Source organism: Gouania willdenowi, chromosome 4 (assembly GCF_900634775.1).
Source record: "Gouania willdenowi chromosome 4, fGouWil2.1, whole genome shotgun sequence".
NCBI classification, from domain to species: domain Eukaryota; kingdom Metazoa; phylum Chordata; class Actinopteri; order Blenniiformes; family Gobiesocidae; genus Gouania; species Gouania willdenowi.
In genome coordinates, this window is record NC_041047.1 from 27276266 (window position 1) to 27333831 (window position 57566).

Sequence of the window (57566 nt, forward strand, 5' to 3'; positions counted from 1 at the left end):
TGCAGGACTGCACTGCACAGAGGGAGCTAATGTTGTCTCTCCGACAATTTGATAGCTCAGTTTTTCTTTCGAGCATGAGATGGCTTGGCTTTTGCTGTCAACACAGCTCAGGGCACAAAGAACATGGTTTCTCTGAATTAGACTCTGCTGTGAAGGTGATATCTTGCAGAGGTGTAAAGAGTACTGATATATCCTACTCAAGTAGAAGCGCTGTTACTTGATTGAAATCGAAACTCAAGTACAAGTAAGTCATACATAAAATACTCAAGTACAAGTAAAAAGTAGGTCAATTAAATGGTTCTCAAAGTAAAAGTTACCAGGTACTTTCACCTCCCTCGTTTATTTTTGGAAATGCATCTTGCCACGCGGTTCCCTTGCATACAGTAAATATCTCATGTATAATAAGGAAGCGATTCAATATTGATTCAATAACAAACGCTTTCTCATCATGGGTTGCAGAGTGATGTAGAATCACTTGGTGATGCTCTGAGAAAATAACCTTCATTCAATGCTGATTTGACACCGTGCATTACATCATTTCATTTTTTGTAGTTTCACAATGTCCGTTGATCATTTTAAAACAAAGTAATAATAATTTACTCAGTAATTGTTGGGTGTAGAAAGGTAACAAATTACTTCACATCTTTTAAAACATACTTAAGTACAAGTAAAATTGCGGATTTAGAATTATACTCAAAAAAGTACAAGTACCCAGAAAAGAAACTAAATTACAGTAACATGAGTACTTGTAATCTGTTACTATCACCTCTGATATCTTGTCTCGATTTCTGGCGAAGAAGGTTTAATGACAACAAACCCACTGCTCACTGTATTTTTTTTTCTTTATATATCTTGATATGTTATATTTCTCTTCTGTATCTACTTTGTTGTGCAGGCCGAGGAGAACATGCAAACTCCCATGTCCACACAAATAATCTAACCCATGGCCTTCTTTGCTGCCCCTGTTTCTATAATGCTTTGTTTTAATATCTCTCACTTGTTCCAGTATGCTTTCCTAATTTTATTTGTGTAACGTTGATAAATCACATTGTGAATAAGTATAAATGCTATTAATACACATATTTATCATCCCATAGCCTATTAAGCAAATGTGCTTCTCTCCGGGCTGCATGGTGCCCAAGGATGCACACGGATAACTCTGTGATGAAGGATGCTAAAGCAACCCCCACATGCAGCCACCTAGAGGATAATGCATCACACATACTTCTGGAAAGAGTTTATTGACGAGGGAGGAAGGCCATGTGGGCGGGTCGTAAACATTGACTATCAGATCGGATGGGACAGAGCAGCTTGTGTGTGACTCCGTGCGCATGTATCCATCTACAAGTTAGTGTGCGTGTGTCCATGTGCGAGCCTGAGTTGTTGTGTGGGACATGTGTGGGCGTGTGTGGGTGCGAAGCATTCCTATCCATCAAAGTCACCAGTAGGCCGCCCTCTGCCTCGGGAGAAAAATGAACCATGCCCGACTCACCCAGGCTGCCGCTGTTGTTCTCCTGCCCCAATTTCCTCCTGATTCACCCTCAGTGGTTATGAGTCGGACGGACACACCTTGTCGCTATACTCTAGATTCACAGCAATATGCTACAGGAATTAAGACTCATTAGAGGAGTAACACTGTTTGATCATTTTATGTATTTACATGACTTTTTCTGAGTCAAACTGATGCGCGACACATAATTATGTATTCATTTCGATGGGACAATGTGTATTAATGATCATTTACATAGAGAATGCATGTAAATACACCGGAGTTAGCAAGAATGCTAATTTCATCCATAGTCCCCCAACAGAAAACTTGAAACGATTAACTGCACACACATACGCAGAGTTTGCCGGGGGCAAGTGGAGCATTGCCCCACCCCTCCCCAGAAAAAAAAAGTTTAATTACAGTTTTCACAAATCCATTCAAAAAAAATATAAAACACTTTTCTGTTGCCTTTATTATGACATATTCCTGTTAGTTTCCAGTCACAGATGTTAGTTCTACCTCAGGTGTGTAGTATAAGTTTGCAGTGAAATGATTCTAAACTGTACAATGTAAATGGTGAAGTGACACTGCACCCAGCAGTTCATGTATGGTACTGCAGCAAAAAAGGAAGTAGAAAGCGGCCGACGGCCTGATTTTTATCATGAATTTACAACATTAAACGACGCGTCGACACAAATTTTTGTGGTCAACAATGATCAAACTTTGCCTATGAGTTCAAAACAACAAAAACCATACACATATCTATACATGTGTAATCATACGCTTATATCATGTACATAAAACAAATCTACGGAAATCCCGGACGGAACATAATTACAAATGCTCACGAGTTTGATTATGTAAGATCCAGGTTTTTAGTTGCGCTAAAAGTAAAAGTCCCAAGTGATGCAATGCAACAGTCAAAATCACAATACGCAAACTGACGTCCCTCTTATTTGGAGTGACCTAACCTTACATGGCAGCAAGTGAACAATAAGCAAGAACGTTTGGCATGACGCGGGCCAAGTTGTGATAAAAGAATAATAAATGGAGTTGTCGTGACTTTTGGTGTAAGTGCTGTATTTATTAATCCTTTTAGACGGTCTCTGGGGGGGGGTTATAGGGTAAAGGGTTGAGTGGGTAAGGTTTTCTTTGTGAAAAGGGCCTCTGATCCCACACCTGCAGAACGAGCCCTGTTTGAAGTGCTGCCTGCTCGCCCTCATGGCTCACAGCACAGATGATTGATGACACATCTCCAGCTCTACGGGCTTACATGCTGAACCAGACAATGTGCCTGAGAGTGTGAGAGAAAGAGAGAAAATAGTGCCAACCGTGCTATATTTATTGGGGGACCAGAGAAAAAAAGTGTCACTTTGGACTATGATTAAATCACAGTTTAGAATAGCATTTTAACATCCAAGAGGAGCACACGGAATCGTCACGACAACAATACAAAAGTTTTGACTTATCATCCAAATCAAAGATGGTAAAAGCAGTTGAAGATGTAATGAATCAATAGGAATGCATCATGGTACTGTACAGGCAGAATTTTGTTTTTCACTTGTTGCTGAGTGAATGAGAAAAGGCTAAAAGCAACATCTGTGAAAAGTAGCCCGAGGCCAACTGGAAACAGGCCAAATATTTCACAACCAAGTTCCCTCGTTGTATAGATCAATGGTATAGCATGGAATGTTCAAGTGTGTGTGTGTGTGTGTGTGTGTAGCAATGAGTTACATTACATACAGTTTGTATTTTCTTTTTCTAACATTCAGAACATGTTAGTCACTCCATCCTTAGTCAACACATTTTCCAAGAAGTGAAAAGCAAAGTTGATGATATTTTTCTTTTTTTGGACTGAACGTGCAATTAAAATACCACTCTCCACACCTTATCACAGTTTGTGAATGTGACAGTTGCAAGTTGTTTTACTATCTCGTGTCTTATAGACAGATGGGTAATCATAGTATTCATGATAGCTTTGCTACGTCATGATTACAGGGATTGTTCACACAGTGTTACACAGAATAATGAATGGCTTTGGTTAAACTTTTTACGCTCTTTAAGAATGAAACATGGGTAAACACCTACCATTGCTAGTTTTTATGTTGTAGTTATTCATTAATCACACAGATTTTGATGATTTAATCTTAAACCTAACGAAGAAGTTTGTGTTCCAGATCGTGGAACGTGTGTTATGGGCCACTAGAAACTGAATTTGAATTTGAATTTACTGTTTTGAAACTGAATTAGCGACATGAAATTGTAATTTTTTGTGTTGAAAAAAAATAATCATCTCAGTACATTCCAAAAATTCAATTTACTGTATTTCTGCTTCTCAACTTCAGATTCACTGCAGGCAATTCAATTTCACTACACAAAAAAAAAAAAAAAATAAATAAACTTGAGTAGTTGGTATTGAATTTGAAGGTAAGAACTTGAAATTTAATTTACTGTTTTGAAACTGAATTTGTGACTTGAAATTGTATTTTTTCCTGTTGGGAAAAAAAAATCTTAGTACATTCCAAAAATTTTTATTTTTTATTTTTTATTTTTTATTTTTTTGTGTAGTGAAATTGAATTGTCTGCAGTCAGTGAATCTGAATTTGAGAAGCAGAAATACAGTATGTTGAATTTTTGGAATGTACTGACATGACTATTTTTTTTCAATAGGAAAAATTACAATTTCATGTTGCTAATTCAGTTTCAAAACAGTAAATTCAATTTCAAGTTCTTACTTTCAAATTCAATACCAACTATTCAAATTCAGTGTCTAGTGGCACAAATATCAGCCCATAGTGTGCTAGATTTAAGATCTGCACTGAATCCATTGTAGTAGCACAGTTGAGCCTTCACACGGATCCTGCAAGAATAAAATGTACTGTGATGGCTTGGAACTATCACGTTTGTAACAGAACACATCACACCCCACTCCATATTCTGTCCATGTGTGAAAAAAACATTTGTCTTGTTCACAGACTCACTGTTGTCGTGACACAGTGCAACTCACACAACCTGCGCTAATGCAGCCAGTGAACCACGGGCTGCACACGGCCTCGTGCGACGTGTCACTTTGACCTTCAAGTAAAAAATATACCTGATCAATTCTGCTTTCTGTACAAAGCTGGTTTGCTTGCACTGAAAGAGCCACAATAGGACAGTCTGAATGTGGTGCTAAGTAAGCTAATGAAATCCACCCACAGGAAACAAAGTCGGCACGATGAGAACCTTTGTAGCCAAGGAGCTGAGCCAATCTGAGCTGGTGTTTGCTCTTTCTGTGTGTTTATTTGTCCGTTTGACGGCCCACAGCGTAACGCTAAAGGGGCTGGTGGTCCGGCAAAGGTTAGGTGTCAGCGTGCAGAGTGGAAAATAGAACAGAGCAGCATAAAGGAGAGGGAGGGAGGGAGAGAGAAAGCCTGGAGAGAGGAGGATAGAGAGATAGTAGAGGAAAAAAGGGAGGGAGTGAGAGAGACTCAGGGCAGGAAGTGTGGGTGGCTGGGTAGGTGGTTTTGGCACCGAGGAATGGACTTCTTGTGCATTACTTATCGTAAAACAAAGATACAACTTTTGTAATGGGTTTACCCATTCACTGAGCAGAATCAGTAGTAAAAATGGAGAAAAAAATGGTGCACTTTGAGGTCAGTGTGTGTAGATGGGACCTACAATCAGTTTAAGTCCAATATGTTGTAGAGTGCATCTCCGTGTGTGTGTGTGTGTGTGTGTGTGTAGTACACACGCTGATGATGAATACCAGATGCAGGCATTTCCTTTGTTGGTGCTAGCAAGTTCAGAGCTTGCCAAATCGCCTTTCTATCCTCCCACATGGTTGAAAACTTCCACAGACTCCCCCTCCGCGCACACACACACACACACACACACACACACACGCTAAGGGTAGCAAAAACTACAGGATTATTCAGTCTTGGCTGATGCTCTGCTGTTTTCTAACTTGCCTTTGTATCTCTTGATCTCTAACCTTTTTACTTTGAACTCGCACACTTGTTAATTAAATATTTCCCAAACATGTTTTTTCCTGTGAAAGAAACTTTTCTATTTTTAATTCTCTTCACTACTTTTTGCTCTACATATTCTCTGCTGTGTTCCTTGCAGCGGTTCGTGCAGTAATTTATATTGCTAACAGCCAAGGTTATTTAGGGTCACATGATCAGACCTGGCAGAATATGCAGAGAGTTGATCTTATCTGTGACGTCAGCACAGGGGAGTTCACAGCAGGCGTCTACCTATGACGCTCCTAAAATAGCCCTTCACCCACACTGACAACTTCATCAATTCCCCGTATGCCCTGGCCATCCGCCCCTTCCCTCTTTGAGCCCATCTCTTATCACACTTTCATTTTCCACCCTCCTGCTTTCCAGGAATGGGAGCATTACCATTGAATACTTTTTATTGAACACTCAGATGGTTGTTTTCTATTTTCCATAGAAATCTTACTTTTAGAACATATAGCATTCCGGGTTCATGGGGCGTCGATTGTAAAGTTGTGCATGCTAAAATAAACAGCAACTTTTTACAACATTTAGCAAAAAACCACATTAAACAAAAATAATATGATTTTTTTTTACTTTTGACCAGATTTACAGCAATTTCTTTCTCGTAAAAACATGTCAATGGTAAATCTAAATGTTAAATATTAAATCTAAATATAAATGTTATATGTAAACCTTAAATGTTAATTCTAAATCTAAGTGTTAAATACAAATGTTAATTATAAATGTTAAATCTAAATGTTAAATGTAAATCTTAAACGTTAAATCTAAATCTAAATCTAAGTGTTAAATCTAAATGTTAAATCTAAATCTTAAATGTTAAATCTAATTTTTTTTTTAACTTGTCTGCACATGCTGTCAAAGGTCAACACCACAGGAAGTGCAATCATTATGAGACAGCAATGCATATTTTGTTATTGCAATAAAATACATTGATTTATTTTATTGCTTAATTGTGACCATCACCAGCCCTCCCTAAGGAAGGGTAAGAAATCTTTTATTATAGGGAGGATATAAAAAGGGAGAGCATCTAAATCTAAATCTTAAATGTTAAATCTAAATGTTAAATCTAAATCTTAAATGTTAAATCTAAGTGTTAAATATAAATATTAAATATAAATGTTAAATTAAATCTTAAATGTTAAATCTAAATCTAAATGTTAAATCTAAATCTAAATGTTAAATCAAAATCTAAATGTTATATGTAAATTTTAAATGTTAAATCTAAATGTTAAATCTAAAGGGTAAATCAAAATCTAAGTATTGAATCTAAATGTTAAGTATAAATCTTCAATGTTAAATCTAAATCTAAGTGTTAAATCTAAAAGTTACGGGTGAAACTAAATATTTAGCGCCAATATTTAGAAATATACTCAAAAAAGTACCCATAAAAGCAATGCACTTACAGGAACCTGAGTAATCTCACCTCTGCAGAAATTCTAGAATAGAACAAAAGTACTCGCAATAACAGAATACATGGCTTTTCAAACAAGTAATAATAGCATTTAAAGCACAACAGAAACTTCTACCAAAAATATTCAGAAATTATTTATTGAAAAGGTAGAGACGAAATGAATTTTCAGTCACTGCAAAAAATATTTTATTTAGTCAGTGAGCGGTAACAGGTACTGGTATAAAAGTAACTCGAAAAAAAAACAAGTGCATATTCAGACCCTGGAGAAATATCATGAGGTGAGACAGTGTTTGACGTGCCGGTTCCACCTGTGACTGCCCTCAGAACCTCATTACCATGTCTGATGTTACGTATAAACTAAATAATCACTAACCTCACCTCTGTTGCTCCAGCAGGCTTTAGACATGCCTATATTTAGTCATTAGTCTATTCATTATCTTCGATACTCAACACTAATAATATTTAGCTGATATGCAAATATTTGGTTTCACCTGTGACATTTAGATTTAACATTTAGATTTAGATTTAACATTTAACATTTAGATTTAACATTTAGATTTAACATTTAGATTTACCATTTAAATTTAGATTTAATAGTTATATTTAGATTTAATATCTAACATTTAAATTTAACATTTAGATTTAACAGTTATATTTAGATTTCATATCTAACATGCACATTTAACATTTAGATTTAACAGTTATATTTAGATTTAACAGTTATATTTAAATTTAATATCTAACATTTAGATTTAATATCTCACATTTACATTTAGATTTAACATTATCATATTTTTACAAGAAAAATAACATCACAAATTTCACACATATTGCTGTAAATCTGGTCAAAAGAAACATAAAAAAAAAGTCACACATGTTTTCTAAATGTGGTTTGTTGTTAAATGTTGCAAAAAGTTACTATTTATTTTAGAATGTGCAACTTTACAATCGGCACCCCATACGGGTTTCACCGTAATTAGAAGATCAAAAGTAAAATGTAGATATGATGTCATTTATTCAAACCGTTGGAATCAATAAACTGACGGCATCGTTTCAGTGAAGTGGTGCAGACTGCCACATGATGACGTTGAGTATTTACTGTATGCCAATGGAGAACATGTGAGTCATGCTGCTCTGACCCTCTGTATGTAAATAAACATAGCGATTAAAGGCGGGGCTTCATTTGAACCCTGCACAGCTCCAGATCAGCGTTTTGTTCTGCTGTGACCAACCAGCTGCCCACACACGGGCCGTGTTGCCTCTTTCAGACAAATTTTAAAATCAATTCAACGTTGAGGAAAAAAACCCACAAGAGATCCGCTTTATTTGTATAAACCATAGTCAACATGTGACAGATGAAATGAAAAGCATATGGTAACAAACAAAACACTTAGTTAACAGTCCACTGTGAGACTTAATCACACTAATCCTAATAATATCTCACACACAAAGTAAAGACTACAGACAACGTAGATTCACTTTTACCTTCATGTTCAATGACTCTGGGACTGTGGATTGAAATGAGATTTTAAGAAAACAACGTGTGTTCACATTTTACAAAAGTCGTGGAATAATCTACTATTTTATAGCTGGTAATGCTGAATTACAGAGGTGTAAAGAGTACTGATATATACTCAAGTAGAAGTAGTGTTACATAATTGAAATTAAGTACAAGTAAGTCATACATGAAATACATGAAGTACAAGTAAAAAGAAGATCAATTAAATAGTACTCAAAGTAAAAGTTTCTAGTTACTTTCACCCCCCCGCATACAGTAAACAATTATTCAATTCAAAATAGAAAAATAAAAATTCTCAGGTTGAAATAACTTCCATTAAATGCTGTTTTGGCGCCATGCATTACAATTAATCTGATCGGTCGGCTATGATGTGATGCATTTGATTGTTGTGTGGTCACTTCAATTTTTTTGTAGTTTCACAATGTCTGTAGATCATTTTAAAACAAAAAACAATAATTTACTCAGTAACGGTCGGGTGTAGAAATGTAACGACTTACTTTACTTCTTTTAAAATGTACTTAAGTACAAGTAAAATGACTGATTTAGAAATATACTCAAAAAAGTACAAGTACCCATAAAAGCAACTCAGTTACAGTAACATGGGTAATCTGATACTTTCACGTCTGCAGAAATTCTAGAATAGAACAAAATTACTCACAATAGCAAAAATTGTGGCTTTTCAAACAAGTCAAATAACATTTAAAGCACAACAGAAACTTTTACCAAAAAATATTCAGAAACTATTTATTGAACAGGCTGAGACTTATATATGGGCTGAGATGTGTGCAACTAGAAGCTGAATTTGAATAGTTGGTATTGAATTTGAAAGTAAGAACATGAAATTGAATTTACTGTTGAAGAAAATTCATCTTAGTACTGTTCAAAAATTCAAATTTTCAAATTCAGATTCACTGCACACAATTCAATTTCACTACACTAAAAAATATATAGATATACAGTATATATATATATATATATATATATATATATAAAGATCACACCCTCAACCTTGCGGACCAGAAGTGCGTCTCCATGTAGTGAAATTTAATTGCGTGCAGTGAATTTGAATTTGAGAAGCATAAATTTAATCACAAATCTCAGCCCAAATTTATAACTGCACTCACGGACAAAGAAAAAAAATATTGTGTGTGTCAGTAAGCGGTACCAGGTTGTGGAACAGTTTGTGTGTGGAAATGAAAAAAAGTCTCAATTTAAAGCAACTTAAACATGAATGCATAAAATGTATCTTCTCGAAGTAGGTGTTAAAATGAAAATATACTCAAAAAAAGTACCTGGTACCCATAAAAGCAGTAATGTGAGTACTTGTAATCTATTACTTTCACCTCTGCTAAATTATAACTATAGCTATCCAAAAAAAATAGGTTTAGGCATGTAAATCTATTTATCCAATTTATCCTTGGTTTTTTTTAGAAATCAATTAATTAATTAATTTTTTTATTTATTTATTTTTAATCAAAAGTCTTCAACATAAAGTTTAGACGTAGTTGGACACACATCTCATTCATATCCATAAAAGGACAAAAGGTAATGTGTATTGAGTTAATAACTGGTAATAACATACAGTGGAGCTTTGCAAAGTAATAAAACATTCCAAAAGACACATTCATGCACCTTTCTGCCCACTCTCACCTCAACGTGAATCATTAGGTTTACATTCTGGTTGATCATTGTACAGACATGATCCTGCATTCAGACCCTGGAGAAATATCATGAAGTGAGACAGTGTTTGACATGCTGGTTCCACCTGTGACTGCCCTCAGGACCTCATCACCATGTCTGATGTTACGTATAAACTAAATAATCACTAACCTCACCTCTGTTGCTCCAGCAGGCTTTAGACATGCCTATATTTAGTCATTAATCTATATTCATTATCTTCGATACTCAACACTAATAATATTTAGCTGATATGCAAATTCCCGAAAATTAAGTTTTATTTTGGTACCTTCATTGAATTTGCATGTTAGCTAAATATTTAGTTTCAGCCGTGACATTTAGATATAACATTTACCATTTAGATTTAGAGTTACCATTTAGATTTAGATTTAACATTTAGATTTAGATTTATCATTTAGATTTAGATTTAATTTTTAGATTTAGATTTAGATTTAGATTTACCATTTAGATTTAGATTTAACATTTAGATTTAGATTTAACATTTAGATTTACCATTTAGATTTACCATTTACATTTAGATTTACTATTTAGATTTAGATTTACCATTTAGATTTAGATTTAACATTTAGATTTAGATTTAACAAAATATCATGAGGTGAGACAGTGTTTGACATGTTGGTTCCACCTGTGACTGCCCTCAGGACCTCATTACAATGCCAGATGTTATGTATAAACTAAATAATCACTAACCTCACCTCTGTTGCTCCAGCAGGCTTTAGACATGCCTATATTTAGTCATTAGTCTATATTCATTATCTTCGATACTGAACACTAATAATATTTAGCAGATATGCAAATTCACCAAAATGAACTTTTATTTTGGTACCTCCACTGAATTTCATGTTAGCTAAATATTTAGTTTCAGCCGTGACATTTAGATATAACATTTACCATTCAGTTTTAGATTTACCATTTAGATTTAGATTTACCATTTAAATTTTGATTTAACATTTAGATTTAGATTTACCATTTAAATTTAGATTTAATATTTAAATTTAGATTTAATATTTAGATTTAGATTTAACATTTAGATTTAGATTTAACATTTAGATTTAGATTTCACAAAATATCATGAGGTGAGAGTGTTTGACGTGCTGGTTCCACCTGTTACTGCCCTCAGGATCTCATTACAATGCCTGATATAAACTAAATAATCACTAACCTTACCTCTGTTGCTCCAGCAGACTTTAGACATGCCTATATTTAGGCATTAGTCTATATTCATTATCTTCGATACTCGACACTAATAATATTTAGCAGATATGCAAATTCACAAAAATTAACTTTTATTTTGGTACCTCCATTGAATTTGCATGTTAGCTAAATATTTAGTTTCACCCGTGACATTTAGATATAACATTTACCATTTAGATTTAGATTTACCATTTAGATTTAGATTTACCATTTTGATTTAGATTTAGATTTCCCATTTCGATTTAACAGTTAGATTTAGATTTTGATTTACCATTTAAATTTAGATTTTGATTTACCATTTAGATTTATCATTTAGATTTAGATTTAACATTCAAATTTAGATTTAACATTTAGATTTAACATTTAGATTTAGATTTATCATTTAGATTTAGATTTAACATTTACATTTAGATTTACATTTAGATTTACATTTAGATTTAACATTTAGATTTAGATTTAACATTTACATTTAGATTTAGATTTAACAAAATATGAAGTGAGACAGTGTTTGACATGCTGGTTCCACCTGTGACTGCCCTCAGGACCTCATTACAATGCCAGATGTTATGTATAAACTAAATAATCACTAACCTCACCTCTGTTGCTCCAGCAGGCTTTAGACATGCCTATATTTAGTCATTAGTCTATATTAATTTTCTTCGATACTCGACACAGCCATTTGGCTAGATATGAGTTCACAGTCAATTAGTCAGTTGTGTCTATTTATACTCATGTGTGTCCAGTGTTGACTGTTTGTTAAAGACGTGTTTATTGAGTTTTACCACCAGAGTGTGTCACACAAAGGCAAGAAAGGACGGTGAAGAATGTAAAGCACCAGACACATTCTGGGGTGGGTTGGCTGTGATGTGGCACGCTAAAGAGTAACTGGAGATCACACACGGGGGTGGAGGCAGATATTCACTGGTACACAGTGTGTCATAGAATGAGTCTCATGTCAGGCAACATCATCATCAGATCAGGTTGGTTCAGTGTAGTGTCCACGTGCAGCACCTGTTTACTTGTGTGGGCTCATCAGTGGAAAATAATAGATCCCAGTCCAGAATGGAAAAGGGTGACTCAATAATGGTGAATTAACTGTTCACTTATTGACTTATGTTTTTGGCATTGACAGAAAATAAATTGTGATTTTGATTTGATTTGATATAAGCAGCAGTTCTATAAGGGCAGGGATCTATCACAGCAGGGGCCACAAAAATGTGATTGTATGCGATCCGAGGGCCACATGAACAACACGTGTCAGCATTTAGAATAATGACTAATTTGACTATCAATAGGGGGCGAGGGGGTGGTTTGTAGTAATTGTGTGTGTTTTTGAAGTCATTTTGTGTTTTTGGTTTTTTTTGTGTGTTTTTGTTATTTTTTGTGTTCTTGTTGTAATTTTGTGTATTTTTCTGCATTTATGTTGTGCATTTTTCGGGTGACTTCCTGTATTTTTGTTGTTGTTTTTTTCTGTACTTTCCTGTCAGTTTGTGTAATTTTGTTGACGGTTTGTGTGTCTTTGCAGCTATTCTGTAATATATCATAATCATTTTGTTTGTTTATGTGGTTATTGTGTCTGTCTTTGATGTCATTTTGTGTTTTATGAGTCATTTTGTGTAAATTTGAATTTTTTTTTATTATTCTTGTAATTTTATGTATTTTTCCATTATTTTTTGCATTTATGTTGACAATTTGTCATTTTTTGGGGTCACTTTCTGTATTTTTGTTGTAGGTAAGTTGTTTTCCTGTCATTTTGTGTAATTTTGTTGACAGTTTGTGTGTCTTTGGAGCTATTCTGTAATGTGTCATTGTCATTTTGTTTGTTTATGTGGTTATTGTGTCTGTCTTTGATGTTATTTTGTGTTTCATGAGTCATTTTTAGAACTTTTGGAATGTTTTGTGCATTTTTCTGTTGATTTATGCATTTTGGAAGTTATTTTGTGTATTATGTTGGGCTTTATATCAATTCCTTCCAACTTCTTGAAATACAATTTTTGGGGATTTGTTTTAGGGGCCACACAAAATTAGACCGAGGCCCCGGGCCGCCAGTTGCCTATATCTGTATAGTTCTGGTAACCTCCCACAATCCAAAAACTTTGTTGCGTATTCAATGTCCAAAAGTCTCAATTGCTGCCATAAAATGTAGACATGCAAATATAGATGAAATAGAACATATCTGTAACTTGAATCTGGGCTGTGTTTAATGTTTTTAAAAACTTGTTATGCAAAGTTAATGCACAGAAAGGATTTTTCTTTATTTATTTATTTTTTTGTAATATCTCATGATGATGACATGATTTGGTTTTATTGTAGACTATCCTGAATTGTCAGTCTGGCACTTTTTGTACTTATTCACGTTATTTTTTTATTCACTTGAGTTGAAAAGGTTACACCTGAAGTAGCGCTATTATTTTTCAATCTGCCTTTTTTCTGTGTTTTTGGTTCTCTTTCTAAAAATATTGTGTTATATCGTGAACTAACTAAAAAAAGACAACAATATAAATATATACACAAAAACACTTATAGGACACTAAACGACAACAAAGAAATATACAAAATCTCCACAAAATTCCTCAAAAAACACACAAAACAACAAAAAAAGACAAAACCTCTTGTTGGTTTCTGTATTAATACTTCCGATTGGTCCGTAATAGGGTTGGGCACTGAGAACCGGTTCCAAATAGGAATCGATTCCGTACGTCCGGTTCCAGAACCGTTTCGAAGATGTTTGCATTTCGATTCTTTTTTTTTTTGATTCCGCGGCTTGCTCTGTTTGTTTCCGCAGGGTTTGTATAAGATGCGTTCAGAACGCGACTGAATTGAATCAGTAAAAATCCCAGTAAAACTCCAGAAAACAATCATCATGAATAAATATTTGCTCCCTGGTATAGATAGTAGCTCTAATAACAGGTAAAATGATAAACTGGTGATGTTACATATTACAGCCTGTGCAGCAGTACGGGGATGCATTTACTCCGCCTCTGGGTCCTAGTGCCAGCCGGCTGTTGAAGCCTGTTCCGTTTAGGTCATGTTTTTGGATTGTGGGAGGAAGCCGGAGTACACGGAGGAAACCCACGCAGCACAGGGAGAACATGCAAACTCCACACAGAAAGGACCCAAGTCCACCCTCCAATAACATATTTGTATATATGTTCCCTAAAATATAAACAGGTTCACAACTATTTGTTATAGTTTCTGTTTCCACTGTATCCAGAATAATAATAATCTTTCTCAAGAAGAACTGTTGATTGATTTGTCTCATGACTGTTCCAGGGTTTGAGTTTGTTTTTAGTTTCACATCTACCTGTAACTCTATGTTTTTTACACTGCTGCTACGTTTGTAGTTTTATTTCAGCAAGTTTCACTTTTACAGTTACAGTTGTGGACCTTTGTAATTGAATACCCTAGTTACATTACAGCAACCAAATTACACTATATCAACTAAGTGAATTAATAAAAATGGCCTGTGTAAAGGCTTTTTCAAACTAAAAAATAATCTTGTGAAATGTATGACCTGTTGACCTGCACAACTCAAAGAATTGGAATCGAAAATCGGAATTGGAATCGTTAAAATCCAATTGATGCCTGACCCTAGTCCTTTGTCTAATTGTTGACATGAATGTACATAATGTGGCCCTCAGATCAAACATTCAAACATTTCTGGCCCCTGCTTTGATAAAAGTTGCCCGTCTCTGTCGCTTGTATTTAAATGTACAGAATGTGAATCTGCTCCAAGCTGTTTTAAAAGAACCATGGCTCTACTGTATATGGAAAAGGCCACCGTGCCTGAAATCATATTGATATCTATAGCACGTCTGACCTAGACTCAACTCAGGCAACACACACGCAGTGGTTCAATGAGCTGCATGTTATAACACACCAGTCTTAGGCCTGGTGTACAGCACTGAACATTAGGTGCTGGAGTGATGGAGGTCTCATGAGTTTTAAATTTCTGCAACGTCTATGAAACTTCATGTAGGGACACATATGGACATTTGAGACCAATGGCACGGCTCTGAGGCTGGAAAATAAAAGCAAGTTGGAGAGAATGCTGTTGATGGTTGAAGGATAAAAATACGGAAGAAAGTGGATCAAAGTGTCAAAGCAATGTTTTACCAAACAGAAAGAAGAGATTCGTACACCATTTAAACCTAAATGTTAGTGTTAAAATAGATCCAAAAGGCCCAGTCTGTGATGTCAGCTCTCACCGGTGCTGTTGAGTTTCAGCACGAGAATGACCACGCACATGGATGTGTTATTTGTTGCATGCTTTGGGTGTCCTCATTGGAAAGTAGCCTGTCGTCATATTTTCCTATAGTGCATCAGCAAAGAAACGTGTGACGATATTGCCACAATGAGTTGTCACTCATGTTGGCCAAAGAAACGAGCGTAACCCAGCACTGAGAGACGACTGCCAAAGGTTAAAGTGCAAACACATTTAGACCAGACGTCACAAAACACACGTGTCGAACACGTAAAAAAAGACATTTAGATGATCCGGTGTCTTGTTCCCCTAACATAAAGTGACAAGCCCTCCAACAAATATCGGGAAAATATTTTTGTCCTATGACAGGACTGCTTGGCAGAATTTATGGGGTGTTAATATTCTTTCCCTGAAATCAATACTCTGCTTCCTATATGACCTATGACCCCCAACCACACTGCTACTGGGTACCTCACCTTGTTTCTGTCTACTGTACTCCTGTATTTAAACCTTTATTATAGGGGGTTTTTTCTTCTATACCAGATATGGTATAGACAACTAGTGGCTCAGGGGCCACATGTGGACCTCGAGCTAATTTTGCGTGGTCCCCAGACAAGACTCAGAAAACACACATAATGATGGAAAAATGCACGAAGGAACTGCAAAAATACAGAGTGGTGGACAAATAGAAAAATGTACTCAAAAAAAGACAACACAACAGAATTACACAAATCGGCTCTGAATACATACAAAGTAAAAACAAAACACGCGAGACCATAACTGAACAGACAAAATGACAAAAAATACCAAATATGACAAAAAAGTATATAAAATGACAACAAAAACACACAGATTGTCTTAAAAATACACAAAAAGCATCAAAACATACATACAAAACAACACAAATGTGCAAATGGACAGAAAATATACAAAACCCTGTGTTAATACTCAGCTTGGTCATAATTAAACTAACCAACTAAATGTGGACATGAACGTTGATTATGTGGCCCTCGGATCAGACACAATCACATTTTTGTGGCCCCGCTGCGACAGTTGCCAGTATCTGTAAATATAACATTGTTATAATTGTGTCTTTTCCAAAAGTAAAAGGCACAGTTTCCCTTAAATATGATGCTTTCTCATCTATAACAATTGAGTATGAAAAATAAAACACAAACATGTTAGTTTCAATAAAAAAAAAACACATGCTGTTGTTTTTGTGTGTGCGTGTGCGCGTGTGTGTGTGTGTGTGTGTGTGTGTGTGTGTGTGTGTGTGTGTGTGTGTGTGTGTGTGTGTGTGTGTTTGGCACGTGGCCAGGTGTGAGATTTTCATAAACTAGGTGTGTTTTTAACCACTCCCTCCAGTGTTTACCTTTCCTCCCTTTGGCAACAGCAGCACCCACACAAAGAATGACGTCAGTTAGGTAACACATTTACTGTCACAAACAGATAGGGATCAGAGACGATGCTCCTATAATAACACAAGGAGGATATGAACAAATACGTGACTGATACCACGCATTGATTAAACACACATTTCTGCACCCCTACTTCATTTATACTGTATATATGAAAAGATATGTACTGTAATAAAGCACAACGATGTAGCAATATGTCACCTTTGAAGCCTGCAACACTGGTGCAGGGTTACTGAGTCTGCTAAAAACTTTAACAGCTGGCGATTTGAAAACGCACCAGTTTCTATCGTGATCACAATTTTCAATCAATACCTTCATGGAAATAATCATAATGATGTCAACACATATTTACATGAGTGTCAGTAAACATATCACCTGAAAATAATTGCATTTCTGCCACGAGCCCCAGCCATACAGTGTAAAGCCTGACCTAAAAAGATCAGTCTAGAGAAAATAGCGCTAACTTTAGAAATCAATCAATCAATCAATCAATCAATCTTTATTTGTATAGCGCCAAATCATAACCAATGGTATCTCAAGACACTTTACAGTAGAGCAGTCTTAAGGACAGACTCTTCATTTTATGGATACACACATATGCATATTTACGTATATGCACATACATATGTATCCCACACCCAACATGAATTCATCATGGCGGCAAGGAAAACCTTCTGTTAAGCAGCAGGAACCTTGTGTGGATCCCATTCCTATGATGAACAGCCATCCACGTTATGCTGTGTTGGGTGTGTGCAGAGGAGAGGGTGGAGACAGAGATGTTGAGACTCTGAAAGCGCGCTAACCCCAGTGCTAAGTGCTCTTACACGCTGCTCAGCTGCAGTATGACAATCAAAGTACTTGCAATTCATATCGTATTCATCTGCTTGTACACTTTTTGTTGATATTTGACATCACTTTGTTCAAACACCTTGAAACTGTGCAGTGATACTGGACAGAGGATGCTGTGGTTGCAAATGTGGATATGATTAGCTTCCTGAAGAAAATGTAGAGCAGATATTATCGGCCAAATCAAGAAAGTCTAAAGTTGTTGCTTGTAACTCGTAATTTTAACATAGTTTTTCGACTCCATGGCTGCGTCCGAATAGTCCCTCCTATCCCCGTGGACGACGTCACAGGGTTACGGAAAGCTGTTAGGAAATTTCCTAAAGGAGTTAGGGAAAGGTCATCACGTTGTTTTCACAATCGACGTGATAGCGGTGAAGGTTCGTGACGTCTGCCGTGGTGAAAAAACTACACATTTCCTAAAATGGACTACAATAAGTGCATTTATAACACTTTCCCCAGTGCCTCTAACTGCTGATATAATCTCAAAGGAAAAGAGGCTAGCAGGCTACGAGGAACAAAAGTGAAACTATAAGAACGTCATTGAGAATGGTTGCTCACACTCAACCTTCCACTCAGAATTCTATATTAATCCAAAATAAGCATGATTTTATGAAATTGTTACATTTATGCAAGATATAGGCCTTCATAACGTTGTAGACATATAAGTGCACAACCGCACAAAGCATTCCGAGGTGAATTAAATATGTTGAATAAAACATAAGGTGGCTGAAAATGTCTCGGGTCTGGTTTCAGTCATTGGCCACGGTTACATGATGTTTTTTTTAATTCGGAATTATTTCTTCTGAATTAAATTATTCGCAATTAAAGTGTTCTACTTCGTGTTTACATGGAAATAGTAATTCCCGAATTGAGGTTTACATGGAAAAACGGTTTATTTGGCTTTATTCAATTCCGCTTTCGGTCTGGGGGTTGGGAAGGCTCTGATTGGACAGGGGGGCCAACATGACGTATCACGTCTATCGGGAAAAACACACCACAAACATTTTATTGTTGGCTATAACACAGAACACCACACGTGAGAAATGTTTTCACATTTATTTTGATTGTAGTTTTGAAGCAACAGCTCAACAATAGCACACTTTGGTCCACGGAGCGGAGGAGAGAGAGGAACTAATCACTGATAAATAAAGCCCCGGAAAACTACGGAAAACAATAACCAGGAATAAATAGTTGCTCCCTGGTAAAGATAGTAGCTCTAACAACTGCTACAATGATACACTTGGTGATTTTACTGCCTGTGCAGCAGTATGGGGACGCATTTACTACGTCACCGGGTCTTAGCATCACCCATCCTGATGTCCGTGTGTGTAATAGTGTTCGTGTGAATGTGCGCATGTTTATGCCTCCGTCCATCTCCTTTTTTCCTTTATATCCATGTCTTTTAAGGCTCTTATTAAATAGTGTCGGCTCTAGTCCAGGCCGCCATCTTGGATTATGTCGTCACCAGCGCGTCATCGCTGCAAGTCGCGCATGCGCAGAACGACCAGAATTAACTTAAAGTGGAATTAAGTGTTTACAAGAAAGAGGATTTATTTAATTTGGAATTAAAATCAGAATAAACCAGCCACCTGATTTGGATTTAAGTTTAATTCTGAATTAAATTAGCATTAGGAATTAAGTGTTTACAAGGCCAGGTTAAAGAGGAATTATTTTTTATTCTGCTTTAAAGAGGAATTAAAGCTCCCATGTAAACGTGGCCATTGTGAGTTTCTGTGAACGGTCCGATGAGCAGGTCCCTTTAAATGTTGTCGCCGCATGGAATTGTGGGGCAGCATTATCTGGTCCCATTTGGTAAAAGATGCATGTATTTCTTAGGCTAAAGGAGGTTATAAACGCAGCACTGAACTTCCTTTCCTTAGCTTTTAAAGAATTGGAACGCTCTTTATCATGGCTACAGGTTACAGGAAATGGGTTGTTAGTTGGCAGTGTTGGAAACGTTACTTTAAAAAAGTAATTAGTTATAGTTACTCACTACTTATTCCAAAAAGTAACTGAGTTAGTAACTGAATTACTCTATAATAAAAATAACTAATTACCAAAGAAAGTAACTATTTGCGTTACTGTTAAAAAAAAATAAAAAAAAAAATTGCTAGATGTCTAATAATTCAGATTTTTTAGATCCGTGTATCGTTGTGAGGTGCTTCATTAAATTTGAGTTGCTTACAATGGATGTCGACAAAGTCTTCACTCCTGGATATAATGAACACTTCACATGCACATTCTTGCCTTTGACCACAATTAATTTAAAGTAGTGTTTGTATCTCCACCTTAAAAATGACAACTTTTCATCAGACTGCTCCACGCTCACCATCTCTGCTGCTTCATCCAATCTGTAGTGGTTGTGTGTGTGGCGCGTGTGCTGACACGTGTAAAAACACTGGCTCTGATTGGCTACCATGAAACATGACGCCGCCTTAGCCAATCATAATCGCTCGGCTTGTTTTTAACCCACCTCCTCACTACAGCTGCGTATGAAGCAAGGGATGCTTTCGGATCGCAGTTTATTCAATCCATGCATGTAACGCACCGCATTTAACGTTCAGTAACGATAACGGCGTTGTAACGGTGTAAAAAGTAATTCGTTAGACTACCCCGTTACTGAAAAACAAACGCCGTTATTCCAAACACTGTTAGTTGGGAAGTCTCAAAACAGAACAGGCAACCATGACACAAGGTTTTCTACAAAGGAAAATAAATCCACCCAGAGGTGATTTTACTTTGTTTCTTTTCCTCTTTGGAAAGGTTACAGCAATGCAAAGTTACACCTCACAATGCAACATAAACAATGCAAACTAAGACATTACAAAACAATAAATGTGGGTCACAATCATTAAACATGTCCGTCAGCTCATTTATACTCTTGTGTGCATGCATTGTCACGTGCCTGGGCACATCATGATGGTGTTTTGGAAAACATAAGGGTCTCAACCTCCAGGAAAATGTGTATGTATGTGTGTGTGTGTGTGTGTGTGTGTGTGTGTGTGTGTGTGTGTGTGTGTGTGTGTGTGTGTGTGTGTGTGTGTGTGTGTGTGTGTGTGTGTAAAAAAACCCAGGAGGTAATAAAAACACACCCTGAGCTCAATGACCTGTCACATGGGGCTGAGTGAGGCAGAGGAGAGGAAATACTGTACTGTCATCAGGAAAAATGTTACCATTGAAGACATGAGCGATCTCTAAAAATGACTGTGGCCCACTGGTATGTCATTTACATTGGGGGATCATTGGGGACTCTGTTGGCTCAATGTGGCTGTTGGCTTGTATGAGAGCTCCAGTGGAGGCCCTCCTTTAGGAAGCTCTATAAATTAGCATTACACACCCTGTGTCGAAGGTTTGGAGGCTGTATATGCAACAAAAAGCACTTTAAACGACCTGCACGTTGGTGAAGATTGACATGTTTGATAAACTGTGGTGCAGCGATTACTCAACAAAGCGCAGCACTCATGTGACTCCAACTGGTTTATTGAAGTTAAAGGCATGAGCATAGCGTACATTTACCTGTTTTTGAAAGTCTTCCTTGTTCCTTGGAAGGCATGTGTGGATCTGCAGAAAGATGGCTGATAGTGGCATTGACTAGAAGTCTGACTGCAACTTCATGGTCTTCCGAATCAGAATCAGCTTTATTTGTCATTGCACATGTTACAGAGCAACAGAGCAACAAATATTCATTTCAGTTTCATACCATCCAAGAAACATGAAAAGACAATCACATATAACATGGAAATACAGGAGCGAGAGAACTGTGGGTCGCCACAGGGGCAGAGCCCCGTATTTAGATGAAAAGTGGGAGAAGAACAGGAGGAGAGGTGGGGGGAAAAGGCAGGTTCTAAAGTGAGTTCCCTATTGGGGAGGACAGTGTAAAACTAGGAAAAAAAACCTCCTCAGCGTACATGCACCAAAAACAAAACACAGTCACAGCAGAAACGCGAGATCATAGCACGTGGGCAGGGGGGGGTGGGGGAGTAGGAGGTGGGTCGGGTGGAAGGGGGCTGGGGCCTCAGGTCCAGAGCAGAGAAAAGGAAACAATTGCCAGCTGCTGGGTGGGCGTGAACGTGCAGCCTCTTGTGGGCGCTTCACCCACCTCCCCTACAGCTAGCAGGGAGGGAGGGCAGACGGAGGGCCAAAAAAGGCATTGAAATGTAATCCTTTGCTTCCTTTCTGATACAGTCAGATGACGTGTGACGACCTTGAGTAGATCATATTGCAAACTCAGTGCATCATCTCACGCTTATTTTATTCCCATTATAACATTAGCTACCTATTACTAAATATCGATTACTTTTTTTCTCCACTGGTCACTGTGTATTGTTGAGCTATCATAAATATAGTGAAATCAAGCAAGGATTCACATATTTTTTTGGGGTAAGATGGAAAAATATGAAAGTAACTAGGTACTTTTACTTTGAGTACTATTTAATTGATCTACTTTTTACTTGTACTTGATTATTTTATGTATGACTTACTTGTGCTTGAGCACAGATTCAATGAAGTAACAGTATACAGTATATCAGTACTCTTTACACCTCTGTCTCTAACCCTATGCAGTCAGAATCTGTTACGGTTGGTTGTGCAGTCGTTTAAAATAGCTTAGGGTGACCCTGTCTTAAGGATATCTGAGTCACTGGAAATGTAAACCAAAGATCAGCCTAAACTAAACATAAGTTCCTATCAGCGGGGGCGTGAGAGGCCAGGCATCTCTCATCGATTGACTTCATCCCATGATGTTCTTTAAGAAAACTCTGCTTTGTGTTTGCAGCCTCACAAAGGTATGCAACCCTATATATGTGTACTGTACATGTTGTACACACAGCCTCAGTCCCACCCTGTTGATGCACTTCACTGCAACATGTGACACCTCCAGTTGGAATGTCAGACCACTTCCACTGTCAGAACAGCACCAATTTGTCTTCTTACCATGCAGCTTTAGATACTTTTTCCGTCCCACAAAAATCCAGAGGCTTTAATTTCACTCAGATTTGCTTTTCGTGACAGCGATTGGATCTTTAATTCTTTTTTTCTGTAAAAATATGCACAAAACCACTCAAATGTGCTAATTAGAGCCTTGAGTTGACAGAAAGGAATAAGAGGCTGTTTCTCTTTGGTAAGAAGTAATTGACTTAGGATCATCAAAGCTGCACAAACAGATTTCCTCCAAGTGTCGTTCAAACCAATCAGCTTCCTGTTTTTGCCTTGTATTCAAATACGCCACACCCGTGTTGCTTCTAGGAAACGGAGGAGCGGCTCTGAACACAACAGAGGCATTTTTTTTTGTTGCACTGGCATGACCTTATCTATTGAGCCATCCAATCCTCGTTTTGAATCACAGTCGTGTTGACATATATCAAAAATGTTCACATACTTGGCAAGTCATCTCCAAGTGGAGGATGTGTGGTGCTTTGATATTTTTAAAGGTGCGGGGCTCATTTCTGTGTGGATATGCACTGACACACACAAACGGATGGAAAAACACTCTCCACTTCTCCCCACAAAAACACTCAGTGCAATGATTACTTGCTTTGCCACTCAGGGGGCCATTTGCTGTTACCACAGAGCTGATTATCTCACCCCTGCAGCATGGCTTCCTTTGTGATTTCTCTCCCAAATGCCCACACTGCTATTTGTAGAAATGTTACCTAGCTGGCACAGGTTGAAATAGCGATGTGTTTGTGTCTGGGCTAGCATTTGCTTAGTGTGTGTGTGTGTGTACGTGTGTGGTGTTTGTTTGCAGGGTGGGTGGGTGTTTATATGGGATGGAAAGCTGCAAGAATGGAGGAACAGATGACACATACAGGCCAAAGTGGTGGGAGGCAGGAGTCAGGGCCCCACTCCCACCACCAGGCTGGATGCAGTATCTGACAGCTGACTGAGAGTCTGTAGAACCCCTCTTTACACAGCCTCACCAAAAGGTCAGCACTTCAATCAGCTCGGCCTCACTTTCTCCTCTCTCTCCTCCTTGATACGCACTTAGCCATGCTTGACCACGCGGCACCCATGGAAATGTTCTCTTTTTACGCACACGAAGGCTGCTCCATTCTGACTTTTTACGGAACATCCACAGGTGAAGATCTATGAAAGACGGTTTTGCACGATGTTAAGCACGCCTAAAGCTAGAGCTGCACGAATATAGAAAATAATCATAATCATGATTATTTTAGTCATAATTGAAGTCCCAATTATTTGTCAAACAAAAAGTAATTTATTTTTTGCACAAAACAAAGTACAGTATATTCTTTAAACTTAAATAAAATCCTTCAAATACTAAAATCAAGTATGTTCACTTTTGCACGAAAAAAAAAACATATATATATGATTTTAATGCAAATAAATGAAAAAAATGTAAAGTACTAATTTAAAAATATTATTCAAGCATGTTCCGTTTTGTAAGCAAATGCAATAGACACTTTTAAATTGCCATATAGAACTGTAGCATTTAAATAATTTTTTTTTTTTTTTTTTAAAGGAACTGCAAATTATGAATTTAAGTATGTTCACTATAGTATGAAATACTGTAAAAAAATATTCTTTGAACACTTAAGAATAATGAAAGTGCAACTTGAAAAAATGTAGGTTCACTTTTGTAAACAAATGCAGAAGTTGATTTTTTAACAAATAAAACACATGTATGATATTTCATATACTGTATATACTCTCAAAACTGTTAGTTTTGTAATTTTTGAGTGTGATAATTGAAATAATAATCAAATTTTGATAAATTGTACAGCCTCACAGATGAATGAATAGAACATTATCTCCACAAAGAAAGGAAAAAGATTAAAATTACCCTTTGAAAGTTTGTTTTCATCTCCACTGTAAACATTCTCTTATTGACATTTTTGAAAAAGTTTTGTGCTTTGCATTGTGGGATGTGGAGTCTCGTATACGGATGCATAGAAGTGGTTTGACTTCATTCTTACTGGGATTTCTTGTGTTTCCCCCTCAGAAACACTACCAAAGAGACTTTCCAACATAATTCTGGAGTTTTCATGGACTGAAAGTTGTGGTAAATCAATGTTAGATGTTTATTTTGAAGATTACACAGAAGGATTTTCCAAAAAAAACACAAGCAATTGTGGTAAAAATGAAGTAAAAACACTTCTATGCATCTGTTTACAGGACTCCACCTTCCACAATGAAATGTGCAAAACTTTAATGAAAATGTCAATATGAGAGTGTTTACAGTGGAGGCTATGACAACTTTCATATTTCAAACTTTTTCCTTTCTTTTTGGATTAAATGATGATTGATTCATTGATCTATGAGGCATACATATGATTTTATCTAATAAAAGAATTATCGCTAATAGCAGCTTGAATTGTAGGGGAATATTGCTGTCTTTGAAGGTGAAACCTTCAAACATAAAATCATGTAGAACTAGGGATGTAACGATTAATCGTAAGGCAGTTAAAAATCGATTCATAGGCATCACGGTTGATATCGATTTTCTGAAAATTGAATCGCAGTACTTTTTTTGACCAGCAGTGTAGGCGGCGGGCGGAGTCTGCTAATACTTTCTTTCTGGCCGCCTTATACTCTTTAATATGTTAATAAATGATTCATTGCCCCTTAAGCACCAAAAGTATATCTGTAATATTACTTGAATATCTGTAAAAGTCACGTTTTTCTATTAGCTCTGTCTGCTAGCATAGCATCTCTTCTTCACTGCAAGATATCTGCATGCCAACCGACCACTGTGTTACCAGCGCCCTCTGCTGGTTCAAACAAATATGACGTAAATCAGTGTAATCACTGTTTTTTTTTTTTTTAAAGTCCAATTGTTAAGGCACAAAATACATTTTCAGTTGCACTTTTAAAAAGAAAAAGAACTATTATGCAGTTTTGCATTGTTTATTATAGAACCAGAATTTAAATTAATAGGCTTCATTTTCATTTGTATTATTCCTTTATTTATTTCATTCAAGATTTATTTTTAGTTAAATTGCATTGTTTTGAATAGTTTATCAAAGAATTCTTTTGACAATGAAAAATAAAAGGAAAATAATACAGTATTTTCTAGTTTTTTTCCCCAAAAAAATATTTGTCTACAGTCCCATTTTGTAAAATAAATCGTGAGAGAATCGTATCGTGAACCCAGTATCGTGAATCGAATCGTATCGGGAGTTGAGTGAATCGTTACATCCCTATGTAGAACTATAAAATCCTTTTTAAGGTCTCTTATTCAACCTCAAATATCTTTGTAGTCTTTATGGCTTCTATGTAGTCGTCACAGCACAACTGCTCTGTTATGAAACGACGCAGATAAAGAGAAACAAAAAGGCTGATCAATGTAAGCTCGTTGGCATTTATTTCCTGCTGACTCATCAAACTGAGTGGCATTGCTTCTTCTAAAATGATTAACACCAGTTCAAAGGAATGTGCACAGTCCTGTTTCCATTGTCACTGCATCAGTCATATAACTCCTCCAGATTTTTTGTAACTCCTCACGCCAATTACGCATGTTTAGTTTACCATTAACACGCCCGATAAATGAACAGGCCTTGCTGTCAGGAACTTGAATTATCATTAACACCATGAGTGAAACGTCAATGGAGAGGGGTGGCGTGTGAAGTGCATTCCATAATTTAATGAGGTTAATAAGAGAGCCGATATAAAAGCCATGGAGAGGGATGGAGTTGGAGTATCCACTGAGAGACTCTTCTCCTCGTTATACGTCTGATGAGGTCTGATAAAGTCACACCGTCAATCCAATCCGTGCGGCCAGCGGCTGAGCTGCAATTTATCAAGATTTGCTGAAGGCTAAACAAGAAAATATCCTGTCACACAGCTATCACGTGTCATATTAAACCCATACACAAAGTATGCCTTAGTGTCATGACTCATTAAAATGACCATTTTGTTATCTGCCTGACTCACGTTCAGGCACAAGCCAACAAATGTACAATGAATTTATGAAGAATTGCACAAGTCTGACTAATAATTTAGTTCCCTAACTCAAATGGAAGTATGCGCAGGGGCGTCGGACAGGGGGGGTAAAGGGTACTGAGTACCCAGGGCACAAGGCAGTGGGGGGCCTCAGAAGTCTGATTTATATATATGTACAAAGATGCATTTTAAACATTTTTAGATTATTTATATTGGAATGAAAAGGGCCCTGTGTGAAAATAAGCTGGTTGTTATGCACAGTTTTGCACTAAACACAGTTCTTCACGCTGGGCTCTACCATCGCCTTTAAAACAGTGCAAATGGTACGACCCACATGTACTGCACGCTGCAGCAGGTCGTCTGAACTGTGGATGTGCAGTGGAGCCGATACACAGCAGCATGTCTTTCCTCAAGAAAGGAAAACCAGGCCAAAAAGTCAAAAAAAAAAAAAAAAAAAAAAAAAAACGGGAGAGAATGAGAAATGAGAGAAAGCAACTGCTGACTCACTTCTTCATCTTTCTTAGGCAATATATTATTTTGTTAGAAATTAACTACGTGCACTCTCACGCTTTTAAATGCTGGAATAATCCTTTTTGCACGTCAAATCATGCATGTAAATAAAGCTTAAATAGGTAGAGTGTCCCCATGATTATAATCATTCTATATTTACCTTTTATTAACCTTTGTACACGTTTGCTTTGTCCGTGTGTTAGTTTTACCCCCCCTCCCCCCAAAAAACATAAAATAAAAATAAGAAAAATTACCAGCCACCCCTTAAATTGTAGCAAAAGTATATAATATTCAATAAACCACTAAAATATAGTGGAACAGATTTATAAAATACAAGCAATGGATATGGAGGCATTAGGTTATTGCAATTTTTCTTTTCTTTTTTTTTTACCTTGGGGTCAGCCAGGAATTAAAATGGGGTTTATACATCTAGTAATTGGTAAAAAAAAAAAAAAAAATAGGTAAAAACGGATTAAAATTCTATTTTTAAAATTTTTTGAATAATTATTTTTTATCAAATATATGTATCCTTTGCTTTAACTTTCTCAAATATAATTCTAGTTCAAAGAAAACGCAGTATAAAAATACACTTGTCACTTTGTCACTAATCCTGGCTACTCTGTATTTGTAACACACTTTAATAAACATGAACAAAAACTATTTTTAGAAGAAAAAAAATATGTCTCTGGGGTCGCCGGACATTTGTGATATTAAAATGGGGTCACGACCCGAAAAAGGTAGGGAACTTCTGGGTTATTGTGAAGAAAAAAGAAAGCTTTTATAAGAACACTAGTGTAGTTTCTGGGCAAAAACAAAAAAGTGTACATAATAAAACTTACAGAAGGGGCCCAACAAGATGGTTTGTACCCAGGGCCCAAAATGTGGTGCTACACCCCTGGGTATGCGTACCCAATACCCATGGCCGTTTATAGAGACTTTTTTTTAAAGAGTAATTAAACCCTTAGGTGGGCATACACTGTGCAATTTTTTTCCGGAAATGCAACTTACAAAGTAGAAGAAGAAGAACTCTGAAGCGTTGCCATTAAAACAGAAGAAGAAGAAAAAGAAAAACCCGGAAGTGGATAGACACTCGAATCTCAGCAAAAAGAGCTTTAAACAATGAAAAGGTGGGGACTTGGTTGTGAGGTGTTAAAGGTGCAGTCTGCAACTCTTATAAAAGTAACTTTTTGTCATATTTGCTAAAGCTGTCACTATGTAAGGACAGCTTTACATAAAACTAGTAGATTGTGTGGGGAAAAAAACAGGAAACAGGTTCACTGAGTCACACTAGAACTCTGTGGTGCATGTGTTTGTTCTTGTGCGCGCAGCAGCCTCCATGTGAGCTGCTGTAAGTGACACTGTGTTGTTGTTGCTGCTGCTGCTAGATTGGTGTGCGCACATTGAGAGAGAGAAGCGCTGCAGTAATATGCTTTTAACAGAGCATGTTAAATTACTGTGATGTTGCTGTCGGACTAATGTTAGCTTGTTAGCTCCTCTGAGGGAGGGACTTTGGAAGGTTTGGAGGCAGGGTAAGAAAGCAGCGGGGAGGGAAAGATCTGAGAGTTGCGGACTGCACCTTTAATCGCTTCTAATGACACCATGTATACTACACGATACACGATTTAGCCGAGACTTGACCCCGATTTAAAAATCAGCTCAAAATGGGCCAAAAATCGCAGTATATGTCCACCTAATCTAATCTAATCAAAGAGCGGACGTGACGACAATAGCACGACAAGCGTAATCTTTTTCCCTAAACGGAGAGTTGGAAGCACAGCACAAACATGCTTCCCGAATATTAATGGTTTTAAAGCCTCTTCTAGCTGTGCTTTCAATGACATATCCAGGTCTTTTAAAACAGAGCAGAGTGCAGGACTGCTTGGTGCAGGAGATATGACGTTCCCTCTGTACGGCTCCGATTGGCTCGGTTTCTTTCGAAACAAGGAAATGAGCAGAAGCTGCGGCATTACCAGAAAATGTAAGGAAGTGGGTGTGGATTATCACCAGGCTATCACAAACCACCATTCTCAGCCAATAGCTAAATTGGTTTGCAATAGGTGTTTTTCAACCCATAGAGGGCTGTCACTCCTAAATTTTTACAACAAAATAAGCAAAATTTAAATATTTTGATTAAAATGATAAGAGTTGGACTAGGAGCAATCAACAACAATACTTCACACCCACTTACATTTGGAAAAAAGTGGTTTTGTTACTCTTTAGGGACACTTGGCCCAAAAAAGAGGCAATAAAGATGTGATAATGAAAACAGTAAGAAAAACCCCTTCAATTTATGAGACATTCACTTTGATTCCCAGTCTATTTTAAAGACTTGTCACAATGCTGTTTTTTTACAATCTATATTATGTTTTTTTTTATTGGAGGGGGATCGTGTACCCTTTTTTTCCTTCTCTCCAATGGTTGACTCAGTGGATAAGAATCACCCTGAGGAGCGATGTGGAGGACAGCTCAGAGATGACTCTCATGTCGTGTATCATGTTTTTCTCTCCCAGGGACAGACAGTACTGTCTTTTCATTGGAGTACACCACAGATAGATGGGAACTTGTTACCACAGGCCCTGAACACCCTCAACCACCAGCGAGTGGCTCTCCAGCGAGGACTCTCACTGGCTACTCTTCAGCCCTTATCAGCACACTGCACTTCATGGCTTCTGAGTATCACAGTGAATAGCTTTCAGCACACGAATAACATGTGAGACGAGGCGAATTTCAACAAAATAAAGTGGTTTCTGTTTTTCATGATGTACCGGAGTGACTTTTTCAATGTGAGGGGAGTTAAAATTCATGAAACGGGAATATCGTCTGCATTGTCGGTGTCAAACCTCCCACTGAACGCGATGAACCCAGATTAAAGCAGCGTTGGTTTTTGACGTGACCGTTTGATCATGTTTGTCTGAAGTGTTACTCACATGTCTGTGGGCCCTGAGGCTAAATGATGAGTGCCAGTGTGTCTGAAAGAGGGATGAGAAGGTTTTGATGAAAGGAGGATTTGAGAACAGATCGCAAGATGTTAAAGAGGTGTTGACAATTATTTTAGGACTGTCTCTTTTAAGAGTCTTCAAATCCTGATGAAGCACGTTTAAGCAGACATTAATGAAGGGAGCACTCTGAGGCAGTCTCACCGTGCAAACTGACACAAACAGGTAGTTTCTCTGCAAACACTGGAACTCCCAACAGTATTTAAACCTGTGTTCAAGCCTCCAGAGTTTGACACTCAAAACAAAGAAGTTGAAGACTAGAGGAGTGACAATCAAGCTCTCATGCAACCAAACTAGAAGATTCTGAATATAGGTGGTTCTATGATGGTATGACTACATGGGTGAAGCATTCCTACACTAAAAATGTGCACACCCAAAAGGACAAATGGTACAAACGTTAGGAAACTACAGTTTTCTTTCACCAGTGGCTGTTATTTCGTAAGTGACACATGATGGTTTGCAAATTATGGTTTTGTTACAAAGTTTGTGCAGTTTACGTGATTTTAATGTGATGTAAATGCACTGAAGTTCCATATTTGTGTTTGGATATGTGTAGACTAAAGATAGATGCATCAGTAAAAGTGTATATCTGCTGCCACCAAGTGGTCACTATTATGCACAATAAATTAAGTAAATAAATTAGGAGCCCATGGGCAAAAAAAATTAAAAACAGTACAAAGGTACGGTAAAGTAGGCATCAAACTCATTGACTTTGTAATTCCAAATAAATTTATTCTAACTCATCCACTGTACAAAGAAAGCTTGGAATCTTCTGGAGGCTGACGTGACTGAGCTGGAAACACAGGTGCAGCGTTGATTCCCATCAAAGCAACAGAAGCCCTATAAGAAAAACTGCTTCAGTTTCACAGGTGGGTGACACACATTTTTTGAAAAAATAAATCAATAAATGCAATTCCATGTTGACTATTCATCACAGTGCATTAACTCAAGCTGGACAGACTGGCAGATAATGGATGTAATTGTGGGTTGGCAGAGCAGATGCAGCTCCTACCACAGGTTTCACTCCAGTGCCTTGATGATGGCCTCGTTGGCCTCTAAGCTGATCTGAGCTTCTGCTCTTGCTGCCTCGTCAGATGAAGCAGCCAGTGCAGACTGGGCCTTCTCCAGGTTAGCTTTGGCTGCCTAAACACACACAAATCAGAGTGGTCAAAAAAATAAAAAAGGACTTTACAGTCTACAGTACTACGATAGTGACATTTTGGTGTTGTTACGGCCCCTGCTGGCCACTTGGTGTGTGCTGCTGATGCCTGTCTTGTCTCTCCAAAGTGATCAGCTGTTCCAGCATTAGACATTGTGAGCACCTGGGCCTGGTACATGGATGAGGATAAATAGGGTGCATCTAAATACTCCTTCCTATCCAATTTTCCTCAACCCACAGAAGTGTTTAAGTGGAGGACATAAGGAGTGTTCCAATTCTCTAAAAGCTAAGGAAAGGAGGCTCAATGCTTCCTTTATAACCTCCTTTAGTCTAGGAAACACTGACGCATCCTTCACCAAAGGAGACCAGAGCATGCTGACCCACAACAACATTTAAAGGGACACGCTCATCTGAGCGTTCACGGAAAGTCACACAGACTGAAAACAGACACTCTGTTCAAGAAAAAGGGATCAGAGACATTTTTACTCAGATTATGTTTTATTTAACACATTTCATTCACCTAGGCTTTGTGTGGTTGTACATTTGTATGCTTACGTTATGTAGGCCTCTATCTTGCATAAATGTAACAATTTTAATAAAATCATAGTTATTTTGGATTGATGTTGAGCAAACATTCTCAATGTGACGTTGTTTTAGTTTCACTTTTGTTCCTCGTAGCCCGGTAGCCTCTTTCCTTTGAGATTATATCAGTGGTTAGAGGCACAAGTCAAAGTGTTATAAATGCACTTTTAGTAATCCATTTTAGAAAATGTGTAGCTTTTTCACCAACGTTTGACTATTACGTCACTTAGTGGAAGTGCGTCTGATTGTCAAAACAACGTGACGGCCTTTCCCTAACTCCTTTAGAAAGTCTAACACATTTTCTTAACCCCGTGATGGAGGGCTGCAAAATTAATCAAATTTTAATCGTGATCACGATTTTGGTTACCACGATTAAATGAACCTGATCATCTGCAATATTTATATTAAAAATGCGGGCTCTGCTGCAGCTTTGAGTAATTTGGTGGATTGATGGGAACTGTTATTGTTTCCAATGTGTTCCATTTTGTGAAAGCACTTTGTAATAGTGTATTTATTCAGATAACCCTTGGTATAATTTAAATTATTGGGTATTTTTTTTAATTTAAAGCTTTATTTTGCACTGTAAACTGTTCATATACATATACATATATATATATACAAAGTAGTGCAAAATAAATTGATTTTCCCTAACATAATAAATAATTGTGATCGTGATTACAATATTAATCAAAATAATCTTTATTATTTTGGCCATAATCGTGCAGCCCTACAGTGACGTCAACCAGGAGGTTAAGGAAAAGTGGATAGGAAAGGAGATAGGAGGGACTATTCGGACACAGCCATACTGTGGCTGAACTGTTCTTATTTTTGCCTTGTGGTGTTTTGTATAAAAATAAATACATACTTGCATGTAAATTTGCACTGCCTCTCTCTGTATTCGTCATTGATTTAAGGCCAGGTCCTGACAATGTCAACATATACACATTGTACACATGATTGTAAAAATGTATCTAGAAAAAAGAAATCATAGTCATAACAAAATATAGAACAGAAAAAAATGCCAACTGCCTCTTTGGTTTGAAAGCTCCATTTGTCAGAGTCAGTTAAAGAAATAAGAAATGCCAAACATAGCTGGAAGTTAAAGGTCTCCCAGTAGGGATTTGACACATCTGCTCTAACTCAACAGTGAGTGACCTTTCCCTCCTTATTAACGGCAAGAGCAGCGTGCATTGTTACTAAGGCGTGGAAAAAGAAACTAACTCATTTACTGCTTGGAAGTCAAGTTGATAGACACATTGGCAATGCCCAGGGTTAAAGAGAGACTCCTCCTCCTCACCAAAGTGAGTATTAACACAAACTACCATTAGCAGGAGTGACATTTCAACAGTTTGACTGCGGCTCAGATCACATGGATCACCATCAGCAGGATCTCACAATGCATCAAAAACTACAGGAAAGAAATGTACTTACAGGCTTTGATAATGGACTACTCTGTCAAAAACTGGTGACCAGGGAATAAGTCATGTGTTACACTGTATTAATGTCAGTCAATAGAAACACTTTTAATGACCAACACGAGACGATAATGAGCTAAAAATATTTTTATTACAAAAACCAAAATGTATCATTTATTTTCATTAACAAGATGAGACGGGACTATAAACTTCCCTTTATTGATTGAACTGGTCAAATGACAGGATGGTTTTATTCCTACAGCCTCCATTTTTATGTTTCAAATGATCCCAGACGTGTCTCAGAGGTTACCACTTTCAGTTTATTCATCACCATTTAGTTACTGTTTCATCAGCTTTCTCTAATTAAATGTCATTACTGGCTATTACATTTCACCACATTGTGCCTGATGAGGTTCTTCAAGTTAACCGTTATTAATTACATATTTGATGTCTGCTACACTTGCCCATTTAAGGTGAATATACTGTGAAAATGTGTGACACTGTTTCAAAGCATGTTTGATTTGATTTAATTCTATGTCAAACATGAACACAACAGCAGTGTATCTCACCAGAATGAAAAAAACTATGATAATAATAATGAAAAAAAATCAACCAAAGCAAAGAGAGAACAAATGGTACAAAATCCTAAGAAATAAAGTAAAACAACTTCCAAAAATAGGCCAAATTTGGGACTGTGGGAATAACATTACTTCATCACAAACTAATGCACAATGCTTTTTCTGTATTGTTGAAGAAACATTATTACCGGTAACGTTATCGCGTTTAATTTTTCAGACAATACTGCTATTTTGTTTTATGACCAGCTTTGGTTCATGGACAGATGAGGCTCTTTAAATGCCAAACGTACGGATCCTAATATTCATTCCTTATTAAAAAAAACCCTAATGTGAAACAATGAAAATGTTTACACCCCTTAGGTATAAGTAAATCAATGCAACTATTACACAAAGAGGCATTAGAGCTGAAATAGGGCTGGGTCACCTGTAATATGATCAATACATCCTGAGCAACTACAGGAACTTTTAATGTTTTTTAAGCTTCTATCGTTTGATGAAGTGATGGTTTAAACACACCGAGCAATACTTGGGTTCAAATGTTCTGTGAGTAGAATATGTATGTTCTTCTAATTACAGCATGTACTACCATATACAGTATACCTGACCAAGAACAACAGGTGTAGAATATGGATGAAAAAGAAGAGGTGGGTTCAACAAATTTATTTTATTGATGGGCTTTCTTTCCTACAGTCATTGAGGCTCAGTGAGAGTGAACTCCTGACTGCGTTTCTTCTTTATGAAGGCAACACCACGGCAAGGAGATGTTTCTTAAAAAGGAGGCTTTTACATGTGCTTGTTTGTGGAACAAACAGTTCAATGCAAAGCTATGGGGTTCTACAACAGACAGGAGTGGCTGGAGCCCTGCAGGTCATAGGAACAATGGGCCTTTTTGCATCACCGTGAAATATTTCCCTTGAACAGGACACAGTACACCACCGTTATTTATTTTATTTAATATTATCAAAGTTTACATTGGAGCAATGTGACAAAAGCACAACTGCTAATATGCTTGGTGGGTTATATTATTGATTTTTAGAAGTTTGCTGATTACATTTTTTTTTTTTTTTTTTTTTTTTTTTTTTTTTTTTTTTTTTAAAATCAGACAAAAGGATATGGATTGCTCAATCAATCCATTTTATCGGCCTTGAGGCCCCATAACTGTTCTCTACGACTGTTCACATTCATCTGAGTGTGTGTGGCCATCCTGTCATTTCTTTAAAACATTAAAGGTTTATTTAATGTGTCCTGTACTGCTTTCACTTAGACAACTATTCCTATTACACTTGCTCTTACTTCACCTTTGACTATTGGTTATGTTTACATTGATTCTACTGAGCTCAAGTGTACAGAATAATGAAGGGTTTCTGAATCTGAACCCTTCCTCTTGTTCATCATCATCCCTCGACTATTTAACATGCACTTAGTTCCTGGTTCATCTACTAATTAGTTTGGAGTTGAATTAAAATGTCTTTCCTCGTCACCTCCCTCGTCTCTACATACAAACCTTACCTTCCTTCAAACTCAATTGAATTTACCTCCTCAATGGTTGTAACTCCTTATCAGCGACCTATGGCCCCTTTCCCAAAAGACTGAGATAGAAAACAGCTGATCTGATTTTTCAGAACAATTTAAGAATGGTTGTAGTGCTTGGGATGAGTCAGATATGATACTTACAGCAGAGTCCAGCTGATCCAGGGGAACAGCCTCCTCAGCCAGCAGCTGCACTGAAGAATCAGCGTTGACTGTTACGGACCCACTGCTCACTTTGTACAGACATTCACAAAAACAGACACAAATGTAGTTTAATTTGGATTGAAACCAAAGAATTAAGAGTGTACTGCACCAGTAGAGCTCTACATTTGTTTTGACACATGAACACACTGTTCAGTGACTTAGAATTCCTGACTTTAACATTTGAATTAGAGATGTTGAAATTTATGGTGCATTGCGATGTGGAACGTGGACAACTCTGCATCGATGCAGGGACGAAACATAATCAATCACAGAATATGTGGCAGGACAATAAATTTGTCAAGTTAAAAAAAAAACAGAAATGTGGGAGAATGACTCCAGCACAGTATGATGAGGGAGCCAAAAATGAAGAAATATCTGGACAGAAACATTTTGTTTTTTATGAACTAAACAGGAGAACCCTGAACTTCACTTCCTGTTATAGATGCTACAGCCTCAGTATGAGCGTCATCTAGGGGTGGGTGATTTTACCTAAAAAATTTAAAAATTGAGTTTCAATGCACTTAAAAATGACTGCAGACATCAGCTATATTGTCAAAAGTGCAACTTTATTGCTATGATTGTCCTCAAGAGTTAAAATGCATAAAACAAGCTCTATCATTCAACTATTTCAAGCTTTAACTCAGGTTTAAGCATTAGTGCAACAGCACCATCACAGCTTAAATTTTCAGATTAAGAAATCAGATAACTACATATTTTATAACATAACAATTACAATAATAAACTCTTCCCTTAGCATCTCAGCATAGTGTGGATAAAACATGCCTGTGGCACACATATAGCCTACTCAAAGGGTAAACACATGTAAACAAAGAGGGGGCGGGCTCACATCGCGCAACGGTAACCCCACAACAACGGTGCAAGAAAGTCCGAAAAAACTGTGGCGGGAAGAAAATATATATATATCTTTTTTTTTTTTAAACTTAAATTTGCAAAATACAAATTGTTTTTGTCTACAAATTTGATAGGTTGATTAAATCGATTTTTTTTGCCCAGCCCTAGCTTCATCATGTAGCTGCTTCACAGTTAAGGTAAACTCCTCCCTCTGTGATGGAGCTAAAGCCCAGTTTAGAGCTTTGATGAGCCGAGCTGCACATGTGTGTTAATCACAGACTTCTGTCACGTCTGACTCGTACTGAACGGGGATGATACTTTACGTTAGCAAAGACTAATGGAGTTTACCACACGTCCTGTGAACGAGCGCCTCTAACAGAACGACTGTTTCACATGTTCACTAGGGGTGTGAAGAAAAAAAAAAAATCGATTTCACGATATATCGCAATTCGAAATCGATTTTTTATTTTTATTTAGGTGCATTTATTTTTTGGGGAGATATTTAATCAATATTTTTGTGTATTTGTGCAATATTTCAGTAGTGGTTACAGTGCTTTCAATGTGTTGAAATGGTTACTTGATGCACTTGATTGTATGACGGCAGTGTGTAATGACTGCAATATTTATGTATGCACAGGCATTTTATTTTCATATAATCTGTTCAGATCAGTGTTTAAACTGATACAATAGGATAAATTATTTTTTCTTATTTTTGTGCATTGTCAGTAACTCAGGGTGATTTTTCCTTAATGTTCTCACTTACAGTTGTTACAATGCCATAATTATGTTGTCATAGTTACATTGAGACTTCTACACAGTAGTTTTAGTGAAAAGAAACATGTTGCACTTTATTTTATGATGGCAGTGTGTAACAATGTAATTTCTTTTTTTCAGTGAAAATGTGCTCTATGGGAATGTTAATTAGTGTATTATTGTAGGTTATACTGCTATGTTGAAGGATTAAAGATTTTCACTCCAATAATATGCACAGTAGCCAGCAGGGTTGGTGGGGTCAATTATAATTGTGTAAAAATCTGTTGCTGTTGTAATCATAATTCAATTTAGATAATTGACTTCGTAATTGTAACTAGCATGAAAATTCTATAAAAAATGTCAATTAGAATTAATAACTGGGGAACCATGTTAGTTTTATGTACAGTTCTACACATGTGTACTTAATTATTAAAATGTGTTTCATATCAAGCATTCCCACATTTTACCATTTTAAAAAAAAAAAAAAAAAAAAAAAAAAAAAAAAAAACTAAAATCAAGGAGTATACCGACACAAAAAAGGCTCAAATGCCCACACCAAAAATATAAAAACTTTTTTTTTTCATTGATTAGGAAGCCTAACAAGGTAACCAATAGATAGGAAAGTAATTAGATGATAGGTATTTGTTTTAGTGTATTTTACAGCAGATTTAGTACCCAATATCATAAGAAATGCTAACAGAAAGCTAACACAAGGGGAAGGTTAACTTTTATTAGGTTATTTATTTCAGGCTCAGTAATTGTAAATGACCTTTAGTAATTGAGAACATAATTGTAATTGACTTTCTGATGATATAAAAATAATAATTGTAATTGGAAAAAATGCTGGTCACTGTTCTTCTCATTGAATTGTAATTGAAAATAGGGGTGCCCCGATCCGACATCAAATATCGGTCCAATATCAGCCAGAAAACGAATATCGGATCTTATCGGACTGCATCTAAAATCTCCGATATAAGCACTCCAATAAGTTTTTCTCCACCCTCAGTTGTTCCCACCATATATTGACAGTAAAAAATAACTGAAGTGAACTTGAATTGTTGAATATTGTTCTCTGTTTGAGTAACATTACTAGATCAAGCCTTTTCTAACATTTCACACTACAAAATAAGTATTAAAGTATGGATGATTCGTGCTGATATCGTATCGGTTCAATATAGGTATCGGCCAATAGGCAAGGCTGCATATCGGCATTGTATCGGAAGTTAAAAAGTTGCATCGGGACATCTCTAAAACGTAATAGTAACTACAAAATGTAATTAACCCCAACCCTGGTAGCCAGGCAAGGCCAATACTGTTTATTTTGTGTTCATTTAACTTGTTGTTAGGGCATTAAATGTTTGTTAAGATTCAAATATCTTTGTTTATGAAAAAACTACAATGTGAATGTATAAAGTACTGAGAGGCTTGATGTAATGTTAGAATTTACTCTTGTAAAAACTCCTAGTTATCTGCAGAGCTCAGACTCATTCAGTGTCCTTTCAGCAGGACAAACACTAGAAACAACAGCCTGGTTACAGAAGTGTAAGTTTGATTTAAGAATAGAATAATTCCACACAGATAAAGGAGGCTTGACATAGAATGTTTATATATTTTCAATTACAATATAACAAGGACATTTTCTGATTGATTTTTGAAATACTTTTACAAAAAAAGAATAGAGATCATACTTAATTTAACTGCTTGTATTCACTAATAAAAAGGTAACCATGAGACGTAATGTAGGAATTATGTATTGAATTGTTCTGCATCATGATGAATCAAGGAATCGTAATGGAATCCAACTGTTGGCCTGATAAGTATCATCAAATAGACTCGTGAGACCAGTGAAGATGCACAACTAATTTGAATATCAACGGTATAATTTCTTTAACTGCTGTGATTTAAACCTCTCTCGGAACCTTTTTGAGTAATTCAAAAAATGTTATATTCTGAGCTTTAGAAAAAAAATTAAAAATATACATATGGGGAGGTGAAGCATTTATATTTAATCAAGCTACTGTCAGCACAAAACAACAAAAATATGTCAAATTTACTCAACACAATAAAAGTATACAGTCCTTTTATCTACTTGAGTCACTAAACTAAAATAAAACAGCAAAACTAAACCAGGCTAAAAATGCAGACCATTTCCATCTACATAGTGGATAATTAATAAAGCACTGATTTTAATTTTGTCTCAAGCAGGCACTGTGCGTTTGAAAAATAATTTTAAAAAATTTAAACTTACCAAAGTACTTATCAGCAGAGCCGTCATCATTAAAGACTGTGACAACACCAGGCCTTAGAACCTGCAGGGTGGGTACGTGTGAAGGAAGGATACCGAATGCACCAGTGAGCGTGGGCACATCAACCTGCTTCACACTGGCCTCTTTAAAAAACACCTAGAATGGAAAAAAACACATTCATTAAGGCAAGGCACATTTATTATTATAGCGCATTTTATACACAAGGTCATTCAATGTGATTAAAAAGTGCAATAAAAAAACATTCAACAGTTTAGAAATGAATACATTAAAATCAACAGTAAAAACATTAAATCAATAATCTCACTTTCAGTCATAGGCAGTAAAAGAATGCATTTATCTTGGATTTAAAAATGTTCACAATAGATGAATGTGACTTTTTAATTTTTTTTTATGAACTTGTATGATTTAATATCAGATGATTGTCTCTTATCAAATACTGTTTTTTTAATATGTAAATGGCAGTGTGATATGTTATTATGTAGTTGCATTTTTCAATGTATATTTTATTGTACATTTCCTGTAATTTGTATTGTATATTGACAATTGAACATTCTGTCCAGGGACTACAAATGGAAAAACAGCATTCTGACTAAATCTGGTAAATTTTCTGTTTTGATATTAGTGTACAATGTCCCTGTTAAATAAACCAACAAATAAATAAATAAAATGCTAACATCAGCTCTGCAGCATAACAACTAAAAGCTGCTTCACCATGTGTCATGTGAACTCTGGGCTCCACTTAAAACCTGCACAATAAAATAGTTGCGATTAACTAAATTAACCAATGTGTAAAAGACAAAAATACAATATTGGGCTACACGTTAAAATTAAGTATGTGAATTATGCTGCAGGGATTGAAAAATGCTTTTTTTCCTTACATTTTAGAACATTGAACAAAGTCGTATCAGGATATGTGACCAAAAACATATTTATGGTTACGGTGTTACACAGGGCCAAACAAAAGCTAATTATTTTCTTTCTTTATTGTTAAAACTTGATATTTAATCAGTGGGACCAAAATAATGCAATTCCCATAATGTACGTAGACTATTATTTTTAATAGAACCAAGGGATTTTATGATTTATGATTGACTTTCAGCAACATTATTCAATTATTCATGCTACACTTTACGTAGGGTCTCTCACACACACAGTTTAGATCTGAGATTTAAAAAGGTGTTTCTATTATAAACGCATTACTGAGAAGGAAACAAACACGTCCCAGTGTCAAGGTTATAGTTTGGCTCTTAGCACACACCTGCTACAAACACAAAATAACATTTTATTACAGTAGTATTACAACTTCAGCTGATGCATTTAGAGGTGCATGATAAAATAAAAGGTTTGATGTTTAATTATAAGTATGTATTACGCCAATGTGCTGATTGAAACCAGTGAATGACAGCTATGCTAGCATGCTAAGCTAGTCTGCAACAACACCATTATGCTAGCTCTACTCATGGAAACCAACTCGCATGCATACCACGCATTTTAGGTATGAACAGCATGGAAACACTCTAGACAGGGCAACAAGTCAAATTGGTTTAGAGCCATTTTATTCTCAATTGTTCACGATAGATGACGTTAGCTTGTTAGCTAGCTAGCTGGGCCCGTGAAGCCTCGTCCGTGAATTGAGACAAACTACCTGCGTCGGTGAGGCAAAAGTGAAGGACATCTGAGAACCAGAGGCAGCCTCAGCGTAGGAGCGAGAGTGCCTCAGCACCGGGAAAGCCCGACGGAGAAACCTCGCTGCCATCATGTTTTAGTCCTGGTACAGTGAAGGAGCTGTGCTGAAGCAGGCGGTCGGTGTGTCAGAGGGACAAGGACGATGGGACGCTTCCCATAAGGCTTTGCGGTGCTGCAGAGGAAGTAGGGAACTGTAGTCTGTTAAAGTCTATAGTCGTATATTTGTAGTTTTTTGCATCCTAAATACATTTTGGATTTATTCAACCTTGTACAGAATACAGTTACATATTACTGACTAAAAATGAAATGTTTAAACATTCAATATGTGTCTATAATGTACATATCATATTGTTATATAAACATACCTGTCAAGTTTTGGATTTGAAAATAAGGGAAATTTTCTGTCGCCAACTATCAGCTGTTTACCGCCTGCCCAACCAAGCTCCAGTATCCCTGATATTTTAAGACAGGTGAACAAGAAATCTAAAATACCCACTTGTCAACCACTTACTAAATACTATTATGTGATTAGAATCCGGTAGGTCGACCTTTATTAACATTGAAATGTTGTGAACATTCCTACTAGGGCTGGGCAATATGGACCAAAACTCATATCTCAATCTATTTTCTCAAAATGGTGATATACGATATAAATGTTGATAAATGTATCAAATAAAGTCTGACCAGACAATTCTGGGTTAAATTTGCTGATGTAAAATGCCACATATGCTTATATTGATATATCAGGGCTCTACACTAACTTTTCCAGTGGTGGCACTGGTGCGACTAACTTTCTCAGTTGGTCGCACCAGCACAGAATTTGGTCGCACCTTTTTTTTCCTTTTTTGAGCGGGGGTGGGGGGGTGTACAGCATAGACATGCATGCTAATGAATAGTTGACCTAACTGGCGTACCGTAGTTTTGTATGAAGTAAAGATTGACAATGACTTGAGACATATTTGCAAAATGTTTTCAGGTTTTAGTGACAATGTTTAGTTTTTCTGCATCAAGCAATGACAGGTCATTTATTTTATATAATTTAAAAAAAAAGACGTAACAATATTTTTTTTTTAAATAACAGCAAAGCATAACAACAGGTTACATGTTAATGATCATGTAAATGGAAACTTAAAAATAGTCAACATCAATAAATAAAACAGGATCATGCATCTTCAAATTCTTACATATCTCAGTTTACATGAACACAATGCTATATAAAAAAAATACTTTTTTCTTTTGTTAATGTATTTGAAAGTCTACAAAAAGTAACTTGAATTTGATAACACATGATCATATGGTCAACACATGCTAATTGCTCATTTCTTGCCACACATAAAGCGTGCATATTTAACCAGCACATTGGCGGTTAAATTAATCTGTCTCCACACAATTAAAATCTCTATTTTCTTCCAGAATAGTGTTTTTGTTAATTTAAGTCATTTTGCCAGGGATTTAAAACTTAAGGTCATCCATAACTTAAAGTTGCTGTTCTAAATTAAATCAACATTAACAGAAATACATATTCAAACAAGTAGTAAACTCTTTTTAATCTGCATGACCGAGAAACACATATCAGCCACACCATCTATTTAATACAGGAAATTTGATCAGATGCTCCAGTCTTTACCTGTGGACCCCTGCAGCCCTTTAGCTGCCCCCGAAGCAGCCTGCATTCTCCTTAAGTAACCGTAATCACTGTCCATGTATGTGAACTCCGAAGACTGCGGACAGCAAATATGGCCCTCTAGTTTACCATAGTTTATTTGTAAATGTTGTGTAAAGAGAGCATATTTTTAATGTTGGCACAAATTGTTAACCAAATTTGTTTTACAGAGGCTTTTAAGAAGAATTGTTTGACGGCACAGATGACTCAGCAGAAAGCAGAGAGGGCACTGTCACAGTGGTTCATTTGGGCCAGAGATGGAGGAGAACGAAGGACATCCAGGACATCAATGCCACAAAACACTCCTGTGCAGTGAGAGCAGTGTTTCTATATGTTTCTTTTCTGGACAATTTACTTTTAATAATCGTTGTATGTTAACATTTAATTTTTTCAAACAAGTTTCAAGAAATTTCATCTCCTGACACGTTTCGACTGTCAACTGCCAGTCTTCCTCAGAGGTGATTGCTTTCATGTATATCCCTATGAGTAAAGCATATTCTGATGGTTTTCATGTGTCCTCATGAGTTATTTCTGGGCGTGGGCAATCTGAGAGTTCTGTCAGGCTGGCCACGCCCCCTGTTACACAATGTTCCCTCATCCCTGTTGATGTTAAAGCTTTGCTTCCCGATGGCCTCCCTGATCCAGTGTTTATTTCCTTCTGTATTTTTTCATTGTCCCAATCCATGATGTGATTTTCTGTTTCTCACAAGGACGGGAAATTCTCAAGTCTGCAATATCAGACCACTGCAGGACAGAAAATCACGTAATGTATTGGGACAATGCAAAAATAATTGTGACAGAAGAAAACAAATGCTGGATCAAGGAAGCGGAGCTTTAACATCAACAGGGACTTTCTTCTCCAAAAACCATCAGGTGACAGGGGGCGTGGCCAGGCTGGGGGAACTCTCAAGTTGGCCAAGGCCAGCAAGAACTCAGGACACATGAAAGCGATCAGAAGATGCTTTGATGCTTTCCTTATGAGAGAACTCATGGGAATACATCAAAGCAATCACCTCTGAGGAAGACTGACAGTTGACAGTCAAAGCATGTCAGGAGATAAAACTTCCTCTAAAACCTTTTCAAAATAAACAAAACCTTAACCCATAATTCACTTTTATTTTGAAAAAAATTTCAAATGTTTGACAAAAAAAAATAAAAAATTTGTTCATTAATAAAACATTGAAAGCAGAGAATGTGGCCATCTTTTCAATTAAATAAAGCTTGGCTTCTGGGTTAGATCTACTCGGATATTGAAAGGCAATGTTTGGTGTGTAAATTCCTTTAAGTTAAATTGAGATTTGACCCACATAGGAAAAATATGGGTCAGATCACTTTAGCCCAACCGGGGGCCCATCACTAACCTAGTGTAAGCGTACCTTATACTCACATGGGAGAGTTAGCTTGGGGCCAGCATGGAACCTGCAGACAATCCCACTTCTAGCCAATGTTTTAAACCCATACTGCCCTTATAAAAACATTATTTTATTTTACTTTGTTAAAATACATTTTCATTCAATACCTTTTCTCTTGTGCGAATGCTGTAAAGCACTCATTTCAAATTCAAGGCCAGTGGTCCATATTCAGCTGGTCGGGTTCTCAACTGGTCTCACCCTGGGACCCACATTTTGCCACAGTTATTAAATCACGACTCCATTTTTTTTTTGTAGAATTCAACCATCCAAATTTAGTTTTCTCAAAAATAGCTGTTCAAAACTCATATATAATCTTGTTTTTTAAAAAATAAATCTATATATACTCCTGTACAACATGCATTTCACAGCATGCCTGTCAAAACAAAAGTTTCTTTCAAAATAAAAGACAAGTCCAACAAGAGAGACATTAAGTATTTATTTATTTTTTGACTGGCTGTCCATAACCCACCCAGTATACAGGTCCACAACCCAATTTGGGTCCCGACCCACCAGTTCAGAGTGCTAAGTTACTCAAAATATGAATCATGGACTACTTATGGAAAATTATCTTTTTATTCCATGTTAAAGTTAAGTGAAATATCCTTAAATTTGTGATCTGTACAGGATTTTGACAGAGGATTACTCAAAAAGTACACAGTAAAAGTACTCAATATTATGCATGCATGTAGTCTAGGACGTACTAAGTTCAGTGAAATATGAATAATGGACTACTTATGGAAAATTATCTTTTTATTCCACATCAAAGTTGGGTGAATAATCCTTAAATTTGTGTTCTGTATATGATTTTGACAGAGGATTACTCAAAAAGTACACAGTAAAAGTACTCAACATTATTCATGCAAGTAGTCTATGAAGTGCTAAGTTACTCAAAATATGAATCATGGACTACTTATGGAAAATTATCTTTTTATTCTATGTCAAAGTTGGGTGAAAAATCCAGATTTTGTGATCTGTATATGATTTTGACAGAGGATTACTCAAAAAGTACACAGTAAAAGTACTCAATATTATTCATGCAAGTAGTCTATGAAGTGCTAAGTTAATCAAAATATGAATCATGGACTACTTATGGAAAATTGTCTTTTTATTCCATGTTAAAGTTAAGTGAAATATCCTTAAATTTGTGATCTGTACAGAATTTTGACAGAGGATTACTCAAAAAGTACACAGTAAAAGTACACAATATTATTCATGCAAGTAGTCTATGAAGTGCTACGTTAATCAAAATATGAATCATGAACTACTTATGGGAAAAAAGTTTATTTATTTTATGTCAAATGGTGAAATATACTTAAATGTTTTTTTCTCTTCCAGCAGCTCTTTAGGCCGGTCTCATTGTGATTACCGTAAGTGTTGGTATATTCACGCACAAGAAAACAACGTGCGGCTGATTTGACCAGGCAAACGCGAACCACGGCTGGCTTGACCACAGTTGTTTCAGCTGCCCAATGACTTCCACAGATAAAATATATTTTTCAGACCTGCATATCTAATTAATGTGCTTAAGTGTGCTATATGATACCCATTTAGTCAAAATGTGAAGCTTTTCGAAACAGCTCAATGTTTACTGGTAGTCATGGCTAGGGCTGGGAGAAACAAGTATTTTTTAAACAATTAATCTCGCGATTATTTTTTCAATGCATCGATTAATCTAACGATTCATTTTTCCAGTTCGATTTGATTATCTCCCCATTAATTGCCAAAAATTGTTCAGTGATGTCCTGACAAAATTTTGCAAAAAAGATGCTATATGGCGGCTTTTGGTGCATTATATTAGTGTACTTTACTGCCTCTCGCTCAGTCACCTAAAATGAGAAAAGTGGCTTATAGTAATCCAAGCTTTTAGAAAGAAGAACAATCCATTTTGTTAGGCAAGCGACCATTCAATTAAAAATAAATAAATAAATAAAACAATTTATTGTCATTAAAAATAGTTTCTTTCATTGAGGTCGCATTCAATAAAAAATAAAATACCTTGAGGTGTCTGTGTGTGAGTGTGTTTGTGTCGGAGGAGCCACTCGCTTTAGTTTCTCTCCGGCACCGCCATCTTTGTTTTGGTCAGATGACGTCATCGAATACGTTGACGCGTTGCTCCAGTCGGAGTCATGACAACGCACGTTGAGGCGTAAGCAGCGTATGAATCTAGCAACCTGTCAGTTGCTGTTTGGATCTCTCTCAGGAACGACTGTTACTTCTAATAAGCTGCAAATATAGACCAACAGGTGTCCTAATTTCTTGATGAAGGTGAGTTTCTTGTAATATTGTAAACTTTAACGACTAACTCCGTGAAATTATTGAATAAAGTTAGCAAATACTGGTTGTTTTGTAATATTGTAAATTTTAACGACTAATTTAGTGATATTAATAAGTGAACGATAATGCAAATGAATCATTTGACTAGCACACTTTCTCCTGAGGGTAATCGTCAGTGATTTCTGTCATTTGTAAAGCTTTGCTCACATTCGGTCAAACGTCTTCATTTAACGGTTACCTGGCTAACGCCGTTAGCTTAGCATTGTTAGGTCTGCAGCTAACCTCCAGGTGTAGCGTACTAACTTTTACTTTAGTTTGCCAGTTTTCGGGGTCTAATGGTGGTCACGGACTCTGTAGACACAGCTCTATTGACGTTTTTGTGGTTCATTATCCGAACTACAGTCGCTGTCTGTGGGACTAAGTGTCACGGAAGGCCAGGGCCGCTGTTCACTGCCAGACTAGCGGTTCGGCAGGACGGCGGTCTGGGCTCTCCGTCACGGACACTACACTACGGACCATTTACTGTGTACAGCTCGTACCTCATCGAGCTTTACGCACTTTCCTGGATGTTCTGACACTGGTGTGTTCTGTGTTTGTTTGCAGACGGACTGAAGGAGTACGCGGTACCACCCAATAGTGGTCTGGCCCGTCTCCACGGATATTTTTATCTGAATTAATTCAAGGACTCCATTGCCCGCTTTGCATTCAGCAAACACATAAGGATTTGTATTTTTTTTTCCTAATTAAAGTTTTCAGATTTGGCCCTTGTGTTCAGTGTTGAGACTGTTTTTATCTACAGGTTGATGTGTAAAGATGTCGTGTGTTCACTATAAGTTTTCTTCCAAACTGGAACACAACATTGTCCCTTTCACAGGGTTGCACATCACTCTCACTGAGCTTAAGAAGAAGATCATGGCCAAAGAACGTCTGAAGTCCAGACACTGCGACCTACAGATCACCAATGCACAGACTCTGGAAGGTACGTAACTCTAACCCTTGCTATGCAATGTTTTTGTTTTTTTGTTTTTTTTTTAAAAAATTTGGAATGTGCGTCAGATTTAATTTCAGAAATATCTTGAAATTAATATAAAAAATTAAAGCAATGGATTAACAATTTCATCTTTACACATTAGTATGTAGGCTCTAAACTGAAATTACGTTTGTTTTTGAATCTGTAAGGATTTTGAAATATAATCTGACTACACATTGATTGTTTTACCATATGGTACACGTCTGCTATTGGTAGTGATGGGACACACAATGTCGAACAGGCAAATATATCAGTTGACATCAATTTTGAAGTGTGTGGTATTTTGCAAAAAAATAAAAAATAAAAATAATTCTGTGAAATAAAATGTCAGAAAAATAAAAAAAAGTATGCAATGCATGTATTATTCTATCTGTTTATGAGCAGTATTGTTTCAATGAAAAATGCTGGCATTATGGAAAATAGAAATATTTTTTTAAAGGTGGAGTATGGGCAGTGAAAGTGATTGTGAAACTTTTTGTCACCCCCAACGCCCTGACAACAACAGACACTTGATTGATTTATTTTTGAACATGTGTAAACAACAACAACACAAAATAAAAGGAATGTCACAAAACAAGTTAGTTTCCAAAACGAGTCAAAAACACAAAGTAAGATTTCAATTTTCAGTAAAACATTTACACATTCAAAAAAGGAGTAGGATGGAGTCTGACTGGCGGCGAGTCTTTGCACATCACGGCATATGGTATCGATACGAGCCTCGATGTACACATCGCATATCACCGCCTGGATGACTCGATACGGAAGGTCACCTCACTAGCTATTGGACTATTACAAAATTCTACCCGGCCTTTGATAAATATTGCTACATTTGGGTTGTCGTTTCTCAAAAAAATGTTTCTTTACTCCACAAATCATTGATCATATGATTGTCCCCCTCACCCCTAAATATAAATCACAGGAATCTAATTAAAAATACTTTTTGTTACATAATAGTTTAATTCTCCATCTAAAGAGGTCAAGTATTGTTAAATCTCTTCTGATTGTAGCATCATCTGTGTTTTCAACATTTCTTACTGTGTAAACATGCAGTGTAATTATTTCTATAAGCTTCCTAAACTGGTAAAATGACATTAGCTTTGTTTAGAAAATGACGTCTTTACAAATAAACATCACAGAGCGGTTAAAAAGACCCAGCTATTATTTAGCTGTTTATTGATTGAAAGTGACACAGGGGACTCCCATTATTTAATATGGGTTTCTGTTTACTCACAAAGAAAACACTACTTTCTTAATATATTTTGTAATGTTTTCCTTTTTCCAGAATACTTGGATGATGAAGTTCATATCCCAAGGTTCTCATCTGTTATCGTCCGTCGTTTGCCGATCAGTAAAGTGAAACCAGCTGGCAGGACGCTCATTGTGTACGTATACTATTTGTACATCAAAAGATTAAATTAAACCATTTGCATTTTTTTAAGATTTAAAAAAAATGCTGCTCCCAAACATGACAGAGGTTTATAACCTCTGACACTGTCTTTTTAAAATGTCCCCAGTTTTGTTTTAGTTTGTCAATTACGTGTCAGTTAACACTTTTCAGTTTTGTAGACTTTTAAAGGCTTAGTTTGTGTCTTATACAGTTGCTATTTCCATTTCAGAAGGTAAAGTCATTCATACTGTGTCAGATAAATGAAAATGTAAGAAAGAAGAACTGAATCAGCTGTTCTACTTCACATCGGTTGCATTTCCATGTTCTGAAAAGTATTATTAGGTTGTTCTTTGTCTAGTGCACACGTTTTTCAAAAAAACAGAAATCTTTCATACAAAATACTGATAAAGTTCCCACAAATCACATTTCAAAGTTTCAGAAATGACCACAACTTTAAGAAAATGCTATCAGTAATTAGTGTAGAACCATGAAGTTGTCTGATTGCATCGATGTGTTCTTTTGTTTCTGCAGAGCTCGTACTGAGACAACAGTGATGGAATCATTCAGAGCCGTATGTAAAACAATCTCCAAAACACTCATTTTGTCACACCTCACCCATTCTATTATCTCATCCTCTTTCTTGCTTCCTGGGCAATTTTACAGAACATCCTGTTCACACACATCACGTTTGATATTTTATGTTTGCTTAGTGTCCAGGTTGTGTGTGTTGTTGACTAAATGTTATTCTAGGTTTGTTCACTTTCTTAATGGTTCAAGACATTTTTGGTTGAATGACATGGGATTAAAATAAAAACACATACCTCCTTTGTTCATATTATGAAAGGTTTAAAATCTGTTAAGTCTCTCGCCCAATTAACCAAGTTACTGTTTAACGTGTTCACATCTTTCTGCATCACAACTGTGAAGTGTCTTTGAATTTCGGGGCTTATTCTGGTCTCTCTGTGATTTTTGGATATTTCCTTTCTTGTAGACTGCCAACCTGGTTGATGCTAATGCATCAGAAGAGGACAAAATAAAAGCCATGTTGTTTCAGTCATATCATGAATACAACCCTATCAAGTTAGTAATTTACTTATTTTTCATTAGCAGGCCTTATGACCATATTGTGAGCTCACAGAAATGAACTTCATAATAACATATGCTGATAATAATTTAACCCAAATCTGTCCAGTTATTCCAATAAGGCCACCGGACCGCCACCTGCTGACTATACCTGCCATCGCTGTGGAAAGCCTGGTCATTACATCCACAATTGCACTTTCCAGCAGGTAACTGTCATAATTTGTTTAGTGCTTTTTGAAAAACTTTTATGTTTTATAGGGGAAAGAAGTGATTTATTTATTTTCCTCATGATTCCCAGACACAGGACAAGGAGCTTACGCGAGTGAGAACCAGCAAGGGCATCCCACTGAGTTTTATGGTGAAAACAGAGCCAGGCACCAAAGGAGCCATGTTGACCGTGACTGGGGAATATGTAATACCTGCTATCGATGCGTAGGTTTTTAACAGAAGCCATCAGAAATAATGAATATAATGGCACATTAAAGCAGCACTGCCATGTTTATTTCACTTACGTAAATGTTTGTTGCTAAAATAATGAAACGTATGTCTTTACAGTGAAGCATATGCCAAAGGCAAAAAGGAGCACCCCCCGTTTGTCCCAAATGAGCAATCATCGTCTGAAGAGGAGATTGATCCAATCCCAGACAATTTATTGTGTCCAATCTGCACTGAACTAATGATAGATGCTGCAGTGATACCCTGCTGTGGAAACACTTATTGTGATGAATGTGAGTAAAAAGTTGCCTCTCACGAACTGCATAATAATTCCATAGTTGACCTTTGAGCTAGATAATGTGTGAACATGTGATAGTGTTAATGCATAAGTTGATTTTGAGTGTTTTGTTTCAAGGTATCCGAACTGCCCTGTTGGACTCAGAGGATCACGTCTGTTTCACATGTAAACAGTCTGATGTTTCACCTGATAGCCTCACTGCCAATAATTACCTCCGACAGGTAAACCTGAGATGCACACACTACCCATATCGTTATTTACTTGACTTTGCAGTGTTCAATATAATAAAATGCATCTGTGATGATCTATGCAGGTTGTGAACGACTATAAGAATGGGACTACATACGCAATGCATATGAGTGCACAGGTGCACCACCCAGCTCTGCCTCCACCACCACCACCACAGCTATCAAGGCTACATTCAAGACAACAGGATCCACTGAAGGTCAACATCCCACAGACTTCTACAGCCAAACCAGCTGCATCCACACCACCCATCACCTTAACTACCAGTTCTCCAGCTCAAAGCTGCAGGTCAGTCACTGTACATTAACTGTAATGTTTGTAAAGCATTTAGTCAGAAATCACTTATTCTCTACTTTTAGAAACATTACCAATGTTTAAAAGATGTTTGACACTAGCAAATTTTGGCTTTGGCATAAAGAACATTTGACTTTGAAAAGCCAACATAATAGTATGTAGATGTGAGCAAAGTTAAACAGTGAGTGGATGATTTATTTTTTTTTGCATTCATGTACAGGAACAGAGAAGAGCATCTTTCCAGTCGCCTCCAACCAGTCCAACCTCCTGCTCCCGTTCCTCCTCTGTACCCGTCCCCAGCCCTCTACGGACCCCCACCACAACCATTCCTCCCACCATACACCTCAGGCCCTGGCCTCATCCCACCACCCATAATTAGTTCCCAGCCTCAGCCCGTCTATGCTTCTGGGGACACAGTGCTTAATCCTCCTTGGGGGGCCCCTGGTTCCCAGCCCCCGCTTGTTCGTCTTCCACCAGCCCTCCCTCAGCCTTCCGGTTCAAAGGAGGATTTCTACAGACCGAGACATCACCGGATGGAAAAGTGAGTACCTCAAGTTGCAGTTGCTTTGCAGAAAAAACTGTGGCAAAGTTTTAGCCTTTTTATTCACTTCAAAAGCTTTGTTCCTGTTGTATTGTTGCAAAACAAACCATTAAAAACAAACATTTAGACATTTAAAAAAAATACATTATTTACCTGCATTTTAGACATTCTTCTACTGTTGCTCATCATAAATGGTTGCTCATTCATGTGTAATTATGCTTAGTGCATTGTTGTGAACAAATAGTGCTAAATAACATTCTCTTCAGAACATATCTCTCAGATCTTGCTCAGAAACAGTAAAATTGTGCAAACAGCACAAATATCAAAGTCTCAAAACTAAAAGTTGATTATTTGTTCTTTTACACACAAAAAAAGAGATGCCCTGTGGGTCATTTCTAGGGTACTGTGAAAATCAAGTTGTTAACAGTAGTTTTAGTGGATGTGGTTTCTAACTGCACGGCTAAAGATCTAGAATTCCCACTGATGAACGTCCTGCTCACTCAAATATTTGACCCTGTAGAAAGTGGCTTTTCTGTTCTCTCACTGTAATATTTCTCAGTCAATGTTGCACAACAGAAGGAATGAAAGATGAGTGGTGTAGTTGAGGATTCAGACAGTGATTGGTCAAAAATGCTAGTTTTGGTGATTTATTAAAGTGGTAGGGCCATCTCAAGTTGGTATATTCTGTTTAAAATGCTTTACCTGCTGGTTCTGACTCAATTCACTAATGCAAATTGAAAATGTTCAGGGCATTTAAAATAGTTGATCCATTCCTTATCTTTTTTATTTTTTTTAGAGCTACCTCCAGACTTGATGAGGTCACAAAAGGCTTCCACAAAGACGGTCGGTCTTACCCACGTTCCCCATTTTCCAGACGCAATGGGCGCAGTTATGGAAGCTCACGGACAACATCTCGCTCTCGTTCAAGGTCTTTTGCCTACCGGCATTCTGGGTTCCCGCAGTCCCCCTTCTCCTATCGTGGACCCAATAGATCTAGATCACGGTTTCGCTCTCCTGTTGGCTATCGGGCCCACAGCCCTGGTGGACGAAAGCCACCTCCCCGAGAACTGCCACCATCTGAACTGAAAGGTCGGAGTCCTGGAAGCCAAGACCGCTGGGACAGAGACAAGTATCGACAGTGGGAGAAGAAGTACGCAGACAGCAAGTACTTCAAAAATAATGACAATCAACAGCCCTCAATGCATCACAAGGGTCACAGCAGTAGAGATAAGGAAAGAGATCGAATGACACCTTTACCCAGAAATTATTCAGTACATGAGAGAGTGAGACGGAGAGACGACAGGGCAGAGGAGACAAAACCGACAGGAGAGCTGCGCCTCCTCCTCCCCCATCCTCATCCTCATCTATTACCAAGTCCAACAATAAAATCCTACAAACCAAGACGTTGAAAAAGAGAGGCTGATGAACCAGAATCATCACATCGTCAATGAACAGGGGTGACACCACTCCAGTCAGAGATAAACCAATGGATTATTTGCCCTCACAAAATAAAAAGTCTTCCTTAGCATCAAAGGCTTCAGATAGCACAGCTGCCTCTAAAGCTGCACCTTCAAAAAGCTCTGCAACAGCTGCCAAAACCTCCACTAAGTCTGTATCAAAGGCTCAGTCTGACAAAGCAAAGAAAGAGAAATCCTCCAAAGGAAAGACCAAAGCCAAGGTGGACGGTTTAAAGTTAGAATGATAAAATGAGGAAAAGATTCACTGCCTCCCTCCAACCAACATGGCCTCCACCTTGTTCACCGTCCTCCATCCCCAGCTGAAAGCCGAAGGAGGATGGGAGAAGAAAGTCGGACTTCACGCGGACCACCTCCGGGAAAGCTGAGGAGAGTTGATGCCCCTGGGATGGAAAGTGAAGCAAACTCTCACTCACAAGCCCCTCATCACCCTCACTTCCACAGAATCCTCCTGAAAATCCTCCTCTGCCTGGTAGCCGTGAGCTAAATCGGAGTGATCCTAATCGGATTCCTATTGAAGCTCTTATGAACAATGAAGTAAGACACTTTTCTGTCATTTTTGGCACATTCCTCAACTAAAGGTTATGGTACATAGTTGTCATGACACTCTTCTCTTTTTTTTCTACTTGCAGGTAAAACCACTGAGGAGAATTAAGTTAAACAGAGATCTGGGAGGAAGAGGCAGCATGTCCATGTCTATTTGTAATTTTTTTATCTGTGTAATGTCCTTCAGCTGTAAACCTATCAATATATTATTGAACTACTTGGAAGTAAGTTCATATTTGTAAAATTTCCTTTGAAATTTTGGTGGATAAAGACCAGGGCATTGTCTCTCACTTTTTTTTTTAAATCAAATAAAAATGTTTTGAGCTGATGCTACTAACAATTTGGGTTTTCTTGGTGTTTTCTCAGTGTAATGAAAGGAACTTGTATTTTAGTCTAATATTAGATGCTAATGGAGGGATAATAAAGGAGTAATGTTGGAATGATCAGAGTAACATCTTAGCAGGTGTGGTCAGATCTAGACTTGCTTCCTTGATCTGTAGCAAAATGTCATTAGAACCCCTGGTCTGATCATACAGGTGTGTGTAGATTAATCAATAGAAAACTAACTCACCTTCCAGGATAAGTGTATATTTATTTTTGCTTTTATTTTGAAGGGGCTGTATTTAAGAAACAGACTGCCATTGTTTTTTGTGTTTGGGTTTGCAATAATGAGGTACATGAAGGATTCTTAGATCACAAAAACTGATTAAAATTAATTTGAATACAACTTAAAACTTAATTTTGTAAATTAAACATTACTTTCTTGAAATATTAATTTTTACTCTATAACATGAATGACCTTTATTGATTTTAAATCACTGGTGTAAATTTTACTGATTAAGAATACAAGTTTAGAATCATGTTGATTAAAAACTATATACTACTACTAAAAAACTATAGAAATAAAGATCACCCCAACTGCCAATTAAAGCTCTGGTTCCCAACCAGGGGTACACATACCCAGAGGGGTACAGGAGCACATTGAAGGAGCTACTAGTACTCAAACATTTATCAATCAATTTTTTTAAATCATAAGAAAATGTTCCTAATTTCTTTTTAGGCTTCTTTTGGTCAAATTAGTCACAAACTAACACTAATAATGCTCAATAAAATACTGTTTTTATTGTAATTTATTGAACCATAATTTATGCAAGAGAGGCTGTTTAATCACACTTCTGATGATAGGAGACTATAGTATTCTACAAAAAAGGAAATCTTTACTTACTAATGAAGTAATCAGGAAAGTTGCATTGATTTTTATTCATTTATTTCATTTAAGGCACGTAATATTTTAAATTTGTAGATAAAGCGTTAGGTAACGTGTTGGAGTTTAGGAGAGCCCGCTGATACACAAATTAAACGGCTTATGAAAGGTTGAAGGGGTACTTGTGTTGTGAAAAGGAGCTACACATGATTTGACAGAAATGCAAAGAGACAAAAGGGACAAAAAAGGTTGGGAACCACTGCATTAAAGCAACCTGAAATAGCACCTAGGTCAGTCATCGTCACTGTCAGTATTAATGTATGAGGACATGAAAAAAACACAAGTGTGATGATTGGAAAGCATATTAAATTCTGTAAACTGCAATGACATCAGGGAAGAGATGCAAAATTTGTGCAACACAGGCAGAATGCAACAGAGGAACACAATCAATGGGTTAGGGTTAGAAGTCATATTAGCATTGTTATCACCAGGGATGTAAAAGCAAAGCAACATTTATCCCCCAACATCTTTTACACACACCTCCCTCGATACTTTGCTGTGAGGATGTCAAGTGGCAGATGATGCTGCAGTGCCACACTACACAGAAGAGTGTTTGCTCCAGCACATGCAATAAACACTGTAAGTCCATTTAACCCTCCTGTTATGTTCATTTGTCAGGAACAGCAATGGTGTTCCCGGGTCAATTTGACCCGAAGCATGTTTAATTACCTAAAAGTGGTCCGAAACCAAAAAAATCCTAACAAGCATTGTTAATATTTCATTACTAACTATTCTATCAATATTTAGTGCAATGGTGTTCCATACCTCTAACAGGTAATGGTTCAATTAGGATAATTCACTATTTTTTTGTAAAAACAAAAAAAAAAAAAAACATCTTCAGACTCTTTTTTTTAATATTTCACCACTTTATTACTTTTGAAAGACCAACATATAAAACACAAACATTTTACATAACATTTGATTTGACATTACATTTAAATGTTGTTTTACATACATGCCTTGATTGTGAACCAGAAATGAAAAAAAATAAAAATAACAAGCAATCGCAATATGAACAAGGTGTGTCTGTCTGTCTATCTACGCAGCACACGAGTGATATGTCATCAGGACACACACACACACACACACACACACACACACACACACACACACACACACACACACACACACACACACACACACACACACACACACACACACACACACACACACACACACGCAGACCATCCTTGTATTTATAGATAGATAGATACCAGGTTAGTACACCCTGTTTATGGCTAATATTAGTTAAAGGATGTCAAAGTATAAAGCACCTACAAAATGCATACAAATATAGTTTTCACAGGGAATCAGTTCCCATTTATTTTGTTTTGTCCTCTATGGTTTATTATGTTGAAGAAACATGATTGTCAAATAGATTTTTTAAATAGACAGTGGATTTGTTATTCTAAGTTGATTATTTATATAGTTAAATGTGCAAAGGAAACTGAATATTTAATTTCAACCATATAAATTCTAACTTTTATTTGTTTTTTATTACTTATATGCTTTGGGGGCCGCATAACATTAGACCAAGGGTCGCATTTGGCCCCCGAGCTGGCAGTTGCTTATGTCTGCACTCGTACATGTTGTATTAATTAGGAAATGCACCTACAATTATCTAATGGGTTTAAACCGTTTAATAATGTTAATGTCAAATGTATTAAGCAATGGAGTGCAGTTGAAGAATATGTCACAACAGAATTAACTAACGTTGAATTCAGAAAATGGCAATAAAATTGTTTTTTTTTTTTTTTTAAATATTGTACTTAATATTTTGCAAATTTTAGGTACTTTTATATATATATATATATATATATATATATATATATATATATATATATATATATATATATATATATATATATAGAGAGAGAGAGAGAGAGAGAGAGAGAGAGAGAGAGAGAGAGATACTTGATGTGTTTTAATGACCCCCCACCCTGTTTTTTTTTTTTTTTTTTTTTTTTAAGAACGGTAAAGAAAATTCAAAGCAATACTTTTAACCAAATGAATGTTGGCTTTAACTTTGTCAAAAAAGCAGGAAAGCTAAACTAAATAATACAAATTTATGTTAGGAAAAAAAAACAACTTATTTATGTAACTACATAAACATATATTGTATATACACATACATATGACGGTGTACTGTATACATATTGTCAATCAATGCCGTTATTGATGATAAATTACCAAAAATCCCAGCTATGTCACTAGGAATCAATGGAATCGAACGGCCCGCCACTAACTTCCGGGAACAAATTCAGGCTTACATGAATCACGTGACGGTCAAGCACTTTGGACTTCCGTTGTCGCAGCATATACGGCTCTGGTGTGCTGCCTTTAGAAACAATATGACAGCCAAATCCCGTGAAATCCTGCGAGATTATGACTGATTTTTGAGG

At 36.8% G+C, this 57566-nt stretch overlaps 2 protein-coding genes across 3 annotated transcripts; one reads left to right on the forward strand and one right to left on the reverse strand.

Moving 5' to 3' along the window:
* Positions 1–30896: 30896 nt before the first annotated feature.
* atp5f1d (ATP synthase F1 subunit delta) lies at positions 30897–41320 on the reverse strand. Its single transcript, XM_028445010.1, has 5 exons — positions 41176–41320; positions 39512–39665; positions 35599–35687; positions 31203–31333; positions 30897–31030 (listed from the first exon to the last, which is right to left on the reverse strand). Exons 1-4 carry the CDS (start codon positions 41287–41289, stop codon positions 31211–31213), a joined length of 480 nt encoding a protein of 159 aa, XP_028300811.1. The 5' UTR covers positions 41290–41320; the 3' UTR covers positions 30897–31030; positions 31203–31210.
* On the forward strand, positions 41273–54091 carry LOC114462287 (E3 ubiquitin-protein ligase RBBP6-like). 2 transcript variants are annotated; one of them, XM_028445009.1, is made up of 15 exons: positions 41273–41399; positions 43050–43191; positions 43279–43337; positions 47169–47544; positions 48878–48977; positions 49514–49553; positions 49974–50062; positions 50175–50271; positions 50364–50497; positions 50621–50793; positions 50916–51019; positions 51112–51332; positions 51559–51879; positions 52676–53891; positions 53987–54091. In XM_028445009.1, the coding sequence occupies exons 4-14, from the start codon at positions 47379–47381 to the stop codon at positions 53286–53288; spliced, it is 2058 nt and encodes a 685-aa protein (XP_028300810.1). In that variant the 5' UTR covers positions 41273–41399; positions 43050–43191; positions 43279–43337; positions 47169–47378; the 3' UTR covers positions 53289–53891; positions 53987–54091. The 2 variants fall into 2 exon arrangements, with proteins under 2 accessions (XP_028300810.1, XP_028300809.1); XM_028445008.1 differs by lacking the exons at positions 41273–41399; positions 43050–43191; positions 43279–43337 and adding an exon at positions 46419–46556.
* The last annotated feature ends 3475 nt before the right edge of the window (positions 54092–57566 follow it).

Excerpts from the sequence above, each read along its gene's own strand:
- atp5f1d (XM_028445010.1), bottom strand. The coding sequence starts at position 41,289 with ATGATGGCAGCGAGGTTTCTCCGTCGGGCTTTCCCGGTGCTGAGGCAC. Across the intron at positions 39,666-41,175 it reads CTTTTGCCTCACCGACGCAG|GTGTTTTTTAAAGAGGCCAG; the intron begins GTAGTTTGTCTC and ends TTTCCATTCTAG. Across the intron at positions 31,334-35,598 it reads TGGATCAGCTGGACTCTGCT|GCAGCCAAAGCTAACCTGGA; the intron begins GTAAGTATCATA and ends GTGTGTGTTTAG.
- LOC114462287 (XM_028445009.1), top strand. The coding sequence starts at position 47,379 with ATGTCGTGTGTTCACTATAAGTTTTCTTCCAAACTGGAACACAACATT. Across the intron at positions 47,545-48,877 it reads CAATGCACAGACTCTGGAAG|AATACTTGGATGATGAAGTT; the intron begins GTACGTAACTCT and ends TCCTTTTTCCAG. Across the intron at positions 51,020-51,111 it reads CCAATAATTACCTCCGACAG|GTTGTGAACGACTATAAGAA; the intron begins GTAAACCTGAGA and ends TGATCTATGCAG.